Source organism: Ammospiza caudacuta, chromosome 11 (genome assembly GCF_027887145.1).
Source record: "Ammospiza caudacuta isolate bAmmCau1 chromosome 11, bAmmCau1.pri, whole genome shotgun sequence".
Taxonomy (NCBI): domain Eukaryota; kingdom Metazoa; phylum Chordata; class Aves; order Passeriformes; family Passerellidae; genus Ammospiza; species Ammospiza caudacuta.
This window is the reverse complement of record NC_080603.1, coordinates 23,059,380-23,129,699: the sequence shown is the minus strand read 5'-3', so window position 1 is coordinate 23,129,699 and position 70,320 is coordinate 23,059,380. Positions and strand designations below refer to the sequence as shown.

At 43.6% G+C, this 70,320-nt stretch overlaps 4 protein-coding genes across 12 annotated transcripts in view; 1 reads left to right on the top strand and 3 right to left on the bottom strand.

The window, feature by feature from the left end:
* Window positions 1–672, bottom strand: part of GHSR (growth hormone secretagogue receptor) — a 6,034-nt gene extending 5,362 nt beyond the window's left edge. The window contains exon 1 of the mRNA XM_058812370.1: window positions 1–672. This exon is cut by the window's left edge and continues 82 nt beyond it. Coding sequence (XP_058668353.1) covers window positions 1–672 — 672 coding nt within the window.
* A 2,617-nt stretch (window positions 673–3,289) lies between these two features.
* TNFSF10 (TNF superfamily member 10) lies at window positions 3,290–14,507 on the bottom strand. 2 transcript variants are annotated; one of them, XR_009275149.1, is made up of 6 exons: window positions 14,292–14,507; window positions 10,633–10,785; window positions 9,170–9,212; window positions 8,384–8,500; window positions 6,348–7,667; window positions 3,290–3,713 (listed from the first exon to the last, which is right to left on the bottom strand). XR_009275149.1 is itself a non-coding variant. In XM_058812017.1 (5 exons), the coding sequence occupies exons 1-5, from the start codon at window positions 14,412–14,414 to the stop codon at window positions 7,219–7,221; spliced, it is 885 nt and encodes a 294-aa protein (XP_058668000.1). In that variant the 5' UTR covers window positions 14,415–14,507; the 3' UTR covers window positions 4,554–7,218. The 2 variants fall into 2 exon arrangements, 1 of the variants encoding a protein (XP_058668000.1); XM_058812017.1 differs by lacking the exon at window positions 3,290–3,713 and having other exon boundaries at window positions 4,554–7,667.
* Window positions 14,508–37,056: 22,549 nt separating this feature from the next.
* Window positions 37,057–56,348, bottom strand: NCEH1 (neutral cholesterol ester hydrolase 1). The gene is made up of 5 exons (XM_058812622.1): window positions 56,121–56,348; window positions 47,255–47,483; window positions 45,292–45,361; window positions 43,184–43,355; window positions 37,057–41,804 (listed from the first exon to the last, which is right to left on the bottom strand). The coding sequence occupies exons 1-5, from the start codon at window positions 56,256–56,258 to the stop codon at window positions 41,187–41,189; spliced, it is 1,227 nt and encodes a 408-aa protein (XP_058668605.1). The 5' UTR covers window positions 56,259–56,348; the 3' UTR covers window positions 37,057–41,186.
* A 7,046-nt stretch (window positions 56,349–63,394) lies between these two features.
* The window catches only part of ECT2 (epithelial cell transforming 2), a 24,389-nt gene continuing 17,463 nt past the window's right edge, over window positions 63,395–70,320 (top strand). For 6 of the 8 annotated variants that reach the window (XM_058811904.1, XM_058811902.1, XM_058811903.1 and 3 more), the window contains exons 1-11: window positions 63,395–63,553; window positions 64,540–64,619; window positions 64,714–64,806; window positions 65,715–65,897; window positions 66,439–66,528; window positions 67,453–67,560; window positions 68,664–68,737; window positions 68,861–68,991; window positions 69,130–69,245; window positions 69,857–69,919; window positions 70,283–70,320. The exon at window positions 70,283–70,320 is cut by the window's right edge and continues 185 nt beyond it. In XM_058811904.1, the coding sequence (XP_058667887.1) occupies window positions 63,424–63,553; window positions 64,540–64,619; window positions 64,714–64,806; window positions 65,715–65,897; window positions 66,439–66,528; window positions 67,453–67,560; window positions 68,664–68,737; window positions 68,861–68,991; window positions 69,130–69,245; window positions 69,857–69,919; window positions 70,283–70,320 (1,106 nt within the window). In that variant the 5' untranslated portion in view covers window positions 63,395–63,423. The remainder of the gene's footprint in view (window positions 63,554–64,539; window positions 64,620–64,713; window positions 64,807–65,714; window positions 65,898–66,438; window positions 66,529–67,452; window positions 67,561–68,663; window positions 68,738–68,860; window positions 68,992–69,129; window positions 69,246–69,856; window positions 69,920–70,282) is intronic. The other 2 variants (XM_058811905.1, XM_058811901.1) reach the window with 1 other exon arrangement.

The window sequence follows — 70,320 nt, the reverse complement described above, 5'->3', positions numbered from 1 at the left end:
CTTCCTCCCGATGAGGCTGTAGAGCACGGTCAGGCAGAACACGGGCAGGAAGAAGAAGATGCTGGAGGTCCAGACCATGATGGTGAGCAGCCCCGAGCGGATGGCGTACTCGGTGGCTCGGCACTCGTTGGTGCTCAGGGGGTTCGTGCCGTTCTCGTGCTCGACCCCCACCAGGATGAAGATGGGGCCGGCGCTAATGAAGGAGATGGCCCAGAGGAAGAGGATGACCAGCTTGACCTTCCCCTTGGTGATGATGACTTTAGCTCGCAGGGGGAAGCAGATGGCGACGTACCGCTCCACGCTGAGCGCCGTGATGTTGAGGATGGTGGAGTAGGTGCAGCTCTCGCTGATGAACTGGAAGAGCTTGCACAGGAGGTTCCCGAAGTTCCAGGGCCGGTACTGCCAGAGGCGGAAGAGGTCCAGGGGCATGCAGAGGAAGATGAGCAGGTCGGAGAAGGCCATGCTGGACAGGTAGAAGTTGGTGGTGGTCCTCATGTCCCGGAACCGCGACACCACCAGCATGGTCATGAGGTTGCCGACGATCCCGATGACGAAGAGCAGGACGCAGGCGACGGTGATGCCGGTGAGCACGGGCACGGGGAACAGGTGCAGCGGGGGCTCGGCGCCCGTCCGGTTCTCCGCGCCGCGGCCGCCCGCGCTCCCCTCCCGCATCCTGGCGCCGCGGGCTGCGCATCCCCGCCCGGCGCGGCGCGGCCCGGCCCCGCGCGGTGCCCGCTGCGCGCCCGGGCAGGTGCGGGGCCGGGGGCGGGCAGGGACGGGCAGGGACGGACGGGCGGCCCCGCTCCGCCTCTCCGCGCTCCGCCGCTCCCCCCGGCCCGGGGCGGGCGGGCGCTGCCGCGCGTCACAGGAGACGTGGGCACGGAGCGGCCCCGCTGCGACCCCCGCTGCTCTCCCGAGCCGCCAAACTTTGCTGCCGAGCCCCGGGGGGAGCGGCACGGCTCGGGTCCGCCCCCGCTGCCTGCCCCGCCGCCCGCCCGCTTGGGCAGGTGCGGGTGTCGCTGCTCCGTGCTCCCGATGCCCCGGTGCCGTGCCCAGGTGCGGTGCCGCCTGTCCGTGCCCGGTGCGCTGCCGTCTGTCCGTGCCCGCGGAACTGTGCCCCGGTGCGGCGCCGCCTGTCGGTGCTCCCGGAGCCCCGAGCCGTGCCCAGGTGTGATGCTGCCCGTCCGTGCCCCTGGAGCCGTGCCCAGGTCCCCGGGTGCGGTGCCGCCTGTCCGTGCCCCGGTGCCGTGCCCCGGTGTGATGCTGCCTGTCCGTGCCCCGGTGCCGCCCGTCCGTGCCCCCGAGCCCGGGTCCCTTCCCGCGGGCACTCTCAGCGCTCTGTCCCCGCACTCCTCGCCCCGCACTCCCGGCACTCGCGGCCGCTCCCGCAGCCGTGGGTGCGATCGCCGCCTTGTCGCTCCGTATCTTTGCTGTGCCCTTGGATCTTGGCAGGAGCCCGCTCAGGCTCCTGCTCGGTGAAGCTGCAGCAGCCACCCGCTTCTACATGATTTACCCGCAATTAAATTTCAATTCAGCGTGTTACTGCTGTCCTCTGCTCTGCCCTTTGCAGGCACGGACAGAACCGTGCTTCCCCAGCTGCAGACTGCTGTTGTGAGGAAGGAGAATGTTGGACCCAAGAAATAAGAATAGAGCAGAACAAAGTAAGATCAGAGGCAGTAAAGTAAGTTCCCACACATCTGTATAGGGTGTATCTCTCCAGCTTTCCAGCTTGTCCCCACAAACTCTAAGGGTATGTGTGCTGCAGCACAGTCCTTTTTCACTCCTGTCTGTTCTAGAGGGGCTGGATCTCTTGTGTCCCATCTCTCGGGGGGCAGCCAGTGCTCTGAATCCGTGTTGGCATCTGCCTTAACCATAGAATCATGGAATGGTTTGGGTAGGAAGGGATCTTAAAGCTGATCCCATTCCACCAGCCCAGGCTGCTCTGAGCTCCATCAGTCCATCAGGTTTATGCCATTCCCCTTCCACGGCTGCAGGGCTTTGCTGGAGGGTAGACAGCACGAGTGTGATGTGACACAATGCTGAGTTACTCTGCCTGTGCCAGTTTTCTGTAATTTGTGCCTTCTGTAATCATGCAAGCATTAGCCTTTGTGCCTTGTCCATATCCTAATTTGGATTATATATTTCTGCAGTTTCACTGGAATCAGTATTCTCATTCCTGCTCATGAACTGTGAGACAGTTTCGCAGCAAGTTACTCAACAGTTGCTAAATTTTATGAGGGATGGCTGCACATTATTGCAGTTGAAAAGGAGAAAGAGTCTAATGTACTTCTCACTTTGTCTACCCAGCTGCCTATATAGTTGTGTTATATGTTTCTGAATAAAAATCATGGGCTTTGTGCCACTAAAAGACAGTTATTTCATATTAGAACTGTGTCCCCAGTCTAATTTACATGACATTGCTTTATATTATGGAGGAGATGGCAACTGCTTATGTGGTTAGGCTGCCAAATACTTTGCATTATTACAAGGAATTATCTCACTCCTTTTTAAAATTTCTTTTCCCTGATACATTCTCAGGCCAGTGATGTTAGCTCCAGGATGTTGATATTTACCAGAGAAAATGGCCCAAAGCTATAAATGTGACTTTCTATGTAGAGGGGATACTTCATGTAAATTATTTTTGGTTTTGCTCAACTGTGTCTTGTCAAAAACGACAATTTATCTTTCTCCAGGGAGAGAAAAATGTTGAGGTTTTTAGTTTTGTGGTTTTGTTTTTGCTTTTTTGTTTGTTTGATTTTTTGTTTGGTTTTTTGGTGGTTTTTCCCCAATAATTAATTATTTTCTGGAATAATAACTTATTGTGGTGTCTATACCAAAATCAAGTACCAGCAGTGAGTGAGCACCAGATCTGTATGCACCAGACAGCCTGAGCTTGCAATGCAATGATTTAACCCTGAATTTCTTGGGAGCTTGATGTGTTTTGAGCCAATTGGATCAGAACTGGCAGTTGCACTTCAGATGCAGCAACATTGATCTCCTTGATCTCCTTTTTGAAAGGGTATCATGAGTCAAGGGCTCCTCTGGCTGCTTTTCCTGCATGGGGTTGGATCAGGGCCAGAAAAAAATGCCAGCTGAGAGAGAAGAAGGGCAGCTTTAGTTTTCTTTTTAATTTCTTTGGTGATTGCAGGCCAAATTTGGATGGAATTTATAGATTTGTCATCCACAAACACTGCATGATAATGGATTCCTGCTTGGGCTTTGCATTTGCTTAAAGACAGTGGTGCAGAGAGTGGTGACAGAAGAGGCAAGAACTGTGAGAGAGGATGGCTTTAGGCTCACAAAAGTTATCTAGCAGCCCCCAGCTGCAAGAACATTAGTTTCATGTTGCCAACAAGACAAGAGTGAAGGCATTGGTCTTACTGCAATGAGGGAGAGGGGCTGAAGTTAAGGACTTTTTATTCTATTTATCCACTAGCTGCATGTATGAGCAAACCAGATATTAAAAAGATAATTTAGAAAACGCATTATACTAGACATTTACCTTTCATGGAAATCTTAAATTATTTGTGTTTCTCTTCAGTAGCTTCAAAACTGCATTGAGCACTGGAGATGAAATAGAAGAGTTTCTATTTGTGGCTCTTTGAGATTTCTCTCCGATGTTCCATTCTTTCCATTTTCTTCTTGTCCAGTAAAGTTCTAATTCTTGTTTATATCAGTCTTTGTTGTCATGGAAATATCTGAAGGCTTTGAACCTACAATCATTATGTGTTTATTGTGGAGAGAAGAAGAAAAACAGATTGTAAGGTAGAGATTCATTTTAAAATGATGCTTCTCCAAAACACAGAAAAGCAAATTCAGGTTTTTTGTATTACATCCAGGGACAGAAGGTGTTTTGACTGCTGTTATAAATGTGGTTTAGAGCAGGAGGTAGCACCTGGTGTATGCTTTCAAAGGTTATGGTTTAGCAACTCTCATCACTGAAGAGTGCAGTTGGAATAGCACTAATCCAGCTTAATAAAGTCAAACACAGAATGAGCTCAAATTACTTTACAGATGTTTATATAGCAGTAGTATCTGCAAGCAGACTTCAAAACAATGCTAGTTTATTAATCAGCAAGGCTGTGCTCTGCAGTCACCAATTCTGAGGTTTAGACTCAGCTCACTGGATCCCACCTGGGCATTGTGTTCCTCTTCCTCAGCCTCACGCCCAGCTCCAAAGAGAACCTGGGTGCAGTGGTTCCACCTTCCACCACCCTGGAGTGGCTTGGGCACTGCCAGGGATCCAGGGGCTCCACAGCTGCTCTGGGCACCCTGTGCCAGGGCCTGCCCACCCTCACAGGGAGGAATTCCTTCCCAACATCCCATCCAGCCCTGCCCTCTGGCAGTGGGAAGCCATTGCCCTTTGCCCTGTCATTCTGTGCCCTGGTGAAAAGTCCCTTTCCAGCTCCCTTGGAGCCTCTGGAAGATGCTGTAAAGTCTCCCAGAGCCTTCTCTTCTTCAGGCTGAACAAACATCTTCTACTGTAGCTTGGTAATGGGTAAAGATCAGATGTTTTGCTACTAAATAAGAATTCCCAGTGCTTAAATAATTGCTAAAGTCCAGAAACATGAGAAGTACCTCAAGGGAAACACTCAGAATTTTGTCCTCGGGTCACAAGATCATTTTCAGGGATTTTTTTCAGTTTACTGCTTCCAGATGCTGCTCACCAGCTGGGACCTGGGAGCCAGTCATATGGAATTGCACAACATGGCATTGCTCAATGGTTTGCATTTTGTTCTTTGCATTGCAACCATCTCTGGCATTTAGTGGATCATATCTGATACCAATCAATGTCAGGGAAATGATCTAAGACAGGGCTGTCATGGAAGCCATAGGATGACACCAATAATCACTGTGAGACTAAATATTTATAAAAACGTTTTATATAAAAGTCATGTAGAAAAATTTACAATATTCACATATTAATGCAATCTATAAAAATTTGCTACATATGTCATTCAGCATAAAGTGAGATGAAAAGTGTGAGCCAGGACACAGCACAAACAGAACTTGCTATATTTTTCCATTCTTCTTTAAAGGTGTCCTGTCTGATATCCCTTGATAATCTTCCCCCAAGATAACATCTGGCAAACATGCCTTCAGATCACTCAGAAAATTACAATTTGGTGTGATTCCTGTTGCAATGTGCTCTGCATGCAGTGATCAAATCTGATAGTAGGGGTCAGTCCTGTGCTGAAAGCACCAAGCCCAGTCCATCTGCAAGGAGAACCTACAAAAGTCATTTCTGCAAGGTAACAGACATACAGGTATGCAGGGAATGGCTCTGTTCTCCAGCCCTTCTGGCTGGGAAAGAATTTCTGATTTCAATACTGAAATGAGAGAGAAAACTGTAGAAATGTTTTCTGTTCTCTGTCAAAACAGATGATTTGAGAAGGAAGAAAACCAAAGTGTTCCAGTAAATGGTGAAGAGTTTCACATATTTGATTGCCACTGAACCCAGCACGTGTGACACTGTCAAACAGCAGGCAGAAGTTAAACCTCATTATTTTCAGCTTACTCTGGTGTGTTTCTTGGCTCTAACCTGCCAAAAGAAGGGTATTCCTGAAATTCCTCTCTTGCTGCTTCAACACAGTGTTTGAGTGAGCCAAGGTGCTTGTCTGAATGGCCAGATAAAGATGGGCTGTGTCTGTTAATCCCCTGCTGCTGATGGGCAGGAGGATGAACCGTGCCTGTTTACTGCTGAGGCCCGTGTGCAGGGGCTGCTGTGATTTAATTACAGCATGCAGGTGAATGGGAGGGTTCCCACGGCAACCCCAGTGTATTAAAAAAAAAAAAATAGCCAGACCTTATCCTGCATCACAAGTAACATTTGCAGAACTGTCTTCCTTTCCCTCCAATTTTATTTTTCCACCTTTCCCACTGTTTCCTGCAAATCTGGGCAAAATGCATTCATGGTGCAATTTGCTATTCCTCCACTGACAATGCTACAGATGTGCTGATTTACACTACCTGACTTTTGCTGTGCATTGAGCCCATACAGTCTAAACTTTCAAATCCTTTTAATACAAAATAGTCATTTTCATTGAGTTAAAAAATATACTGTTCATTTTTTATAAAAAAAGTATTTTATAAAAAAACATTGTGAGAATTTTCCTCCCATTCCTAAAAAAAAAAAAAATCAAATAATTACAGCATTATCTAAAGAAGCAGCATATTTGTAAGTACAGATAGTTGTGCCTGTTTTCCTCCAAATGTTAGTCATTGGGGCGTGTTATTCTACATTACATCCTACCAAACACAGACCAGTACAAATAAACATGGAAGAATCTTGTCATGCCTAAATTGCTGCAAATTTCTCACAGAATTCAGTATTTACAGAAACCCACCTTTTTGTTTTTTTTCTGGATCCAGTTCTTGCTGTCAACAACTGTAACAGCAACTGCATTACTGAACTTATTGGGAGCCTGGTGAGATGTCTGCAGCCGAGTAATTAAGTAAATAGGCACTGTTACAAAATGTTGATCAAAACACAGATTGATTTCAAAAGCTCTTCAGTGCCATTCCAGCAGCTGTTCTTATGTACAATATCCTGCACAAGACAAATGTGTTTACTCAAGACATGATCCTGGAGAATGCTTAAGCACATACTTAATTTCAAGCATGTGGATACCCTGGTGTAGTCAGACTGCTTGTGTGCTTAAAATTAATTAGGTGCTTAAGTGCTTTGTTAGAAGAGATGAAGATGTGCAGCTTCTGCAAAACTCCTGTTCAAAAAAAATCAGGAGAAATTCCACAGGCACTTGGGTACAGTATGTACAAAGGTTCCTGATATATTCAAGACAGGGTCCAAAGGAGAACACAAATAGAATTTGATATGCAGTCTCAGCCTTGAGGAACCAGACGTGGAGCATCCACCATCCCTGGTGCCACAGCTGAGCCAGCCTGGAGCATCCCTGCTGCTGGTGAGCCCTTACCTGCCCAGGGCTCTGGCCAAGGAATCACCTGAGGGCTGTGAATCCCTGCCACATTCCCAGCCTGGCTGCCTGTGCCTGCACAGAGCATTGCCACTCACAGCCAGCTGCTGCTGCTCTTCCTGGCTGCTGGGACAGAACTCGGCACGCGGTGAGTGAGCTGAGAAAGGGCAGTCTGCTCTTTTTGGTATTGATGCAGCTTTTGCTTGTGATCCCTTATTTTATAGGAATTTAAGCTGTCCTGACTAGAAAACACTGGGCCATTTGGGATCATGACTTTCATGTTCTAACTGATCATAAAGGCTCCAAAAAAACTTGCTTCTTTGTCCATGTCAACTATGTCACTGTTGCTGACAGAGACAAAAATCCTGTCCTCTCTCTTCAGCTGGAACACACCACCTTGATAGATGGAATAAAGTCCATATTCTGCCTTTTTAGACCAGCAGCTTGTCCTTGCACTCTTCATGAGCAAAATGGGCTCAGGGTAATTAGTCAGTTTGTAAACATACTGGACAAGCTGTTTGGGGTTTCTGATTTGTCCCAACAATTCTGAGTCCTCGTTCTCGTCTTCACGGAAGCGAAAGTAAATTTGTGAGTAGATGTAGTAAAAGCCTGTCTGGGGTATCACTAACTCCCCATTTCTCAGCTCCACGTTGTAAAGGAAGGAGTGGCCTTTTCTTGATGGTTCCCAGTTGTTTATTTTGTGTCCAATTCCTCTTCTGGGCAAGGGATTTACTTGGGAAAAAAAAAGAGAGAAAGAAATGTTAACTTTAAAAATGGGTAGTGAAGCCAAGTGTCTGCTAGCTGAGGAGCCTGGTTTTTAATAACAAAATAAGAAACCTGCTCTTCCCAGCAGTTCATAGATCCATTCTCACAATAATCTGATGGTCCATAAGTAAGCTTAATGTGGGAATTAACAAGAACTGCCTTTATTTTTAATATTTGTGCTCCCAAATAAGGGGGGAAAATTATGTTTTTACTTAGTAACAAAGTTAAAATATCCATTAGTGTCTGATACCCTCTGAAGCTGCAGAAAGCTGAGCAAGCCCTTCATTAGCATGGCCTGAATGTCAAGTCTCTCCTGTCTGTCTCACATTTCTAATAGGTCTGTCACCATAGCAGCTGGGACTCGCACAACCAACAGAAGGAAATGAAAGAAAACAGGGAAACTTAACACTAGGAAGGACATCTAAATAACACTAGGAAGGACATCTAAAGTTCTTTTTCCTCCTAATGAGGGTTCCAAAGAAGAGCTAGGGAGGTACCCAGAGGAAATGGGCTTTCTCTCTCTTTGGTGGGAATTAGCAGGAAAAACACAATGTTTGGGACAGGACAATTTTTTTCCTACTACTAACCCAACACAAGTATTAAAAGGTGTTTTGAGGCTAGCAATGGGAGAGTAATTTAATTAATTTTGTGGTCTTTAACTGTGGTTAAAGGCTTCTCCTTACTGCGTGAGGACAGGGAGCTCCTCCTGCTGCTGCTGGCCGTCAGGTGCGCTGCGATGCGGCGGACGGGACCGCGCGGCTGCTGCCCCTCCGAGTGTGGCAGGGTCAGAGTCTTCTCAACTGAAGGGCAAAAGAAACCCCACATCAGAAGCAATGACTTTAGAAGGCACATCTGTTCCACCTGACTTGATTTTTAGGAATAGCTATGTCACTTTTTAATTGACTGAATCGTATCTGATTGTTGGCTAATAAGGGTCACACTTTTACACTTGCTCATAAAAATGTCTTCACGTGCCTCTTTATTCTTTTTCTCCTCCCTCTGCCTTCAAGTTACTGACAAAATAACCCACAGTACTCAATTTTATGGTTAAATATTCCCAATCTCCCTGTGAATTTCCACTTGGACGCTGTAATGCTTTCACTCAGCATCTTTAGTGTGAGCTTCAGCAGAGCCATTCCTTAACTGATCTCTGCAGCTCTGTGCTGCATGTTCCTGGGGAGGGCTTTTTAAACATCCCCCATACACATGGGACTGAGATCCAGAGGCTGAGTCCTCTGCATTCACCTTGGTTACCTTGCTCTAACCACTTGACAGTAATTCTGGCTCCTGAAAAAATTTACCTTCTAGTAATAAGTAATCATTTTTTGATGACTTGATGCCAGTGCAAGATCTTAGATCATACAAAGATTTGATGCCAGTTTTCTGCACTTTAAAAAAAATCAAGTCATTACACATCAAGTGCCCCCAGCAGCTCCTTTTTACCACAGATAATAAAATTATTACAATACCGTTGATTGCAGATATGTTTTCCTCGTAGCTTCTTGACATCATCTGCCAACAAACACAGTAAAAATGAATTAGCTTGTCAGCTGGGGCTGACAGGGGCAGGAAAAAGACACACCATTTTTTACTCATGAATAAAGAGGATTCTGAATTTGATCAACAAGAAAACGGGGGGAAAAAACACCTATTAATATGCTGTAATAGGTGATGAAAGGCATAGGAAAACATTTTCAAGAGCTCAGGCATAAGTCTATTGAAAAATCTGAATTTCATGCTTCTCTCAAATAAGAGAAGTGTCCAAGCACCAGTTTCCATTTGCAGAATACTTGGCACTGTGAACTATATGGTCTTAGATCTCAGCAATTAAATTTAATTTATTTTTGTACCTCTACCTATCTAAGATCTTAATCCAGCATATTTTACTTTGTGCATTCCCCTTCTTCATAACTGTTTGCTGACTGCTGAAACAAACCATGGACAGTGATGGAGCAGCAGCAAGTGTGGTGATGCCTTACCTGGGTGGCTAATAAAGCCTGTATTGCCAAATGTTGGTGGCTTTTGTCCTGCCACATTTTTACTTATCCATCTATCCTGATAGTAATAGTAGTATTAGCATAATTGTAACTTATTTCTGGCACCCAGCCTACTTTTTTCTAAGCAATCAGGGAGCTAGCAGGTATACTAGATATGTAAACATCCACCAACTAAAACAATGCTTTCTCTGTGCGGGAGTTTAGGGACTTCACTGGCAGAGCTTCCACCAAAGGAGCTGAGATCTCTGAATACAAATAGACAATCTGGTTTGGACTGCAAGATCTGTTTTTGCCAGGAAATTTCAGCCAGGAGATAATTTCTGTGGATGACCTTGTTTATGTGCTGGAGATGGGATTTTGAAAGCCATTCCAGAGGATTTTAGCCCCTGTGATTTTTCAGCCAGACTGACTTTGTCCTCTGTAGCCAAAATGATGTGTATGGTGTGTAAGTCACTCAGGAGGTGCTCTTTGGGAAGGTGCTGTGTCTGATGCTGTGTGCCCACTTGCTCTTTCCTCCATCACTGCCTCACACAGCTTGTGACTGGACCACTCCTTAGGCACCTTTGTACCTCTCCCTGTGTTACATTTAACCTCATTTGCTCTCCCCAGCCTCCTTGTTTTTTCAAAGAGGCAGTGACAGCTCTAATAGCACCATGACTGTATCGTCAGGCAGAAACCCTTTACCCTGAGGTATTTCAGATAAGCCAACCCATCACTGGAATTTGCTTAGTAAAAGCTGATAGTCTTTGCTTTAGTATTTCCTGAATGCGGTGAAACCACTTTTATGGGTTGTTTTTCCCTTTGCTTCAGTGCAAGCACTGCAGCTGGAGCTGTGGCCTGACCATTGCTTTGCAATAAAACAATCTGAGCCTCCTTTATTCTGCTATTAGGATTCCTTCAGCTGTAACAACACCAAGCACACTGCTCCCAAATACCTTTTTAATTAACTTTCCCAGGTGCCACTTGACTTTCCAGCAGGGATCAGCTTCTCTGTCCTCACCCTCGATGAGCTCCAGGTTTTGGAGGGAGTTGCCGATCTCCTCCCCGGTGAGACAGGCGATGCCGCTCCTGGAGTACGAGTCCTGCAGCTGCAGCACAGGGAAAAGCCAGCATTGTTCATCCAGCTGTTTGCAGCTGTGATATGTCACTACGTTCACTAACTGCTAAGAAACACACTTATCTTTTCTCTGAAGTATGGTACAAGTAGTATATGAACAAGAGGATTTAATTCATCCTGATCTGACATATTTAAATATGAGAGCATACCTCACATGCAAAAATATGCTTGCATTATCTGCATAGACATAAATGCAGTATCCAATATTCAACTTAATAGGTTTTGTGAAAATTCAACACCCAAATCCTTGATGTTGGAAAGTCTTTAGATTCTCTAGTTCTGCATTAGAAACATTTCTTTAGACAGATTATTGAGGATGAAATTCAATATTAGACAGATTATTGATGATCAAATCAAATACTAGAACTTAAAACAGTATTTTCTGCCAATTGCATTTATAATCCAGACCTTTGCTGTTATATTTATCTGTACCTTATCCTCCCCATATCCAGATTAGGCTCTCTCCTAACACCATTTATCCTGATAATCCAGACAATTGAGATGACATTTGAGTCCAAATAAAATTATACTGCTAGATGTTTTTGACATGAAAATATCAAATTTCTGTATCCTCTAGTCATGGAGAAAACATTTTTGTTTTCTGCAAAGACTGAAGAGACTGGCAAAACTCCTTTTGGCTCCAAGGGAATGTGACTGGGAGGGTTTTCCTGGAGGAAATCTCTCAGAGCTCCCTGCGGATGCGACTCCAGCTGGCGCTGTTGGTTAGTGTGGGAGCACAGGACCTGAGAGCAGCCCTTGTTTGCTCTGACCTGGGCTCCTGCTGCAGCAGCCACACACTGGGCAGCTTTGTGCAGCCAGCAAAGCACTCCGGAGGGAACAGCAAGAAACATGCAAAGCATTCAGATGGAATCCTGGCAGCAGCATTTAAATTTCACTCTTTTGTTGTGCTAAAGAAGCTTGGTTTGCTTTGCTAAACAGATGCATTTTTTCCTACAAGCACCAGTTTTTAGCTGTCCTTGAGACTGGGGCATTGAAAGCAACAGGTGAATTTTCTCCTTCACTCTCCATGCCTTTCCTGGCTGTTAAAAAACAAAGGTGTTTAGGAAAGATTTCCTCCTACAGGGCCAGGAGATTTCACCCCCTTCAAGTCCCACCTTCAGTTTGCAGCAGCAGATTCCACTGAGCTTCAGCTAGTACTTGAAATGATGTATTTTGGAGGCAGCAGAAGGAAAAGTGTTTGTGAGGGTTTCTGTGTCCTTGCCAAGGAGTGCAGTGGTATTTCTAAATCAGGTTTCAAGAACTCCAAGTGATTAATAATACGTGCTCATTAAGGTAAAACTACTGGCTCTGACCCATTTAACTACACAATGAGCTTCTATAATAAAGTAGTTTGACGAGTTTAAGATAAAAAGCCAGACACAGGCAAGTTGTGAGGTTACTGTTTATTCTCTTGCAGGCTCGTCACAGCTCAGCTCCCAGCTCTGCCCTCCCATCTGGGAGCAAACAGCCCTGTGCCTCTGCCTCCACCTCACCTGCTCACTTTTCCTCAAAACAGCTTCACTCTCCTGGCACTGGAACCTTTCTTTGTGTGCAGTTTGAAACCTCAGGGAATGCAACCTTGCAGCAACACATGATGGAACCGAGGGACTGATATTTCTCTTGTAAGATTTACTCAAATGAGGTTTACCTGCAGCACTGAACCCTTTGAGGACACAACTCCTGCAGGAATCTTATGTTGTAGAGCCTCTCTCCTATGTTAGGAGTGGTTACTGGACTTGAAATAGGAGGAAGCCTGAGGTTGTTTTCCTTGCAGCCCTGCATCCTGAAGCATAAGAACTTTATTGTCCTAGTACTTCCTCTTAAAGCAAAGCAGTTACACAAATGTCATACTCCTAGTCCTAATCAGGTTACTACAGCTGTAGTGGACAAACCCTGCTAGTTACCAACATGCTTTTTGTAAAGATAGAAATACCTGCAGTCTGTGCAGCCACAGTGATTTGGTGAAGGTGTAGAAATGCAGGTATTGTGAACAAAAAAAAAAAGGGAAGAAAAATGTGCAGATAAAAATCACAGTTTATCTACAGAGTTTATTCCACATGTACCACGTGGATGTGGAGTAGCAGGCTGTGCCTAGACGAGTTTTTTCCTGTTTATTGTGCACCAGAAGGCAGATGCAGAAATATGTTGTTAAGGTACCCCCTCCAGAGCCAATAACCTTTTTTGCAGTCCAGCATATCTCTGGTTTATTCCTTCACAACAAATGCAGGCTTGTCATTCTTCAGGAACTGTGAGTTGTATTTTGGGCAAGTCTCTGGGATGTGGTTGTGTCCCAGGTGTACGTGTTTGAATAGAAGGAAGGAAAAGATAAGTGTGGTTACTAATTACTTACATCGGCACGTGTATTAGCAAGGGACTCTGTACTGTGTGCATAAGGAAAGAAGGATGCCTTTATATATTTTTCTTCATTAGCAATCATGTAACCTGATTTCACAAAATAAGCACATTTCTGTGACTCCCCCATTGGACAGCCACAGCTACAAATTCAGCAGGAAAATCTGTTTTATACATTTTGAAAGTATGAGCATTGGCTCCTATTGCAGAACACTCCCTTTGCCTCACAGAGAATTCTGACATCTCAGAAGACTCCACCTATTTAAGCTAATGTGGAATGAACACATATATTGCATAATATACATATCTACATTATTATTAATAATGTAATTAATTATGCACTCCTGAGTGCTTATAACAACAGTAACTTACATTTATGCAATATTTTCTGAAGCTGTAGATGTACAGAACACTTACCTGCAGGTAGATTTACCTGTGTGCCAGGAGTAACAACATCCAGGCACAGCAGGACAGTCAATTTGGGGTAAGACACTCAAGGAAACCCTGAGTACAAAGGGTCCTTGAAAGCAGGACCACACACACTGGACTATCATCTAAATTCAACATTCTTGGAGTGTAAATTATCTTTCCCAAGAAGTGGGAAGAGTTAAGCAGCAGCTGCCAGGCCTCAAGGGGGGCTGTAAGGAGACCAAAGCATCTAGACTACACAATGGATTCTTTGAAGTTATTCTGGCGAATGCAGCGGTGTTCGCCGTCTGGTGCAGTTCCTTTAGGATTAGTCACAACCTTGAAACCCTGTATTATCCTACGGGAAGCATCCACGGGGCACTCGAGTCCTCCTCGGCGGTGCAGCTGACAGACAGCGCCTGTTCCACCCAGCCCGCCCGCACCGCAAAAGTGATGAGGCGGCGAATTCGCGCTCTAATGGGAAACACATTTCCTACCAAAGCGCCGAGCTTTGTTTTCTCGACTCTGACACTCCGTATCAGCCCCGGCTCTGAGCTCTCTCCCCTCGCACACCGCGCTGCAGACAAAGGGGAGCAGCGAGCGGAGCTCTTCGTCCGCGGGGCCTCAGCCCGGCCCGGCCCGGGGGTGCTGCGGGATCCCCCCGCCCAGCGAGCCGGCCTGTCCCGGGGCTCCCCCCGCCGCCGAGCCCCCACAGACCTGTCGCAGCTCGCTGGAGAAGTACAGGAAGGTGACGGCCACGCACACGGACTGCAGCAGCACGGCGGCCACCAGCACGGCCCCGCAGGTCTGCGCGGGGCTGGGGCCGCCCGCCGGCAGCATCCTGGGGCTGGCAGGGCCGGGCTGGGCCGGGCTGGGGGCTCCGGGGCTGCGGGGGCTCAGGGCCGCTGTCCCGCGGCGAATGCAGCCCCGCGCTCAACCCGCCCGCCGGGGCATGGAGCGGGCGGGGCGGCGGGAAGGACCGTGAGGGATCCTCCCCGGCCGTGCCCTCCTCCGCTCTGTTCCGCCTCCTTGGCTCCCTCCGTGCCCTCCCTCCTCTCTATTCCAGCCCTGCCCTCCTTGGCTCCGTGCTCTCCCTGCTTTCCCGCCCTGAATTCCCGGGCTGTGCTCCCAGGTGCCGCCTCCCCGCAGTGCGAAGGGATCGCTGCGAGGATGGGCGGTCACCGCTCTCAGCGCTGCTGGAGCATCTCCGAGCAAACTCTCTGAGAGTTTGCCACCTGAGAACTGTGGAAGCTGGTTTTTCTAAAATTAAGGCTCTGGTTATGTGCGCAGAGAGGCACGGAGTTTTCTGAGTCCACGTTGTGTTATAGAGTCTTAGATTGGTTTGGATTGGAAGGGACCTTAAAGTTCAGCTCGTCCAACCCCTCACCATGGGCAGGGACACCTTCCACTGTCCCAGGCTGCTCCAAACCCTGTCCAGCCTGGCCTTGGGCACTTCCAGGGATGGAGCATCCACAGCTTCTCTGGGCAACCTGTGCCAGTTTTTCTCCACCCTAAGTGTAAAACTCTTTTCATTGAAAATAACTTCTTTCTTACACCTAATCTGGATTAATGCTCATTCAGTTTTAAACCATTACCCCTTGTTCTATTGAAGAAAGTCCTGATAAAAAGTCTGTCCTCATATTTTTTTATAAGGCCCCCTTCAAGTACTGAAAGGCTGCGTTGAGGACACCCTGGAGTCTTCTTTAGCTGAACAAATCAAATTTTCTCAGCCTTTCTTTACAGGAGAGGCGATCCAGCCCTCTGAGCATCATCTGGATTCACTCCAATAGCTCCATGTCCTTCCTGAGCTGCCTTGTGTCCTATCCTGTGCAGCTTCTGTGGAGCTGGAACCTCACAGAAAGGTGCTTGTGACCAATAACTGGTGCCAGGAGCTCCTTCCCAGTGCTGCCAGTGCTTCTACACCCTGGTCATGGCATGATTATTGCCATAGTACATGGACATCAGGTACATTCTGAGCTTTCTTTACCTAATGGTACTTTGGGGTTTGGACGGTTGGTTTTCAAACCTCTGAGGCTCCTTCTAGCAGGCTTTTCTCCAAACTGTTGTGCCCAGATAGATGTTTTCCAAAGGCATGTCCTTGCTTTAGAGTGTGTCCATTAACTTCCCCTGCGGTTCTGACACCTTCACCTCACACAGACTGGGTTGTAAGCAAATCCATCATTATCTGCTGACACTTTAAAATCAGCAGATTTAAAAAATAAATCTGCTGGCTGTGCAGCCATGGAAAGCTGGTATTTCAAAGTCAGATATTTGAGTCAGTCATTTCTGGGCTGTTGGCTGCAGGATGTGATGAAATTTTGGCTCCTGTTCAACACCTGAATGCCAGGATGCAGGTGGGAGATCTCAGTATAATTACAGGGGAAAATTAAAAGATTTCCTAATCTCCCCTGACTATTGAGATCATCTTTAGAGAGTGTAACTGCATTGTATTCAAGCATTTAGAGGAAAATTGTTTTTTCTTCCATCATAATGTAGCAAAAAAACCCTCCAATCCCTGTTCAATGTGGCAGCAGACAGTTTATTTGTCTGGCTCTTTGAGACATTCAAACTGTGTGCCAAAACAGTTCAGATCTGGGTAATTCCAACACACATGTCAGATGGAGAAGATTAACATCCTTCAAAAGTGAGCTCATGGTCCCCTCCTATGACTTCTCAGGAAAGTCATTGTGACAGTTTGGACTCCTTCTGCTTTATCAGGGTTCATAAATTCCTAAGAATGACATTTCACCTGAGAGAGTCGTGAGTGAAGAACCAGTTCAAAAGTGTCAAGCTAACTAGAACCAGTTCAAAAGTGGCAAGGTAAGTAGAATCAGTTCAAAAGTGGCAAGGTAAGTAGAATCAGTTTAAAAGCGGCAAACTAACTTGGATGATGACCCCTGCCTGCTGAAGGGAGTTTTTGTGCCTATTCATTCTAGTTGTTTAGGGAGGTCCTATCTGATTTGAAGGAGTTTCCTTTCAAAAAGAATAGAAACAAAAGTGAAAGAGAGCCAGGGCACTACAGAGCATTCCTGTTCATAATCAGGAGCTGGTTTGAATTCTGTATTTTTCCAGCCTCTTCATGGCTTTCTCTTTTTAACAGAAATATTTTATAGGTTAACATACCAACTGAGGAAAGATTTTTTTCAAGACCCATATATTCCTTTTGTTGCCCTCTATCAGGCATAGTGTGTGTCCCTCTGACCTATCATTTTAAATCCTCCATGGGTATTTCTGATTTAATACTTATTTAATTAGTGCCAATCTTGCAAGGCAAAATAAATGAAGTATGATTTGAAAAGAGCAATGGGAAGAGCACATTCAAATCCATCTCTTCAAAAAATTATGAGTTCACTATCTTTCTGAAGATTTAAGATCTGAAAATTTCATTATGCAATGTCAAACAGGTTTTTTTACACACTGACAAAGGACATTCCAAAAGTGAAACTCCAACCACTTCCAGCATTGAACGCACTGGAAAATCTTTGCTACTTTCAATGCTCACTTCCAAAATTAATTTTTGTCTCTAATAAGTTTAAATTTATACTGAAAATAATTTGTTTTAAAGGTTCCAAGAGCTGAAAATGAGTGTTTTGATGAAATTTTGCCACAGTATAGCTGGGGCATTGACTCCAGTGGGAAGGAAGGATGTTACCATGCTTTTCAACAGAACCAAGTCATGTGTGTTTGTGTAGTGCTAGACCAGGGCATCTCCCCAACAAAACCTCTGGTACTTCCTGGCTCCTTCATCCTGTTAAAGCTTACTTGGTGAGCCATTTAATTAGAGATAAACCTTAATCTGTTCTGTGGACTTAGGATGTGTCACTTGGCATGCCAAGGAAACGCCTGGCAGGGGACCTGCCACACGTGTCCCCAGCAGTGTGACCAGTGGCAATGTAAAATGGCTCTGGAAATGTGCAAAAATGAAGGAAGAGTGACTTGGAAAAGTCCTTCAGTTCTCATTCCTCAGTGACTGCAGGGATGGGGGTGATGAAGATGTTTTCAGAGAGGATGTTTTCCAAGGCAGACAAAGCAGAGCTGACTTTCTGGTACGTAGCAGTTCTGGACTTTGATTTCTCTGCTGAGCAGCAAAGGGGCTGTGTTTTTCACCACAGCATGTAATTACAGTGCTGTAGCTGCAGAGGGGGAATGAAGCTGTTCCTCCTTCCCCCCAGCAGCCACCTGAATGCTGCTCTTGTTTTGGGCTTTGTTACTTCAGCTATCAGTTCCCCTGAATGTTTGGCTCTGAGAGCACAGTGGGAAATTCCTGTCTCCTCTCCTTCCTGAAGGGAAGGGGAAGTCCCTGCCCACCTCTGAAGCCTCCCAGTTCATCTCTGGGACACTGCAAAACTCAGCTTCAGGTCATGAACAGCCTCAGCCTGCCAAGCCCCCAGTCAAGCAGGCAGCACAGGGTTAACCTTGCAGTGTGCTCCTGAGCCCTGCACATGTGCTGGACAGATCACATCTGGCTCCTGTAGTTTGTTCATTCTTTTGTGGTCCCTGTGCCAGATTCCAACCTCATCTTTTACTGTCAGTTGTAAACCATCTCAAATCCATGAGTTCATTGTGATTTGTACTCCCATGGGATCAGGTTTTATTTATCACTGCAATACCCTTTTGGCCTGTGGTGTTACACAAACAACTGCAGTGGTTTGGCTGGCCCAAAACACACCTATGAATTAAATTAGTCAGACCTGACATCTCTCTTTTAATGCCCCAAGCAGTGGATTTGATTAAAAGAACAGGCAATATCTTGCATGGACATGTCACAATCATGTCCAAATGTGCTGTAGAAACAGTACTCCAGATCTAGCTTTGGATCTCTCTATTTGGATAAGAAAATACTTAACTAGAAATAAATACCTTTTGCCTCTTAATATACTGTATATATTTTAAGCTTGTTCTTAACTTTTGTCAGTTATATAGGGGCACTTCCAAAAGTACATTGTCCTTTCAGTGTGCTCATTATGAAATCTCTCTTTGAGAGATTTAGTATCATAAAATCACTGAATGATTTGGGTTGGAAAGGACCATAAACCTCATCCAATTCCAACCCCTGCCATGGACAGGGACACCTTCCACTAGCCCAGGTTGCTCCAAGCCCCATCCAACCTGGCCTTGGACACTTCCAGGGATGGGGCAGGCTCAGCTTCTCTGGGCACCCTGTGCCAGGGCCTCCCCACCCTCACAGGGAATAATTTCTTCCCAATCTCCCATCTAATTCTGTCCTCTTTGAGTTTGAAGCCATTCCCCCTTGTCCTAAAACTAGTATTTTAGCTCTCAAGCACCAGGATTGTCACAGGGCACATGCCAGGAAATCACCCATGTGTTACTCACTGAATGAACACAGTTGGTTTCACTAAGGTGCCCTGACTCAAGATTCCTTCTCACAGTGGGGATTTTTTAACACAAATCATTTCTGTTTCATTGCTTTAACCATGATATGGAATGCCACAACAGAGAGTTTCTGTTTGACAGAAAGGTCTGACATTTCAACATTTCTGTTTGTCTTAGAGTGAAAGATTTCGGTTAAAGAAAAGTTTCTAAATACGTCATTTTGGAATAATTGAAACAACTTTATAATTGCAGTAATATATGTGCTCACTGTAAGGGATACATGGCTCTGCTTTCCTGTATTCCCCAGAGATCCCTGAAGTAGCAGCAACTCCTTTCAACTGCAGATTCCAAAGCTGGACCTGGCCTTGTGGCTGCTCCCTATTCACACAGCCAGTCGTGTGTGAAGCACTAGAGGATGCTCCCTGGCCAGGGCAGCAAAGGGAATGTTTATGGATGCTCTTAAGTGTTTTTCTGTGTTACACTAACAAAGTAATAATGTTGAAATAGGTTCATTGCACGCAGTCTGAGCTCTGGAGGGAGCTGGGAGGAGATCCATAACACATCCATCTGCCTCCACATAATTTCAGAGAGGAAGAATTGTCCCTGGCACGCAGCAAAGCCTTGCTATGCAATCAACTTAAACCTTGAAGCATGAAATTTTATTTTCTTTACCATAGGTAGGTGCTTTTAAACTCCACTGAAAATGGAAGACAAATATTTCTCTTTAGGGTGCCAGATCTCAGTGTATGAAGAGAAATTACCTTCTTTTGAGGCTTCTTCTCAGCAAAACATCAGTCACACAACTGTCACACATCTTCATCTAGGCTACAAGGCTGGACTCTCCAGAGGCTTGTGAGTGGGAAACACAAGTCAGTGGAGCCCCTGCAAGACAGGGGAAACTTGAATTACTGGTGGATTGCTGGGTTATCAGTCAGTTGGAGCAAAGCTGGAAGGAAGCCTTGGCTGTGGTGAATATACCAATCACACCAGGGTGGTGATAAACAATCCATGAGCTTTATGTTAAAAAGGTACTGTATAAATGTCAATTGCAGCCATTATATTAGAATTTTGTGTATGTGCATCTTTGGTGACCAATTGGTATTTTCAGTGACACCTAACTGTGAAGGCATTTGCCTTCTGTCCTGAAAATGGGTGCTTATAGGGCAGGGAGCAGAAATTCCCCATAGCTACTGCCAGAGAGAGCATTGAAACAGCTCTGGGTCCATTTGCCACAGGAACAGAGACTGAATTGATCTGGAGCTGACAACAGATGGCAAATTTTGCCAGATGCAAGATGTTTTCTTGTGCTTCTACAGCACTGAAACTCAGTAAACAGAAAGAACTCAAGGAAGAATTGAAAGCAAAGCAGTCTCCTGGGTCTGTAAGCATTTCAGTTTCATCATTCCTGCTCCAAAGTTGTGTAATATTTAACTGAAAAAAGACATTTATAACTATAACAATCTTTAACTAAAAGCAAACTGCAGTGTACTTCATCGAGCTGCGGTATATTTACTCTTGGACCAAGATTTTTTTGCCTTTTCTCACTGATTTTCAACTTAAGCTAACATTGATTGGCAAAACAAGAACTTGAATGTCTGGGAATAAAACTCATATAACAAACACTTCCCTGGGCTCTTTGAAGCAGGATTTCCTTATTTACTTGGGAAGGAAGTTGAAAAAAGCTCCTGACAATAAATATCTAATGCAAAAAGTCTTGAAGAAGAGAACATAACAATTTTTTAAAAAAACCACTGGTTTAAGAGTTAGTGATTGCTACACAGCAATCAATTTGCTTATTCTGGGTAACCACTTGTCTTTTTCCATTAATTTTTAGCTAGCCCTGAGATGTAACTTAATCCAGGAGTACTCCACCAAACAAACCCCGGAGACTTTTTCATATCTTAGCAGTCAAAACATTCCCAACTTGTTTCCAGCTTTGTTCAGTCATTACTCTTGTTTGTCTGTCACAATGGTGGTGGTGCTCTGGTCACAGAGTTTTTAAGTAATCCATTAACCAGAAAGGGGAATCAGGCAATGCAAACAAAGGCCATCTGAAAATAAAAGATGTCAACACTTGGAAGGAATGAGATTGCACAGAGGTGCTTTGAAACTTATCAAAGTATCATCCTTCTTTGTTCCAGGTGTCCCCTCAGAGCAGAGTGCACAGGATTCAGGAATCCCTTTCACTTTGGATGGGGATTCCAGGTGGATCCTCCTACAGCTGGAAACACAAGCCCCTCAAATTGTGCACTCTCCTTGTTGGAGCTGCAGTTTCTGAACTGGGGAAAGGAGACACCAGGTCCTTGCAGGGAGGGAGAGGAGGCACCAAGGGTGAGCTCAAGGGACCTGCAGTGGGTCTGAGGCTTTGCAAATCCCCAAATTCAGGCAAGCCTTGAGCCCCCCAGAGCCTCCTGCAGCCACGTGTCCCAAGGTGTCTTTGCAGAGCATGGCCTGCCCTTCCTGTGCCGTGCTGGATCAGGACAGTGATCCGTGGGGCCATTGTGCAGACAGGTCACAGAGGAAGGGTAAAACCCCCACTCCCACTTTTTAAAAGGTTTGTATTCATTCTGGCTTTTCTGGGAGTTTTTTCACAGCAGCAACAGCAAACCTAACACAGGTACACAGCTAAAATCACAACAAACTGCATAAGGGCAGAGAAGAATGGAAGGAAATACTTGGACCAGTTTTTCTGCCAAAGAAAATGTCCATGTGATGACATCGTCTTGATATAGGTGACCTTTTTTCATTTTATAAAGATTTGTAGATGTAATAAGAAAAAGAAAAAAAAAATTATCAGATTTTATGGTGAAGGAGGAAAGACTGGAAATAGATCAAAAATATGTGCTGGGGGTTCAAAACATAAGCCCAGATATTAAAGTAATCCAGACTTGCCTGTAAAGTATTTTGCAATAGTAAAATAATTTCAAAACTTTTTAATGATGAGTGATGGAAACTTGTTTTGGCAGAATCAGCGCATGAGATTGCCTTGGAAAAGGCTGGAGAAGATGTTTGGGCCCTTATTAAAGCTGCATGGACATAAATAGATATGCAGGAGTACAACTTGTGGTCTATGTTTCATCCCAATATTACCTGACTGGGTAAGATTTTGCACTTCTGTAATATCCTGGATAAATCTGGAATTTGGGTATATACTGGTTAAGCTGGTTAAGGATTTGTGGGGTTTGGGATAATAAAAAATTGGAACTATTGCAACAGAATGTTTACATTAAAAGAATAAATGCAAAAGTAATTTCTGTATAACTAGGAAGAATTATCACCAAAGGGCACTTGAAAAATAATTGATGACTGCAATCAGCCACTAAAATAGTTCTTCAGCATAGTTAGATTGTAAAAATACCTCCATAACTGACTTAATTAAAATAATTACCATGGGACTTGCCTTGGCTTAAAATAATATGCCCTTTTTTATGACTTGTGGAGGCAGGTGAACTTTATTTCCTTGTCTTCTCTGAGGCACCTGTCCAGTAACATATTTGGGACAATTAGGTCCTTAATCACCTAAAGAAGAAATATCACACTGGCAGCAGAGAGCCATTCCCAGCACAGATGTTGTTCTGGTGTGTGACTCAAGGGCTTCATTTTAAAAAATGGACCTTAATGATGCAGATGCAGTCTTGTGAAAGGAAAACACCAGGAGATGATGATATGGCTTCACAAAAATAACTTTCCCCCCACTGTTGGTGTTGTTGGTGTCAGTGGCAGAAGCAGGATGTGATAATTGGGTAGGATCTGATGCCCATCTATCCAGGCAAAGCACAGATGAGGAGAATGATTGGGAGATGCAGTGAGGTGTTAGGTGTGCTCACCCCTTCTCAAAGGAAAAAAGCTCCACTTCTGCCTCCTTCCCATCTTGTTCCTGACTCCATGGAACTCTTGCTGCTTACCTTGGATCAGCTCTGGTGCTCATCAGAGCCAGTACAGCTCATTATTCCCACAAAACACCTGAAAGTTCTCTTCTGGGCTGGCAGCAAGGACTGGCTCAGTGAAGAGCCCAGGGCAGTCCAAGGAGGGGTAGGAGCCAGTGCCAGGGTGAGGATGACCCTTCCATGAGGAGGGCTCAGCTGCCCATCCATAGTGTTTTTGTCAGTGCAGAGGTTGGATCTGGCTCATCTTCAGGCACTGGCTTCTTTTAAGTTGATAGTTTGCAGGGAAAGAGTCGATGAATGGCTTTCTCATGACCCCTGCCATAAATTTTTAATGAGTGTTTTTCAGGCTGCTGAAACTTTCCTGTCAAAGAGATTAGTGGTGAAAATCCTACCTGTTGTGTAACACTCATTTTGGGGAGGAAAATTCTCTTGATGAAAAATACAATGCTTATTGTGAGATTCTCACTGGTTTTGTTTTCATTTTCTTTGTTACTAGAAGCCCAATGTTTAGATTCAAGGTTCTCTCTGAAGGGAGTTGCCCACAGAACCTCAGTTGAACCTCTTTTCAGTTTCTGCTACGTCTTGAAGTGTTTTCCAAGCACCAGGAGAGCCTATGCCTCTGGGAGGTCTCACCTGGGGCCAGGGAGAGAAATCACCAGCAGCTTCCCTGAACTGGTGGTTTGACCATCCCACTGGCAATATCCATTTACAGCTCCCACTTCTTTTCACTGTGTTTGAAATAAAAATTCAGTTCTGCAGACAGGTTTGTAGCGTGGTCACATGGAGGGTTTTGCTGGCCTCCTCCAGAGCTGAGGGGGTGCAGGGCAGGGTGAGAAATCCCATCCAAAGCTGTGGCCTGAGCTGCCCTTTGGTGAACAGGCTGGGACCGTGGGTCAGCCCCTCACACACTTCCTTCCACCTCAGCTTCTCACACCAAAAACAGGTGTAAAAATGTGCTGCTGTTACCCCTGCCAGCAGCCAGCTGTGCAAAGGACATCTGCAGGGAGCACAGATCCTTGTCCCATGTGAAACCTTTCACAGAGGTTCAGAGGGGACCTGGGGAAGCACCTCTGGCTTGGCTGTGAGCGCCATGAGGTAGATGTGCATTTTTAACATCAGACCTTTGAACTCACTGTCATCAGCTGAAACAGGAGAATGGAGAGTGAAATTGCCATCTTTATTTGAGCAGTGAGGCTGCTGTAGAGCTCATCGGTGTTTGCCAGTGCTTCTGTTCTGCTGATTGCTGATAGGTATGCAGATTTTATTTAAATTCAGGGTAGGGAAGACAGTGAGGTGATGTGCAGACAGAAGGGTTGTTAGGATTGCCCAAGAGCTGTTGGCAGTGAATACCCAAAGAGTGCTCAGCTGTGTACATTACTTTATTTTCTTTTTTACAATGTGCCTTCTTAAGAAACATTTACCACCAGTGGAAGAGGTGCTCTTTGGTTTCTATCACTTAAAACTTCTAAAGTGTCCACAAGCAAGGGATGGTTCTTTAGAGAGCTCTTTTTTAGCAGTAGGTTATGACACAGCTACTTCAATGTCCTTGCAAGATATTAACAGGGAGGAAGTTAGAAATATTTTTGAAATACCCTATACAAAGCCTATTTATTTTGTTCACTTCCTATTTCCTTGCTCGGAAATTGTCTCAGGGACACTCGAGGCTGTAACTGGGGATGCACAGCAGCTCTCCCCAGGCTGCCATGCCTCCTGCAGGCTCAGATTTGCCACCTGTGGCCACATTGAGAGTGAATCAAATTCTTTCAGAAATAATTACACACAGTCCTGGAAACGGTTGTGTGCAGGTACGGCAAATCAGATATGTCCTGAATATTTATAGTAGTAATCTGTTTGTTTTCTTGTGCTTGCCTGCATGGCTACACAGGCTTTTATTCTCCGCGGAGCACAATAGCTGCACGGGGATAGCAGAGATTGCTGTGATAATATGCTTGCAAATCATTAGCAGGACAAAGCACTAAGGCCCTTTGAAGATTCCCACAAAGAATCCAGCATGTCTGAGTTAAGCAGGGGAAGGGCTGGGGGCAGGGTCTGGGGGCGGGCTACAGCAACAGAAGATGGAAGCTGGCAAAAGGAGATTTTTTGGTATGCAGAAATGTTGGTTTATATATATATTTTGACTTAGAGATGGATAATTGAGAAGCATTTAAAAAACTTTTATTCTATTTTTAGTCTTATGAGAAGGGTGAGACAATACAGATGTTATAATTCACACTATCACAATCAGAAGCTATTTCTTAATTACAATACACTAAAAGTGTTTTTAATGTATCAGCTTTATCTACACTATGTTATAAATGCTTTAAAGCTAATCATCTAAAATTACCTCTTGTGGGTCCTACTACAATGTGTCTTTCACAGTTCTGTTTTTCTCTTTCATAGTCCACAAAGAAAAGCAGATGTGAACACAAGGTTTGTCCAAACTCCCTTTCCAAGCACTGCTTCCAGCCTGCTGAGGAGGCACTTTTTTGTTTTGAAAGAGCTGAGCCAAGCCCCAGTATTGCAGAACTGAAGCTCCTGAGGTGGTTTTGATGCTGCATCTGCCTAAGCTGACAGAGGAGTCCCCTTCTCTCCACAAACCAATGCCAGCTTTCCTGCCCCACTGAGTGCTGTGCAGGAACAGGCTCCCACCCAAACAGGACCAGTGCTGATGCCACCCAAATTCAAGTCTGAGTATGGATCAGCAATGCTCATCTCTGAGTGTTGCTGATATACCATATGTCCCTGAGGTTGTTATGAGGATATCCTATGTCATGATATGACATAGGATATGCTCATATGTGCCTGGGGCTGGTCTCTAATTCCCAGCATCAAAAACAACATTGCAGGAAGAACAAGAGCAACACCAGAGTTGCAGGAGTCAGGTTGATTCTGTTGCCTTTGGGAATTTTAATGCTGAGTCTGCCACAAGGAAAAACAGCTGGGAGAAGCTGGGTGCAACCACTCACCAAGTTGCTTTAGATTTTAAGTTTCCCTGTGTTAAAAGTGAATCAGTTTTCTTCAGCACTGCATCTTTTTGAAGGTTACAGACAGTGATTCACAGAGCCATCATTGCCTTACTCAGAAAAGAAGCTGATGCACATCAAAATAGGTTTAATAAACTCTTTCCTCCTGTTGAAGTCTCCCTTTCAATCAGAGAGAGGCAGAATTGCCAGCCAGCTGACTGCCAAGGTCTCCAGAGTATGGTTCTTAAAATGCAACACAGGAAGTTCCCCAAATTTAAAAAATGTTCCAGAGGCAAGATTTGTAGGAAAAACCCAATAACTTCTGCTTCATTTGCACTTAGCAAACCAAAGGAGGGGCTGAAGGGTAGGCTGCATTCCTTGCTTGCAATCCTGACTTGCTGTGGGTCTGACTTAGGCTGTGTTTGATCCTTGAGGTCACATAGTGGTTTTAACCGCAGATTTTCATGTGAACAAAGCAGCTCAGTGATGCTCTGAAGAAAATTCCCTCTGACCTCATGATTTCTTGGTAAATCTGGCTGATGGCTGCACCCTCCCCAGAGCAATAGGCTGACAGGTCCCCACAGGTCTGAAGAGAAAACATCTTGTGTTCCTTGTCCTTGGTTTTGGGTTTTTCTGAGCTCTGAACTTCTTACTGGAGTTGTTAGGGTTGAAAACTTACCTTTGTTTTTTTAAGGAGCAAACACTTGTGAATCTGTGCTTGATTTTTCACCTGTTTCTGAGGAGGTGCTTCTGTAGACTGCATCAATCAGGGGGAGATGTGAACCAAGGGGAGATCTGCCAGCTCAGAGCTCCTGGGAGCTAGGCTGGGCTCTTTGTCAGGTTTTTCCTCTGACTTTAGCCACATTATTCAGCTTTTCTTCCATGCTGTGTCCCTGTCTTCAAGGAGACCACCAGGTGGAAGAAATCCCATAACCCAGTCCCCCACAGAAGGATTGTGGAGAATTCATGCCTGAAGAGCATTTTGTGGGAATTGTCTTTTAAGACTGAATTATTGAGGCATTGACAAACCTCTGCTTTCTTTTCACAGGGAAGGAATGTAAAGAGAAGCAGACTGCTTAAAAACACTGCTAATCAGATAATCCTTGAACTTGGTGCTGCTCCAGACCTGCAGTCTCCCTGTCTGTATGGACATAGAGGTCTATACTATTCCACGAATGAATGCACACTCCTACCTAAACCTGCACACAGACATTTAAATATATGTGTATATTACAGATCTAATTCCTCCCAGTGTATGGTAATCCTGGTTTGGTGCACTTAGCAAAACTTTGATTTATTGTGCTTTGAATACTCTGGATGACATTCATCCCCACATGCTGTAGTTGAGACAAATATGTGTTTTGCCTGTAGGACACCTGCTATTACACTTTCTTAATGTGGAGAATGTTCATTTTTCAGGCAAATTCTTTTCATGTAGCTCTCCAAAATTCTTGTCAGGTTACTTTCCTGTTTCTGACAGCCTGGAGCAGAGGTGTGGTGTATGTTTAATGTGTATTTACACTGACCTGGAGAATTGGCAGTTCTTGTAAAACATCTTGTATTCACCTCTTTCTTTTTCTCAGCTTTGTGTCAGTAGAAGGTGTAATATCCAATCTGGCTTCCAAAGTTTCTCACCTAATTTCTTCATTTTGGTGGAGTCTCAGCTGTTACAGCTGAGTGCCAAAGACTTGTAAGGGTAAGAGAAAGTGAGCAGTGTGTAAGAGTTGGGGAATCCTAGATATTTATCTAACAAGACATTCATCTTTCGAGCAGAAATGTTCATGTGCAGGAAGCTTTAGCTGAAGTAAATAGAAAGGCTTTAGGCTGTGCTCAGATGAAGACACTATTTCTTCACCCAGCAGTATCAATGCTGACGGAGCTGTGTAGCAACAGGAGGATTTGTGCTTTATCCTGACACAGGCAGCTCCAGCAGAAAGGTCAGCCAGTGGTCATATCATGGAGCTGAATGCTTTCACAGACTGAAACTTTGTGCCCCAAGGAGCACAAAGGTTTATAAAGTATGTGGTGTGGTATCGACTTTTGAAATCCAGTTTTCCAAAGGCAAAAGACCCCCAACATATATATATATAAATATAATAATACAAAGACCCCCCTACATACACACACACACACACACACACACATATATATATATATGTTTCTGAAGCATTTATTCCTGGTCATGACAGTTTAACCATGCTGTGGCTCACTTCAATGCTGTGAGTGTGCTGAGTGGAGGGAACTCAGCTTGGGCTGTGCTGCTGGCAGCTGAGATAATCCAGTCATGACTTGCTGTGACTTTCTTGTTATGAAATCACTGGTACTGGATAAACACATTTGCCTTCCCTCCCTTCTAACACCTCCTTTTTGACTGTGAATAAGTGCTTGATGTGGCACTGACCTGAACTGAAAACTGTAAGTGTGCAAGTGATGAAGACAGACAGAGACACACACAGAGCTCTGCACTGAGATATCAGGGAGAGGAGTGATCCCTGCAGGAATCCCAGAGGCACAATTTTTTCTGGGGACTCACCCAGCTAATGGGATTATTGGGGGAAAAGTGCCCTTCAGGAATACAGTGAGGGGTCTATAGGAACAAGCTGTGCAATGTTAGGGTGCAGCCTTACCCTGCAGCAAAGCCCAGGAGGTGGCTCATGGATGCTGCCAGGGGTCTGCTCTATTGCTCACTGCTTGCTGCCACTGCCTCCCAGGAAGCTGCATTCACCTGGCCAGCCCTGGCCAGCCACAGAGCAAAACAAGAAATGCAAACAGCTCCACGTAAACAGAGAATTATTCTTTTGGCAGCTTGCTCCCTGACTGGAGTTCCCCCAAATGTTTTGTTTTCACAGCTGACGGTTTTTGGTTTGAAATGTGTGTGAGTGTCTTTGGGACCTTACATTGGATGTGGGCCTGCCCTGGTTCCAATTCACAGCAAAAGCCTCATGAACTGCAGCAGGAACAGGCTCATTTGATGGCTCACAGCCTGGAAATACTCTTCTCAACATAGCGTGGCTTTCCAAAACTGGATGTGATCAACGGTATCACTGCAGGGTTTTGGTAGGGTAGATGGCCAAATAATCTGTGAAGAAGCCAAATACAGACATGCTTTCCCTTGTAGTTAGTAAAAAATGCTTTAAAAAAAATAGGTGAAGAGTTGCCAAGGGTTCCTTGAGTTTTAAGTTTAATGACTACTTGCAGTTTAGAAGTTATTTACTCTGGCTGGATTTGTAGATGAAACAGGAGAAAACCTTCGTTGACTTAAAAGTCAAGGATAAGTACTTGTCTTTTGACGTATTTCACCTTTCACCTCTGATGGACTTAAAAACAAAGCTCTGGTAGTGTATTTGTGTATTTGTCTAAGCCCATAAAGATAATCTCAGCCCTCAAGGGTTTACAGTCAAAATCATTTCTTTGCAGCTCCTTGGGTACATTAGAACAAGCTGAGCAGCACTGATGGAAGTGCTGAGATAGTTCACTGTATTTGCAGGGCTGATGTCTTAAAAAACCCACTTGGGCATGGATGATTAAATCTGTTGCTGCTGTCAGGTTGGTAGGAATGCCTTTCTGTTTCAAAAGCCTTTCACCAATTGCACCTGTAATCACAGAAGAATCTCTCAGTAAAGCACCTCTGGCACGCAGGGAATGGAGAAGTGCACGCAGCAGGATGCTCTGTCTGACCCTGTTTCTCCATAGTCCCTCTGCTGACAAAGCCTTCCCACACTTGTGTGAAATGGTGATGTGGGAGGGGGATTCCCTGGCTCCTGTCCCTCCTGATATTTTCAATGCGTTTCCTAGGCCTGTTTTTACGTCCTGCAGTGTAAAATTAATTTTGATGAAATCTTGAGTGAATTAAACTGCAACACAGCAATGTCCTTTCTCAACTCATATTTGCTGTCTGCCTTATTTATGTGGAGAAGAGGCATTTGGACATGCCAATGATCCTGTCATTTATTTGCCTTGTGCATCGTGCCTTTGGCTACTAGAATTAAACTGGAAAATACAATTAAAAGCATTAGCTGTAGCAGACATACAAAAAAATATCATTACATGCTTGACAGTGTTCTCCTTCATATTGTTAATCCCTGCAGATCTACCTGTGCTATTAGATTTCATATACAGATTTTATTTTTCTCTGAAGACTACCTTAATTGGAATGAGCATTCCTGTTTTTAAAAGGGAAGGAAGATGTCACCATGCTGGAAAGCCTCACCTGACTTTTCTTGGTGAGTATGGTCTAAACTTGAACTGAGCAAATATTATTCAGGCTTCAAAATGTTTGCAGATAGCTGTACAATATTGTTAGGTAATGTATTTGGCTTGCTGCACCGTGGAAAATATTTGTGTTTAAACTCAAATTGTTATGTAAACATAAACTTTCACATAAACAAGGTTGGTCTGTGGTGAAAAGCAGAGAGGCAGCTCAGATGGGATCTGGGTATATGAATCCTTCCTCCCTACACACCTCAGCAGGGAGCATGGGCTTGAGAGCCACACTGGTGACATCTTACAAGGAGCAAACCTAAGTACTGAGAGCATGAATGTCCCTCACTCTTCATTCCCAAATTAAAATACATGACCAAAGGAAAGCAAAATTCTTACACAGAAAGTAGCTAGAGCAAGTCGGAAAGCACTGCTGCTGAGCACAGCACTGAAATTTCTGTAGTTCTGTCCCTGTGAAAATATTTTGGGGGAAAAAAGTTTCTGATAAGATAAGAAAACCCAAAATAGTATTAACAGTGCAAACCCAGGCTATTTGCTTTATCAGTGAAATTGAGAATTCACAAATGCCTAATACTTGTGCCTCTCAATTCACTTATTGTGAGAATATATTATTAGTCATATGAATAATTCACAAAACACTTTAAATACATACCTCTTTAACCTCTAGGAGAAACACACCATTGCAAGACTATTGCAAAAACCTCACAGAAATCCCTGTCACCCTCAGTTTGAACCTTCTCTCTTCCCGTAGCTGCCATGAAAAAAGTACTTCCAAAGACAACAAATGTCTAAGGAAACAAGGGCAGGAAAAATAACAGGGTGAGAAAGAAAGAAAGAAAGAAAGACAAATCTGGACAAGTCCAACTGAGTGGTGACATGTCTGCATGACATCTCTCCAGTGAGGTGATGGAACACAGACAGGCTGGCACCTCTGCAGAGTTAAAACAGACCAGGCTGGAGAAAGGAGACATTTTCTTTTACCCAGGGTCTGCATTTCCAGCCCTGAATGCTGTGCTGCATGCAAGCATGCTAAATACCTGAGACATTAAGTCCCAGCTACAAAAAAAGCTGAAATTACAGGTATTTAGTGGAAGAACAGCTTTTTAAAGAATAATAGTGCCAGGAGCAAGATACCTCTGGCTGTGTGCTGTTTGCAAGGTTTTATCATTTCTTGTTAGTCCTGATAAAGGCTGTAAAAGACTGCATAAACCAGGCAACCTTGCCCAGCTGGACTTGTTTCATTTAATGATTACTGCTCAAGGTAGACCAGAGAGAAAACAGAACTGAAACTCTCTACACCTAGGGCAAACAAAACTTCAGATTCATGGGATACTTCAACGCACGCTTTTCCTCAATTGTAAGGGCAACAGGGTTTTGCTAAAGGGCAGAACTGTCCTGGTTTGCACAATTCCCAACATTTCCCAACATTTCTCAAGATTTCTGTTCAGTGCTGCTCCCTCCTGGCTCCAGGAGGGCAGGGCTCAGTCAGTAAACAGGGTTTTTTGGCCAGGCTTCTTCCTTATTAGCTGTGAGCAGCAGATTGTTTAATATCTGAAGCACTCTACTGAAACCACACTGGCTCATTTATTTTCAAACATTTCAGGGAAAGGGAAACAATCTGAGTGGAGGGGTGGAGCAGATAAGCAGCAGTGTTTTTCCCTCCTTAGCTAAGTATTTTACTGATAATGTGGAAAGCACCGGCTCTAAAAGTTTTGACCTTATCTCGCGTGTTGCAGTTTGCCTGTTCAGAAAATAAGGCAAATTCCCACTTATACCCCATTTGTTTGTGGCAGTCACTGCTCTCCTTGCTCTGGTGTCTGGGGTTCCTTCACCAGCACGTTAGATGAAGCAGCTGCAAATAAAGTGGGCAAAAGGTTTCTAATCTGAGTTAGGTGTATCCCTATTCAAACCTCACAGACACAGCCTGAGAGATGCTCACAGACCCCTCTGGCTGGGGCAGCAGCTCCTGCTGTTGGGCTCTTGGGGTTCCCTCTCTGCCAGCTGTGGTCCCAGAGCTCCTCAGGACAGTGTCAGTCTCTCTGTTGGGTTCAGCAGACTGTTGTTAAGGGCCTAAAATGGCAATATGTCAGTAATTTAATTTCTTCCTTAATGAATAGCTAAGTCTCCTCAGCTGTGAGGAATGTAATATTTTCAGAGGAGTCTCCATGCTCCCAGGCCTGCAGCAGCTTGGTGCTGTAGGAGCCTTGTCAGGGAAGAAAGGAGCAAACCTGCTCAGTTAGAGCAAGTGCCAGCCCCCTGGCTGCTGCTGTGTTTGTGTCCTAAAATCCCAGCCTGAATAAACACTGCTGACACCGAGGTGAACTGCTGCGTTCTGCAGTGCCTTGCACAGGAGACAGAGATCCTATGGATTGTGTGCAGCCCCTGTGGTTGACTGCTGGGCTAGTGAATCCCAGCACCAAAGGGGCTCCCTGGGCTGCCAAACCATTTCTGCTAAACTCACAATCTCTTCCTGCAAGCCTTAACTAGGAAACGCCTCCATTGTTTGGCCTGGATGGTTTCTGAAGAGCTGGCCCAGGTACAGGCATTGGGGAAGTGACAGTGACACAAGGGGTGGAATTTCCCTGCCCCACCTGAATCCAACAGCCACCCCTGCCCATGGGAGTTCCTGCTCCCAGGCCTGGTGGGGCACAGAAGTTTAACCCAGCTGATCTTCAGCCCTTGCTGGCTTGGTTGCTTTTTAAACTCTCCTCTCCTCAGGCTTGATGCCCTCCTTCCCACCCAGTGAAGATCCCCTGGTTCTTGAGAGAGCCCTTTGGGCAAGGATGAAGTATTAACAGGAAATTTACCTTCTGCTCTAACTTGTTATTCATCTGGAAAATAAATGACTTCAGCATTTCATTATGGGTCCTGGCAAAGATTAGCTTTTAACGATTCCTGTGCCCTGATTGATTTGGAAGGGGAAAGATACTTGGTTTTGCTCCCAGCTCCAGCTTTGGGAACTGAGTCTGGGTCAAGGGGAGTTGGATGTTTACAAGAACAGTGTGGTGACTGCTGTCAGCTGGGACAAAGAGGTGCTGAGTTAACCCTGCTGCCCTCAACCCACTGCAGCTTAGCAAACAAGCCTGTTGAGGAAGTTTTAGGGGGCAGAGCACCCAGCTGGGTTGCATTAACATGCAAACAGCAAATGGCTTTTGGCTCAGGAGATACTGGTGTGAGCAGGAGAGCTGACATGATAGGCTGTTCAAGCTAAAGTTGCATTTCAAAGTGACTCTAAAGAGTAAGTTAGAATTGGGATTTGCATTTTGGAGTGAAGGCCCAAAGAGATTGCATGAGTGGCTGATGAAGTAAATGTTTGAATCTGAAGGTGACAGCTCAGCAAACTTGTTTAGATCTTGCTTAAACTCGGATACTCCCTTGGAAACTCAAGCGAGAAAATCACCAGCCCAAGAGGCCAAGATGATGACACTTTAAAAAATAAAAGGCCTGAGCCCAAATTAATGCCAATATCATCATTTTACCCTGACTAAAATGACCATTGTAAATCTAGAGCCAGCCTATAATCCTTAATGAAATGGTTCTAGGTTTGTACTCTGGCAATTTAAACATATATGTGTGTGTGTATATATATGCACAAGTATAATTTATAGCAAGTAGTTTCTGAGAATGTGCTGAAAAATATACCTTGGCTCAGGCTGAAAGCTCTGTTTCACCATCTTAACTCCTGGTGAGACATGTAATTCCACAGGCCTTTCTCACATTGGTACCCCTCTCTTTGATTTTTCATTATTCTACTGTAGAGTTGGCCAACACCCAGTTAAATCTGTGTCCAAAGAGGCTCCTTACATTCCAGATGTCCTTTCTGTAGGCCACCACTCTGGGGTTGAACATGAAATACAAATGTACAACATCTGATCTCTGATTAATCACCTGGTATTTCAGCAGATCATACAGGTCCTGAACTAAACAACTAAAACTAAGATGGTTCTTTGTGCTCAAATCCAGGCTGAGACTGTGAAATAACAAGGGGCATCTTCCCTCCCTTGACTGCCCACACAGACCACCAGAACCAGGATTTGCCATGGTATGGTATTTGGAAAGGCTGGGAAGTTCTGTTGCACTTGTGCAGGGGAACTGGTGATGAAAAATAGGAATGCAAAAGGAAATTGGGAGTTTTGGAGGAGTTTTTTGCAGGTTTTTATATTTCAGGGGTTTTTGGAGCCCTAGAGCTGGGTGCAGGCCCTGACCCCTCAGGCTGAGCCTCTCCAGCTGCACAGGGAGATGAGGAGGCACGTCTGACGCCTGCCTCTGCATGCTCCTCAGCATAGGGTTTTTTGGGGAGGGAAAAACCCTCACAAATAGATAGAGCCACACTGAATGTGCCCAGCTGCTTTGCTGAGCTGTTCTGGCCCTGCAGTGCTCCCTCACCCACAGCGCGTTTGTGGCACAGGTGGCCATGGCTGCTGAGGCAGCATGGGGCACGTGCACGGGCTGGGTGTGAGAAACACCAAAGGGAACTCACCTGATAGCCCAATAATCCCAAATAACTCCGATAACCCACACCCAGCTGCTGGCTGTGCCATGGAACCCTGGCTCCCACAGGCCCCAGAGCAGAGTGCTGCCAGTGGGGCTCTTGGAAAGGTCACCTCCTCCCAGCATCAGGAGCAGGGCTGTAACAATTGCCTTTTTTCTTACAGTGAGTTGCCTTTTGCACTGTTAAAAGAGCAGAGATGCCACAGCACAAGGGCAGAAATAGCCCCACTTCTTCAGGTATTACTCTGCACCATTTCCAGGGGGACTCAGAGCTCTCTGTAGGTTTTTGGAGATGCTGCCTATGCCTCCGTGCAACCCTCACTGGCACAGACAGATGGCTGAGCAGGCATAGCCTAGAGATAGCCCTGAAAATCCAGCTCTCCATGGGCATGGCCCTGGGCACAGAGCCGAGCTTTCCCCTGGGTGCACTCCCTCACCTTGTGGCCCTGCAGACATGCTCAGGCAGCTGCAGCGAGCCCGGGTCACTGCACACACCCCAGCGGGTCCCAGGGTCTGAAATAACGGCCAGATCACCTGAGACACACCCTCAGAGCCTACCAAGGGCTCAGTGAGCCATGCTGAGGAACCACAGAGTGTTTGGGTTAAAGCTCATCTCGTTCCACCCCCTGCCATTCCCACCCTCCACTGCATCAGGTTTCTCAAAGCCATGTCCAACCTGGCCTGTGACGCTTCCAGGGATGGGGTGTCCCTGGGATGGAATGGTTATGAGGTGCTTGTTTGTGTTTTGTTTTTATTTTGTTTGTTTTTATTTTGTGTTTTGATTTGATTGGTTTTTTTTTTCTTTTTGGCAAGAACTCTGAGTAATTCTCCCTTGGCATGACTCTCCTGCCTTATCTGTGCATGAATTCACAAGTCACGGCTGGGCTGCCCCAAACGTTCAGGTGCAGTTCCCACAATAACACTTCCCCTTTGTCAAAGTGGTTTTAGAAATTTCTGCACCAGACTTTGCTTTAAACGCTCCCTCTGCTGGCTGTACTGCAAATGATTGTCTTTGAACTAAAAACCTCAGAGTGGAATTAGATTGTGGTGAAATTACTACGTTAACAGGAAGAATTCCCTTTATTACTTCACCACACCCCAAATCCCAGCTCTCAATGGCACTGAGTGTACTACACGTGTCCTGACACTGGCCCAGCATCTGTTGGAGAGGGATTTTTCTCTAACACTGATTATTATTGCTCATTTAGGTCTCTTAATATAAAATTTATTCTCTCCTTTAACAAATTTTGCCTCTCCTGTACCCCTAGACTGTCTTATGATGGGAAATGTTGGGGTTTGAGATTCTGCTTCAGAAATGAACAGCTGTTGTAAGTATTCACTGTTCTCTACATTTTATAAAATCAGAAAAAGTAATTTAAAATATTGTTTCTATAAAAGCAGCTTCAAAGTAGCCATTGCAGTGTTCCTTTTCTTGGTTTTATTTTGCCTGTGTTCCTGATGAATAGGTGATAAACACTTTAGAATGATGTAGAAAATAATTTGGAAAAAGTATTAGATTTACATTAGGCGTGAATTTAGTCTCATATTAATGATGTGCTCCCAGCTATTCAGATGACATTTATAAAAGAAGTAAATGCCAGAAAAACTGGAAGTAAGAGTGAGGAGAAAACCGGTGTCTCCCCTGAGGAGTAACAAAATAAAACATGGCCCAGCTCCAAAGAGTTTTCTAAGTGTGAGGCAAGGAGCAGAACCCAGGCAGGGAGGATGCAGGAGAAGGATTTTGGGATCCAGCTGTGTCAGGCACACCTGGATCAGGCACAGCCCCATGGGGCACTCGCTGCTGCTCCAGCTGAGGGTGGGAGGTGGGAAACAGGGCAGAGGAACAAGCAGGGGATGTGGTCACAGCCTCACTCAGCTGAGACAGGAACTGCCTTGCCCTGCCTTGCACAGCCAGATGTTTTATGACATCTGAGAAAACATTGCTGTAAAAAAAAAAATGTTTTATGCAGCCCAGACTGTTTTTAATGCATTCAATTTCATGCAAGCAGGAGTATGACTCTTGCTAGCTTAAAAAATAGGGTTGTAAGTCCTTTGAAGCATTTTTCCCCCACCACTTTTTTTTTTTTATTTTTCATCAGGAGAAAGGCTTTGTATTCTGTGAAAGGCACAGGAGCCTGCTATACAAAATGGAAAACTCCTCACATTAGGATATTTCAAAAGCAATGCTGCTATGATCAATAAATGAGAGAGCAGGAGCAGAAAATGGATTGCAGGTCAGGAAAAAAAGAATGTGAAAGGAAGGCAAACGGGAATAGAAATGGAACCTGGAATTTTGCTGGCTAAACCAAATTTCAAACATACACACAACCTGTAGGCACATAAAAATGTGTTTATACATCAGAATGGAGAATGTGAGTTCTGCTGTTTGTCTTGAAGAAGAACAGCATCAGTGCAGCTTTGCCCACTCTTCAGCACCAGCAGATGTGGTCACCCTTAATCATTTGGCAGAAATGAAGTACAAGGAGGTGACCCTCACAGACCACAGAAGTCTCCTGCCTTGAAAACAATCAAAAATCAGACTGGAAATGCTCAGAAATACAAAACCAGTGGTCCCGGGAAAAAAAATAAATCACAGGTATATTTCACTTTATTTATTTGTTCTTCATTTTGATAGCACATCTCAAATTACACTTGGTAATGAGATCTTACAAATCTTTCCCCTGCTCTGGGACAAAAAGCAAAAACTACTCATGCATAAGGTATTGAATGCATTCACATCAAGTATGTTGTATGTTGGGCTTTTGAGCATCATAAATATGAGAACATTAAACCAACTGGTATTGGAATTTTTAACAATATCATTGTTACAGATCATAGCAGCTTAAAAGGTTTAACTCAAGTTTAACTGCTTCCAATATTTTTATTTTAAAAGTTTCTACTACAATTTCAATAAGAGATTAAAAAATATAGAGGCCCAAATACTACAAAATAATCTTTTAAAGATGAAGTATTTCTATTTAGTTTGTAAGTGTTAAAACTCACAATGGCCTTTCTGCTTTGACTGGGAATGCAGTTCTGAAATTATTTAGATGAAGTTATGAAATTCAACTTATTTGTGATTTTTATGCATCATGAAACCTCTTCAAAGAGGTTTGGGCTTCCAGAAATGTTGAACACCCATCCTTTAAGAGGTCCTCAGCCAAGGAGACAGAATCTCCATCTATTCCTGCAAATATTAGCCAAAATACAGGGGACTCACTAATATAGTTCTCAGGTCTATGAAAGCAGGATAAGAATGAGTATAGATTCTGTTATGCAAGTTGATTTTGCTTTTTTTTTTTTTAAAGCTGTCTTCTGAATGCTTTGATAGCCATCAGGAACAAGATATTTTTGCAATAGAGGGATAAAGTCTAATTGTAGAAGGGAAAGAAAAGCTACCTACAAAAACCAAGATCATGATAAGAAAACAAATTTATTGAACATCTTCTCTAAAAAGACTCTACCATGCACAGGTGAAATATTGCTACAAACACTTGCTCTGATCCTACATCATGTCCTAAACTGCTTTGTGAAATAACCAAGGGATGAAGGTGCAAGATGAACCCAAGGAAACACCTGGGGATGTACGAAAACACAGGAACAAATCCAGGTGTTGTAACACGGATTAATCTTAATCCCTTGCTACCAGGCATCTGCTTTCTGTAACCCTGAGTCAGTTCCTAGGAGTTTGTATCAACACAGCTGGGAACAACCCTAAACTTCCAATGTGGGACACGGGGACTGCGTGCAAAGGAGACCAAAGCACAGGAGGAGGAAAGCTGGGCTGGGACCAACTCAGTTCAAGGGTCACACTGAATTTAAAAAGACAGCTCTGTCTTTTTAGACCTGAAACTCAGACATCTCTTTTTTGCATGCTGTAGGATCCCTCAGGTATCTCAGCAGCTCTCAGGTATTAAACCACATGGCTGCAAGATCAAAGTAGTCCAGATGCTTTGTCAGAAGCAGTTACCAGTGTGCATCACATCCATGTGGTGCTGCGATCCCGGCCATCACACCAGGCTGCTGATGGCTTCGTAAACACTCAGTTTATAAACTCACTCCAGTTATAAACTTACTTATTTCTTGTGCCAAGACTTCAATGTGCTTCAGTGCATGAAGGAAATTTACAACCCACTCCAGGAATATATATATATATATGTGTATATATATTCCAGCTCTCCCTTTCAATTCAGTGAAAAAAAAACAAACCAGCAGCAATTATATTTTAGATTCGTAACAGATATGTATAACTTAGCTATAAACAAATGCTAAGCTAAAGCTTTGCAGAAAGCTCTCAGGAAAACTAAATATTATAAGATTTTTTAGGAATATTAACCATTTTACTCCAGTACCACAGTTATACTATGATATTTAATCATAGTATATGTCCATATTAAACTAATGACAGTGAGTAGATATAAATTTTATCTCTTCTGACATGGGTTTACTCTTGAAGCAGGAAATTCAGGAAGAAGCCTGTTATAACTCAGTACAGTGATTTTTTTTTTTTTTTTTACTATTTTAGTTATAGTTTAAAGTCAGGTAAATGTTGCTGTCTCCATACAAAGGGAAAGGACTCTGGAGCAGATTAGTAAGTTGTCTTTTGAATGGATATAATTTTGGTTGCTGTCAATTCAAAGAATACAATGTATGAATTTGTATTTATGGGGAAAAGGAGGAAAGGGTTTAAATCCAGATAAAAAGTTTTAATTCCTCTGCAGTGTTAATTTGGTTTCTTGATCAAAATTTATTCTGATTCAGATTGTCACTTGGTTGCTCTAATTCCACCAAGTCTTTGTAAATGCTAAATGGAAGAAGAATCTGGGCCACTGCTGAAAAAGCTTTGCCTTGTGATCTCTGTGTGAACTATGCTGGGAATGAGTTTTGGCCTGCCTGACTGAGCTGACATCCAGGCCTTGGTTCGTTAATGGTTTTTCTTAATACACACAACCACGTTAAAAACCTGGTGTTTCCAGGAAGCAGTGATTCAGCAAAGCCATTCTCCTATTTAATTTAAATCCCAGAGAAAGGGGACCGTTCTGTATGTATTTTAAATGTCAGAAGGCAGTTTGATCTACCAGAACCTGATGGGGTTTTTTGAAGAACATTTCAGAATCCTGCTGGAAGGAATGCTTTAATGAAATAGCCTTTGTCATGATCTCCAAGGGCTAAGAGGCCTCACCTTAGGGTTCCTGAACCAGGACAGAGGGGAGCAAACTGCTCAGCAGGACTCAAGCCCAGCAGCATCCCTGATGTGGGACAGGCTGCTGTGGGCCAGCTCTTGGGGAAGGATGGAAAGTCAAAAGCCACGGGAGCTGCTGAGTGCCTGCAGTCACATTCCCATCCGTGTGCTACACCCACGCCTGAGAATTCAGCTTCACAGCTCTGTTGAGGTAGGAAATTACTGCCTCCCTTCCAGAAGTGGGGTGTAAGGAGATGACCTTGTTCTCCTGGGGACCCACAGAAGTCTGTGGTAAAGATGAGGATGAATTTAATCTCCCACTGTCTCCTCTGTTCCTATGGGCTTTTGACACCACCTTCATTTCCACAAGCTGTGAGCAGCCTGGACAATAGACAGTCACAAAGTAGTTTCTCTCCCCTGTCCTGCCTGTTTGAACTTTACAGACTGGCTCAAACTGCACAGATTTGCTGCCCAGTAGTGAGATCATCTTACCTAGAGCAGTCTACAAGACAGACAAAGCTCAGCTGCAAAGCTCAGAATTAAATCTTCTGTATAGACTGGAGCCCACTTGTATTTGCTTGCCTTCCTCCTTTCACGAAGCAGGAAATACAATAAAAACTATAAACACAAAAGAAAAGTCAATGAATAAAAACTTCTACTATTAATTACAAACATTAGTGCAAACCACACAGCAGACTATTTGTAGTAAGGTCAGTATTTTCTGTAAGTAGATCATACAACTGAGGCATTAAACACAGGTGAAGTCACATTCTTTAGCCAAATAAGTAGTCAGCTTTGAAGGTCACTCACACAGGAAACCTGGATTCTACTGCTACATGTCATATTTTATCTTATCTATTTGTGTGTATTCTATCATACTTTTTATTGAAAATATATTTCGTCCTGTACCTTTTAAAAATATATTTATTAAAAGGTAGTAAAAACCAAATTCCAAAGCTGCATTACAGGTTTGGCTAAGAGACTCATCTAGCATCGTTTTAACTGCCTAGAAGAGCTTTTTCAAAACATATTTTTAAAAATTTAAATGAGCTGTTTGTCAATGGCAAAAAGCCAACACCTAAATCCTTGCTTGTCATTGAAATTCATGGCCCTGCTGCCCAGGGCTCTCACTGTGACATCAGATGCTTAACACTGCTGTAAACTAGCTCACGTTTTTTACATATTCAGAAGTAGATGTAGATCTTAGGATTTATCTCACAGCACTTCAAAGCCAGGGCCTTTGTACCTAATTATGAGTCAAAGCTTGAAAGTTGCAGCCAGGCAAGAATCCTGCAGGAATCCTGATCTCCCTGCTCAACACATGTTTACGTTTGGCAGTAGTCATCTGGGAGAAAGTGGAAAAAGATTGGTTTGGAAAAAAAATACTTCTCGAAATTCTTTACTGGGCAAGGCCAATGGAGCTAGAAAATGCTGCAGTTAGTGGTCTGCAGCCGAACAGTGAAGTCAGAATTCAGAAAAAGTGCACTTTTTGATTGTTTGCTCTTCCTCCAGAACAGCCACCGCAGCCCACCCTTCACAGGTTCTCATCCAGCCACTTGATGTAGCTGTTCCTGGTCTTCACGCCGGCCGAGAAATCCGTGGGCCACACGGTGAAGATCATGCAGCCGTGGAAGCAGTCGTGGAAGTGGTCGAGGGTGACGGGCACTCCGGCGCGCTCCAGGCGCGCGGCGTACATGGCGCCGTCGTCGCGCAGCACGTCGTTCTCGCAGGTCAGCACGTAGGTGCGCGGCTGCCGCGCCAGCGTGGCGTCGTCCGCCAGCAGCGGCACCGCCCGCACGTCCAGCAGCGCCGGCAGCCGCTCCACGATGGCCTCGCTGCCCGTGCTCTGCACCACGGGCTTGTAGTTCTTCTTGAAGGAGGGGGGCAGCAGGGAGGTCCAGTTGAGGCGCGCGCGGAAGGACAGGGCCCGGCCCACGTTGAGCGCGGTGTGGTTGTTGATGAGCAGCTCGTGAGCCAGGTCGTAGTTGCCGTTGATGTAATCGATCCAGTAGTTGATCATGACGTAGCGAGGCAGCACGGGCATGTTCATGTTCTGCTGGTAGGAGGGGGTGTTGAAGTCAAAGGCCTGGAGGACTGGGTAAATCAAGGCCTGCAGTTTCGGTCTGACAGGCAAATCCTCATCTTTGCTAAGCTGTGCAAAAAACACAGGATGGAATGAAGGTTATGAAGAAGATAAACATGTATCAATGTGGAACTTTAGGAAAGCAGACATTCATTTGACAGTTTCAGAGTAAATTCTGCTCTCATACAGGTAATGTGGCTGTTTTGTCTGAATTATTAGCAGCCTGATCTTTTTCTCCTCTCATAAGGCGGCCATTCAAGCAGATCCAGCATCCCATTCCCAACAGAAACCAGTAACATCAGTTTATTGAAGGGAGTAAGAACAAAAAAAAAAAAAGTGTAAAATGACATTTCTCTAACACAGTGCCCAGCTGAACAGCAGGATTTCCTGACTCAAAGGAGCTACTTTTGCTTTTAAGAGCTTTTAATGGATTTTTCTTCCAGGAATTGATCTAATTGGGTTTTTTTCAGCCAATGTAGATTGCTGGCATCCACAATTTCTTCTAGCAAAGACTTACCTGGAGCAGAAGCACCTCCCTGTGTCTGACTTGACCTGCATTTAAGTCTACCAATTACAAATTTTGTGCCCTCTGATTGCCTCACTGGAATAGTCAGCAAACTCTTTGTTTCATCTCCTACACAAGATACCCAGTGCCCCATCATGTCTCATCTGGTTTAAAAAGAATTTTGCATCAGAAAATTGAATTAGGAATGCTCCTTCCAAAATGTGGCACTATCATGTTTATCAGTCCTCAATATTGAAGTTTTTATTGTAATTGTCTCTTATTAATTTTTCCACCCTAATTCAATATTGGAAGGTTGTCATGATAATTAGTTGTCTGGACATGGTATCTGCTTTCTTATCACTAATGGTTATGGAAATAAGTTAATAATAATATTTCATTCAACCATGAAAAATATTACTTGCCTCGGGTCTCCTTTAAACTCTTTACTAGATCAAATTCAGATTACATTTAAACTGCAGATACACAAAAGAAATTTCCTTAAAAGTGCAAAATGCTACAGGAAAACAATTTAACAGAAGAATTAAGCTCCGCATACTGTATATTTTGTCCTTCATTTGTATTTGAAAGAAATAAAAGTATATTTCCAGAGATAATTATCTAAAAATAGGCAATCATATTAGGAAATTATGCCCACTTGGAAAAACAAGGATTTCACCAGCAAAATAGGTTTAAAAAAGTAATTTAGCTACTTGCTCTTAAACTCAGGTCCACAAAAACTTGTGACTGTAACAACACATCACAACCTATGTGATTCATATAGTGACTGAGTCACTTTACAGAAGTAAAATTAACAGATTCTGGCTTTCTACCATTCTGTTTTCAGGCGTGGCACATCACCTTGTGATGGAGCAGCACAGAGACCCTGCCAGCGTCCCTGGGCTGGACTGCAGTACTGCGACACAGAACACTCAGTGGATGTTACCTGCTGGCACACAGCAGCTGCCAAATTCCCTCCTGCACTGTCCCCAGAGATTGCAATTCGACTGGGGTCCACTGAGTACTCAGCCAGGACATCAGGCTGCAGGAAATGCTTTGTTGCACGAAGAGCATCGTGGTACTGCTCAGGGAAGCACACCTCGGGCACCAGCCTGTATCTGCAAAAGCAAAGGGATGAGAAACAATTCTCACTTCTGTCCTATTGTACTGGTGTTGTTGTACCTCTCCTTTAGGATTTACAGGTGAAATCAGATAACCCTTGCTGGAAATAAGTATTTCATTAGGACGAATAGTACAGAAGAAGTAGGAGGTGTGTAATACGTATGTAAGACTTAATCTTATAATTAATGTTCTAATTTGGAACAATTAAAATGAACCTACTAAACATGAATAATACCAAGATAGTATAAAATTGTGCAGCACTTTCCTAGAATTTACAATGGAGGATTTCATAATGCATTATAAAAATCAATAGTTAAGACACCCTTGGCAAGGGAGCCATTCCACCCTGCCTGGTTTTGATCCAAATTCCCGCCTTAAGAAGGATGAGGGTGAGTAAATCACACACACCCAACATGCTCCTGGTTTGGCTGAGCCAAATGCCTAAGCACTTCTGCTTCCCAAATTTTTACTGATGTCAGGAGAGAATAAACCTTGCTATCCCTCTGTGCCATGAAATGAACAATAGCCAAGAAATTAAGCAATGCCAATTTTCTCCAGTGCAATAGATGCAATAATTCCTTTCCTGTAGCAAGGAGAGGAGCAGAAATACACCCATTGGGCAGGTGGGGGATGGAGGCACAGAGAGCAAACAGCTGCCAGGAAGAGGCAGCAGCTGAATCCCACACATGATGCCTCCTCAGCTTCTAAACTACAGTGCAGGAGAAATCTGTTTGTATTTACTGAATAATCTGATATCCAAGAGCTGTTACTGGACCTTATGGTACGCAGCAAAGTTTTCAGCTTTTCAAACTACAGATTTTACACTTTCTCAGCAGAGCCTAGCCAACCAAAATTCAGTTCTCTGACTCAAAACATCTTTAGATTGTAAGCTAAAGAAGTTTCATATGCAGAAAAAATTTTAAACTTAAGATTCCAATTTTCAAACTCCAATTGTGACCTGCTGTCAGAAAGCATTCTCTATCTTGTATATACAGGAATCTGAGGGTGTCCTTTGGGAGCTCCTTGCAAAACAGTAAACTGTGCATAGATTGTGAAAGTGAGATATGCAATTAGATCAACAAGGAATCCAATTAGACTTGGCTAATTGAATACACACCCCTTGATTGAAGGATGTAATGATTAAGGAAAAGAGGTAATAGTGACTCAGAGCAATAGACAGAATGACACCAGCATAAATCAGAAAAGGAATAATAAGGAACTTTTCAATATTGTGATTGCTGCTTGTCTGGAATAACCAACAGCTGCTTTTGTAGTTTTCCTTGTTTCTAATAATAAAAAACCAAAACAGTAAGAAAAAATAAACCCACCCCCCCAATCCTTTAAAGTACACTATAATAAGCATTAAATGAGTAACATCAACTCCATATAATTAAGTTGCAATTAGATCCCAAAGCTTGGTATGTAATGAACTGCAGGTGGGAAACTTGAGTAATTTTATCAAGTGGTTGGGTTTAAAAAAGAAAATATTGAAGTTGACAATAAAGATGGGAACAGAACCAATCAAGCTGGAGTCATCTAGGTAATGTATTTACCTAATCAAGAGGTTTGTTTGCCTTGGAATTGTTCAACATGTTAAAAAAGCAGCCCTGCTTCTCTGTTGTCTGGCTGTCTTCTGCTCTTGAAGGAAGCACAAGGCTTAAAAGAGAGGACTGGAACAGTGGGAGATTGCAAGAGCAGCAGGAAACTGCCAGACCTCACAGTGTATTCTAAAATAATTAGAAAACCAAATGAATTTCTGATACCACTCCAATTTGTTTTAATTTTAAAAGGATAAAGGTATCAGGCTAGTATAGAAAATTACTGTCCAAGTTACAGCCTTATAGAGAAGCCAGTATGGAAGGAGAAGGTAAAAGAACTATGATACAGATTTCTAATATCTTAAAACCACTTGATCAGTTTTAGATTACTCACTCAACAGAGACAACAACAGCATTCAGAGATTCAGCCATGATTCTGCAGAGATTGTTGTAAAGGCTTGTTCCTGGAAGAGAAGGACATGGTGTTAGGGACAGTGAGTCAACAGTCACAAAGGTGTCATTAAGCTTTCTCAGAAAACAAACAGCTATCACACACACAGAATCCAGCACATTTTATCACCAAAGTAAATGATAAATGAGATCAGCCCACAACAGCTCAAGTGCCAAATCCATACTCCTTCCAGCAGAAGGAAGGTAATTCATCACAATTTCAGAATCCTGCAGTCTAATGCCTTTCCTCATGTTTGTTGGTGACTTCAGACATGTCATTTCACCCACCTATCACAGTTTTCTCAGTTGGCCAAAATCTAAGGCACACAGTGGTCTGGGGGCATTTACATCCAGAGAGGGTTACTGCTGTATGAGTCACTGCCTGTGGTTCATTTTATTATAGCATTCATGGCTTTAATTCAAATGAGATGCCCTATTAATGTCAGCTGAGCTTCTCATTTAAGGGAGGATTAATCACAGCTATCCTATTTATCAGAGGACTGATTATCTTTAATTTTGTTCCTTTCCAGTTACTTAATTGTTGGTTTCTAGTACTATAAAATATACTAGGACTATTAAATGTTTTCTAAGTATCCAATCTTAGAAATTAATATTTAGGTGTAGCAATTGTGTCATTTACTTCTGCACCTTGGACTCAGGAATACATCTGACCAAGCCAAGCTATAATCATCCTGACAAAGTGCAGCAGTTTAATATAAACTTTTGCACAACAAGAATCATATGTAAACTATTATAGAACAAATGATGCAGGCAGGAGGTTAACAAATATCCTTTGGGCAGGTCTAAGAAAATCCATCTCAAAGCAGAATTCCTCTGTAGGAAGAGGAAAAAAATGTTTAACTGCTACAGGACAAAGAGACTGGAATTTCCAAAGGCATGTGAAGGCCACATTTTAAAGTTATTTAGGAACTTAAATCTCACTCAAATCCTGGTCTAAATGACTTGTACATCCAGAGTCCAAATGCAATCAGCACAGTCTGTGTTTTGTATCATTTTGTAAAAATCCACTCATGTTCTTTGTCTGTGGAGGAAGCTGCAGAATCAGGGCTTTATGGACTACAGGATGTCATGGGAACAATGGGGAAGGAAAAGGGAGAAGACTTTCTCAGATCTGGATCCCAGAGCAGCCACAGGAGCCACAAGCCCTTTGTCTCCCAAGGCTGTTTTCCTCCTGTACAATGTGGAAGCAATCAGTGGTTACCTTATCACTGCCTATAGCTGTACCTCACTTCCCCTGATCATGTTTGTGGTTTCCAAGCTAATGGAGTAAACAGCATTACATTTCAAGGTAATTATGCTAGTGGTGGTTGTAGTCCCTATGGAACCACCCAAAGAGGAACCAACCTCTACCTGCTTCCCTCACACTCCTCCTGCCTGTGCTCAGCAGTGTGTATTCCCAGGTAGGGGTTATTTAAGAACCAAACATTAGCAAGGCTGTTGCATGCAGTGTAGATCAGCTCAGTCTTCTGCTAATTATTCTCTGAAAATGGGGCAAACCCACGTAATTTCGTTATATGCAGCCACTGGAACCTGATCACCAAGAACTGATTTTTGCACATTACCTCAGAAAGTGAGGGACTGGCCTAAGCAGTCCACCCAGGCATCACAGAGATTTAATCAATAAGCTATTTTTCCCTCTTAGGATGTAAAAAAATTAACCTTTTAGTCCTTTTACAGCTCACATGCAGGTAAGATATGCACTTCTGCTGTGTGTTCATGATATTTTTCTGTCTCTCTCCTTAGACTTCATCCACCAGAGTGGATCACTACTGAATTCAGGTGCATCTTAGCAAAACTGCCATTCCTGGCAGGAAAACGAGCTTGTGGCTTTTCCTGCTAGGAGAAAAGCAGACTGAAATGCTATTTAATTACTGTCAGACACCTACTTGCACTTGCCAAGGCCCAGCCCCCTCCGTGGATGTAAACAACACTGCGCTTGAGGCTTTCATCTCCCTTGGCAGGAGGTTCAAACACTCTCACTTCCACGCCATCAAAAACTGCATCCGTGATTTTAACATCTTCAGAGGAGACAGACTTCAGCTTGTCAAAGGTGCAAATCAAATAATTCAGAACTATCAAGTGATGGCTGAGTCTCAGGTAGTGAATCAGGTGACACTAGTAGGGGGAAAAGAAGAAAGGAAATTTCTGTTACTTCAGAGCATATCATATTCTACCCACAATGATGTGTAATACAACTGCATTCAAAGGGCAGGTCCTACATGATTCTTACAATATTCACTGGGAAAATGAAATTTTATCAAGAAGCTCTAATGTTTTTAAAGATGGATTAAAACAAAACGCTGCCCATAGAAGATTTTCTGTGGAAAAATAAAATTAAACTGGATCACAACCATGAACAAGCACTCAGATCCTCTGAAAGATACCTTGGAAGGGAACAACCCTCACGTTCCACCAGGGGACCCATGAAGCTCCTCAGACTGGTGCCACCAGAGGGCAATACTACACAGGCGATGTTTTTTGGTGGAAAAGTATCAAAAATGCAGATTATTTCTCTTGGTCCACTGCAAAGCATAAGTCTTTCTACTTCCAAATTAAGAAAAGTTCCCAAGGACTGTAAAGAAATTTGCAAACAGGAGTAGTCTTAAAGGAATATAGTGGTGATTTTTGGCTTGTATTGTGTTTTCCTGCAGAACTGGGAAGGATCTGAAACACCAGTCAAGAACAACAGTAGGTTAATGACACCTTTTTCCAACCCCAGAGACTCAAGTGTGTTATTTTTTATGTGATAAAAACACTATGAAATTGAAGAATGATCTGATCTTTCTGTCTCCTTATGGTAGAAGGAGGCAGATTTTATCCTCTTCAGCTATCAAGGACTTTTTTTTTTTTTTAATGTTTATTTTTAAAATTTTGCTCTGACTCGATTAGAAACCTGTTTCTCTCAGCAAACACTACTGGGATTCAAGGCACTCCTCCACTTTGAAATGGTCATGACCTGCTCCCCACACATGACCTGCTCACTATTTGTAGTGCATACCCGTCACCATGCCCTGGATGGTGCACAGGAGTGGCAAAAGGGCAGCCAAAGGACCACAGGGACTACAGTGTCCACAGTGACCATTTAAAAGGAAAAGTAGTGGAGGTCTTTCCCCTTTGAGCTCAGAAACCGGATAACCAGCAAGGCCTTTTGTACAACTTTCTCAGGCAAGGCAGTGGTGTTGGGAGATAAAATTAACACATATATTTAACATATGCCTGTAGGAACACTACCACCAGGAAAACTGTCAGCTGGGACCTTTTATTTTATGTCCAGGTACCAAATACTTGGAACAAGAAGAGGTGTCCTGTTGTATAGAGCTTTTCTACACATGCCCACTTTGCAGTGTGAATTCTGCCAGTCCCAGCAGTGCAGTGTAACCTGCTACAAAGGATTCAAGATGCTGACACAGAGTGAGCAGGATCACCCAGGTACTGGTCTAAGCACATTCACCTGCTGAAGAACAGATAGCTGCCAGTTTAATCTGTAGAAAATCTGCTCACACCCCCCTGCAGAATAAAAGCAAGCTTTGAAGCACTCAGCATTCTCTCTTCCAAAGAAGATCTTACAGCCACGATCTCTTACATGTAATTTTTTTCTCTGTCCTAATTAGTTTGAATGTTAAAAAAAATTGAAGTATTTGCTTTCATCTAGGTTCTGTACAGGAAAGGCCCTGCACACCTCTCACTGCAGACTGCTGTAGAAAAAAAGAAAAGTTTGATATTTAAAAACCTCCCCAAAATTTACACCAAATACAATGGGCTGTTATGTGACTTGGGAGAGGAATCCATTCCCAAAACAAGAATTTTTAAAAAAATTACATTTTTTTCTTGCTATAACTTGTGCTAATATCACCCTGCTGAGATTGTTTGGTAGGAATCCAAATTTTAAACTGTTTGCTGCTTTTTGGATGGGACATAATTTCTTCATACTGCAAGTCTTTTCTCTGGGAGAAGAAACACAAAATATCCACCTGGCAGGAAGAATGCTGAATTCTCAAGGCTATTTGCATCTCCGAGTTTCAGCCCATGTTTTTCTCTCACCATTACTTAAAATTCCCACAGGAAACCCCAGGACTAGTTTGAAATCTGAAGAGCAATACATCTATTAATAATCTGGCACACAACTTGTTTGGCTGCCACTGATGTAACCACATGAAGGTCTGATCCTCTCTGTGCCCTATGGAAGCTCCCAGGGGAGGTAACCACAGTGAAGCAGTCTTAGAAATACTGCTCAAGAAAAGAATGTTTTTTTAGATTTTATTTAGCCTGACTGTGCTGCAATAGACATCTCGGTTTTGTTTTCTCCCACTTTAGTTTGCATTCTCTGTGGACAAGATTACCACATGTTCTCTGGAGTCAGGAATGTTTTGTTTTCAAGGCTAGTTAGGGATATTTACCAAGAAGTGTTTTGCCCTGTTCTTCAAACCACAGAGCACCCTGGCCATCTGCAGCCTACCATGCCCTTTCATGCCTATTGCTCCTAGAATAGACCATACTTTCCAAGAATCCAGAAACCTGGAAGAGATGCTTTCCACATCAGCACACAAAGGCAACAGTCCTAATTATTTATCAGGCATAGGCAGTTTTTCTGCCAAGCATTTATCAGATAGATTCTTTGTTAGTCAATCTGCCTAACCAGCCTATTGGCTTGTAATTTACAAGGCATCAGGATTGCACTTTTGCTGGCAAAAAGCCAGTCTTGTCCAAAGTTCTCACAAATAAATTTCTTCTTATCTTCTGTCTAAATATTAAAAATAAATACCTATCATATCTTAGCAATCTGTACTAATACTCCTGGCAGAACATGTGGTTGGTTGGCCAACTCTCCTCTAGGAGTACCTTGCCACTCAAAGGACAGCCCTGCCCATCCTGATGCCTGTTCTTCCCTGGCACCTTTTTTGTGGTGCCCCTGGAAGCCTCCAGAGCAGGATCTTGCTGCACCAGTTACATACAAACCCAGCAGAGCCAGAGGAACACCAAACTTCAGTCATGTCACCACCTTACTGATAGCCCAAGGCAGGAAAGAGGAGCAGGAGAAAGGATGCCAGCCCTTTTGGCAGCAGCTGGATCACCTTGAATCTGGGATAAACCTGGAACTGCTTGTCTCATGTGAGCAATACTGGGTTTGATCTTTGCTGGTAGCTGTGGTTTTTACCACACTCCCAGTAACAACCTGCAGGGCTGCTGCAGGTTACCAAATGTAACACTTCAAAATATTTGGGGATTATGTGTATGTGTGGATGTGGATGTGGACGTGGATGCGGATGTGGAGAGAAGAGAAGAGAAGAGAAGAGAAGAGAAGAGAAGAGAAGAGAAGAGAAGAGAAGAGAAGAGAAGAGAAGAGAAGAGAAGAGAAGAGAAGAGAAGAGAAGAGAAGAGAGAAGAGAAGAGAAGAGAAGAGAAGAGAAGAGAAGAGAAGAGAAGAGAAGAGAAGAGAAGAGAAGAGAAGAGAAGAGAAGAGAAGAGAAGAGAAGAGAAGAGAAGAGAAGAGAAGAGAATTCTCTGGTTAAACCATATTCTCTGGTTAAAAGGGAGAGCAGACAGTGCTGCAATACTAAAAGCTAGTGGAAAGGAAGAGAAAGCATAAGGAAAAGGGGGAAGTAAAGAGACTACAGGAAAGAAAGAGGAGGTACTATAAAAATAAAAAGCCTGTGGGCAACTGGCCCAGAACTGCCATGCCAGCTACAGGCATAGCACGTTGCTCGCTCTGGGTCACAGCTGCAAGTTTTTTCATTTTCCACTACAGCAAAATCTCCTTTGATTTTGCCAGGATGTTCCCATGACTGAGATTTTAAGGTAAGGACTATGCAGGCACTCCCAAGGGACTGAACTGTTCAAGACTGACACTTTCATTCTGGCAAACTCTTTGATATGGGGTGCCAGGTACTGAAAGATTTAACTGATGTAGAAGTTTTTCAGCAAATGAAGAAAGGAGTCAGGGCAGAATGAACAAAGTACTGCACCAGTGAGGCACCATTACTTCACCTTTAACCACCAATATCTGTCCCTAAATTATATGGATTCTCCTACTGGCTCCTCAGCTGATAATTTAATGAAGAAACTCACATCCCCCAAGGACTTGAATTCCATTCTCATCATATGTTCTCTATTGCAAAAAAGTAACCCAAAAGTTTTTGTTGCAAATGTCCAGTACCCTCTAACTCCACTCAGCACACTGGGACTCTCTGTCCTCAGACGACTTCCTGGGCTAACCCTGGCTCTGCCCTTTAGCACGGAATGATTGCGACAGGTCAGGAGGCACAAAGGCACAAAGGCACCACGGCACCACCCTCCAGAGGCATCAGCTGCTGCCCCCAGCGCCCTCCCAGAGGGCAGAGCCAAGGTCCTGCACCGACCTTTCAGACTCTGGGGACAATCAGGACCTGGGCAAACAGCTAAGGCTCTTTTCACATTTAGCACTACCTGGGAGCCAGCCAAATCTCACTCATGACTCAACTGAGCAATGATGCTGGAACTGCAAGGCTGAACTGTCTAAAACTCAACTTCCTACCTTAAAAGACACAGACACTACAGTCAGTTCTGGCATTGCTTTGAAAAGGACACTTCTATAAACATTATAGGCCAAAATGCCAACGACAATGTCTGTAGACAGTAACAGATGAGTGAAAAATAAACATGATCATTTCCACATTTAGCTGTGTGTGGAACAGATTATTTTGGGTGCATCTTGGGCAATTTACCCTGTTTAAGGGTGATTTTACAAAAAGATTTCTCAATGCAAGTGTCTTGTTGCCCAGTAAAGAACATGTCTTTTGAATACTATTAGATAAGACAATTTTCAAAGACAAGTGCTCTTAGTTTTATGAATTTCCATTAGAAATAAAAAGAAACCAGGAAGACTGTTTTTTCAGTTTATTAATTAGAAACAAAATCTAATTATGTTTTGATGTAAGATTTTGCTCATGTACCTATTCAATCATGATGATCTGCTTTTATAGCAACCTAAGTTACCTATTCCTGCAAGCAGGACTTACAGTGTGGTTCAGTTTCTGCCAAGGTGCCAGTGCTGGGAGACCTACCTTCCATTAACTAAAAACCTGCTTTACTGTAAATCAATTCTAAGACTGTTCTTGCATCCAGAACCATCAACAACTTTACTGCACTGCCTACAACTATGACTTACATCTGTACAGAAGTTACACACTCTGAAATATGTGGGTAGAGAGAAATTAAAATGTTAGAAAGAAATACAACTGTTTTCTTTACTCCTGAATGTTGATATCCCATGGCTGATTTTATTCCAAGAGTGGAGAAGAAGAACAAAGGAAACACTTGGCTGATGAGAAGTTTTCTGCCCTGTACAGCTGCCTGCCTTCTTCCATATACATCTATCTGATGGCCCCTATGCCAACCTATTTATCCTTCCAAACCTTTGCTAACAGCTGTCCCAATTCCAAAAAAATTCCTCTTTCCTTGGCATGCACCAGAATAGCAAGTGTCTTGACAGTGGTGTTCAGAAATAACTTATTTCAAAGGACTGCAATAAACATGTGCTGCTCTCTTTCCTCTTCTAAGGGAGAGTGGTTAGAGGAAGAAGTCAAAATGCCTGTTATCAATACTGCTGTTACAGCAGAATTTCTAATTGCTGCTCTAGACACTTGTTAACAGACACCCACTGAAAAAATGACGCTAAATCTCTGGCTCAATCCTGTAATTAACTTTCTGTGGCTTCCCAAATTTCAGTGAAGCTGAGGTCTGATGTACCTGTATATATATGTATGTATACAAGTTTTTAATTTCTAATCTCAAATTGTGTTATATCAGTTTCGTGTACAAATGTCCCATTTCGTGTACCATGCCCCATTTTGAGACTGGTGATGAGCAAATTACCCTTTCTTAGGTAAGCATTTTCACATCAATTCATTACTATCATTAAAGCTTCAGTTTCTCTGTTTTCTTTCCAGAGCAGCACAGGGCATTAGAGAGGGCACAGGAACAAGGCTCTGGAAAGTCATCTCAGTTTTCAGCTCCTTCACTGGAATTTTTGTGACTTCATATAAACACTCCAGCTCTTTCTACCTCTGTTCCCCGCAATTTAAGACTTAAACTGATACTTCAGCAGGTATCAGTTCCCTTCTGTAGTACATTTTCAAACCTGCTTAAAGAAACTGCCCTATAAACACTACACCGTTTTAAACCACCTGATTATACTTGAAAGTTTGTTGGATTCTCACACTGAGCCAGGCCACTGACTCAGTCCCAAGCTTGTAAAGAAATTTATAGCAGCCTGGGACAAAACTCTACATGCAAATGTAAAAACCTTATCATTAGTACACTGAAAGCCAGTGACAGCCCTATTGTGTTTTATTCACAGTGATTATTAATGCACTGAGCAAATAAACACATTGTCCCTAATAAAAGATGGTCACACTTAATCATCAGAGTATTGACAAATCCATTTCAAAATAAGCAAAAGACAATTAATTTATTTGAAGCACTTGAAGTTTGTGGGGAAAAAACACACTTCAGAGATTTTAAAATTAGAAAGGTATTTCTGTCAGCTATCAGACCTATAAAGCAAAGTAATAAACAGCAAGCTGAAATACATTCAGAAGTGGGTGAAAGTTCAGCAGTCCCACTGAAAGAAATGTTAAACCATTTGGCCTTGAAATAGCTGATAGAGAAAGAAAGAGGAAGCTGACCTCTGGAAAAGGACATACACTTTATTTTATATATATATATATATAAATACACACACAAGCTGCCTAACAAAGTAAATACACAAGCTTAACTTTTACAATCCTACCTTTGGTTCACAAGGGTTCCTTCCTAATGACAGTCATTTATTCCCGACTGTGCTGCCTCAGTGTTAGAAAGACTTCTGAACCCTTGGAAAGCACCTTCTTTTTCTCTCCAGAAACCAATGCCCCAAGGCTCCCCTGTTGTGTGGCTGGGGCACCTCTAACAACTCCCCTCCTTCATGCTTCTGGGTTAAACTCACTTGTCCCTTTCTTTTTCAAGTGATGTTACAGAACTGTTACTTGCTTAGTAGTTTTTCTCACTATTGAAGTTTTTATTTCTAAGGCAAGAGATGTAAATAACTAAGAAATTACCACCTTCGCCTAACAAAGAGAGTGGGCAGATGTGGGAACCTGCCACCAGCCTGCTCCAGCTGGCACCTGCCAGGCTTTGTCCTGCCAGCTCCTCCTGGGATTATGACCTCTAGAATATCTCAAAAGAGACTCCTCAGCCTCCAAGCTAGAGGCACCAGAATGCATCTACAACACAACACACCACATAAACAAACTGAATGTATAGCTGAGGCAGCAGCAATATACATATACATAGCCACAGTCATACCATTTTCTAAAGTCAGGTCTCCTTGAGCCAGAGGTTCTGGCCTTGATTCAGGTGTTCCTGGACAAACCATGACTCTGTGTTCTGCAGGCAGCATGCTGTGCAGGCACCATGGCCCTTCTGTTCCTACCTAGCAATGAATTTGGGCAAGCTGACCACCTGCAGTTCAGTCATTTGAGCTAAAACATGGAGCAAGTGAATGTCAAGCCATAGATTTTCCTGCAGAATTTAAACTATTGCATAATTTTCCTCTCATACAGGAGGACATACAAGTGAACAAGTTTTTATCTGTACAGCAAACAGGTTTTATCAGTTCAATCAGGAGGCATACTTTGATTCAGCTATACAATTGGACCATAAGATGTCCCAGGGAATCAGATGAATGATCCATTTAGTCCCAGCCTCTGTCTCCAAAGGTGACAACCAGAGAAGCTATTCAGGCAGAATATACAAGTTTGGACACTGCATGGGGGTCACTGTCCTCATGCTTCCCACTACTCACCATTACTGTATTAAGAATGTAGCAGGTACATTTCCACCTAGTCCATTTATGAGCTCCCTGTCCACTAACTCATTTAATCCCTTTTTGAAGGGATCATCATCTGCTCAAAATACAAGCTTCTGCACATTTCAAAACAATCCAGTAAACTGAAATTTAAATCAAAACAACTTTCAATTTTCACATACACTCTGCCTTACATCAGTCCTGTCCATGACTGATCAGTCCTTGTAAAAGACTGGGTAATATTAGAAGAAAACAAACTTCAGAGATGAAGTCATTATCAGAAAATTTGCCATCTCTTTTCTGTTTCATGTCAGCATAAAAACGCTGGCAGAAAATAAGGGAGAAATCAAGTGACAACTGCTCTGTGACAAAAAGCAAGCATCCAGAGAGTTTTCTTTAGTAACAGGATTCCAAATCAAGACGGTTTAACATTTGAAAGAGCTTCGTATGTTCTCTTTCCCTAATGCACAGGGATCAGATTAAAGCAACTAATTATTTTTCCCTGACCAAGCGCCGGCAATTCGCACACCAGAGCGAGCCGCAGGCGGTGAGGCTGTGCCGGGAGCCCCGGGCAGCGCTGGCAGCCGGCGGTTCCGAGCGGCGCTCGCCGGACGGACGGACGGACAAGGGCGACACCGGGGCTGTCCTGCGCGGCGCTGCCGCTCTCGCAGTCACAGAGGGACACGAGCCCGTTCTCCTCCTGCATGGGGGACCGGCCCAGCTCCGGCCCGCCACACGCGATGTCACCGACCCGGGCGCTCCCCAGCCACAAGGCAGCCCCGGGGCCGGGCCGGGAGGGCCGTGCGGGGGCCGCTCCCGCTGCGCGGATGCCCCGGACCCGCACCGCTACCGCGCTTCCGACCGCCTCCGGTACCGGAGCGGGGGCTGCCGCCCGCCTCCCCAGCGCCGCGGGGCCGGGGCCGCCTTACCGTCTGCTGCACCGCCCGGAAGGTGGCATCCAGCAGCATCAGCTTCCAGGGGTCGGACACGGCGCCGGGCAGCGGCAGGTACACATAGTAGGCGGACAGGGCGGCCAGCGCCGGCAGCAGCAGCCAGGCGGCCCGCATCGCCTCCTCCGCGCCGTGTGCGGCCGCCTCGCCGCGCTCCCCGCGGGGCGCGCACCGCCCCCGGGCCGGCCTCCCCCGGAGGAAGTCCCGGCGCTTCCTCCCGGGCCGCCGGCCGTGTGCCCGGCCCGAGCCGAGCCCAGGGCCCGCCCGGCGCCGCCCCGCCCGCGCCCGCCCGCCCCGCGGAGCCGCCGCGCCCCACGGCCGGGCGTGCTCGGGGACCGCCGGCCCGGAGCATCGCACCCGCCCGGGGCTGCCCGCGGGGCCGCGGGGGAAGGGGCTGTGCGGACACACGAGGCATGGGAGGACGGAGCTCCTCCATCGCGCTCTCGGCCAACAAAGGCATCCACATCTTGGAAAGCACCTTCAGACTTTCTAGGTGCCAGGTGCTGCCTCCTGGCACCCCATGCACACTGCTGACACCCTGTACCTGCTGCTGACACCCCGTACCCACTGCTGACACGCTGTACCTGCTGCTGACACCCTGTACCTGCTGCTGACACCCCGTACCCACTGCTGACACCCCGTACCCACTGCTGACACGCTGTACCTACTGCTGACACCCCGTACCCACTGCTGACACCCTGTACCTACTGCTGACACCCCGTACCCACTGCTGACACCCTGTACCTACTGCTGACACCCCGTACCCACTGCTGACACGCTGTACCTGCTGCTGACACCCTGTACCCACTGCTGGCACCCCGTACCCGCTGCTGGCACCCCGTATCCACTGCTGGCACCCCATGCCTACACCTGACCCCTGTACCCACACCCAAACGCTTTGCCCACTCAGGCTGAGTGGTTCTGTGGGGCTGACCTGGCAGCAGCCAGCCCGACCCACAAGCAAACCCCACCAGTTCACAGAATCACCGAATGGTTTGGGTTGCAAGGACTTAAAGACCATCTCACTCCAAAATCCCTGTCATGGACAGGAACACCTTCCCCTAGACCAAGCTGCTCCAAGCCCTGTCAGAGCTGGCCTTGATTTTCACATTTTCGTTATTTAGGGTTGCAGCAGCAGCGGATGTGTGCGGTGTCAGCTCTTTGCCAGCAGAGAACAAGAATATCAATGTTCAGGTAGGGTTGGCCCTTCTCCACTGAGCCCAGAGGCTGAGGAGGTGAGATGTAGGCTGCAACATGGAACAATTCAAATCAGTTTGACAGGATCTCAGGTTCAAGCTGTTTCCAGAAACTCAGGGACACCTTTATTTTACCTGGAGAAACCTGTTTCCCTTTTAACACATAACAAAATGATTCCAGAAAGATTATTTGTTTAAGGTATGTTTGTTTTGTAATTTTGTATTGGACTGGGAGTTTGTTGGGGTTTTCACTTTTTTACCATGGGTCAGTAACAGACTTTGGTTCAACACAGAAATATTTCTTGTACCTAAGACAGGAAAAAAAGTTAAATATATTTTTTAATCAGACTCTAAAGAGTTCAGCCTTTACACAAGCGATTACTTAGTCACAGTCCTGTCGTCAGCAAATTAAAATATTTATTTAAATAGCCAAATTCACGTACATTATGAATCCAGTGCAGAAAAAAAAAAAAGAATGAGCACCAAACTTAACACTGACTATAATTAAAAATGAATTCATAATACTAAAAAGTCACATAGAAATATAAATAGAGTCCTGGAAAGCACAGCTTTCCTTTAAAAGTTGGCATGAAAACGTAATATAAGAAAAATATGTTTCTACAAACGAAAAGGTCAGCTTTTAGTGGAGCTTTCCTGGAACTGAAGTACCACCTTGCTGATTCTAAAGGTTGCAGAAGAATGTTTCTGGAATGAGCGAGAAAGTGAGCCCCTCAAACATCTTTAATCTTTTCTAATAACAGCAGCAGATGGATTTTCTGTGGTTTTCACAGTCCATTTGGGTAGACTACAGAAGGGGAGAAACAAGCCTTGCCAAGAAAGCAGACCAGGGTAAGTCCCCGAGGTCTCCAGGTTTTTATACAAAGTTGTGCCTTTCTGTATTGTTTTGTGCTCACACCTTCTCCTTCTCTTTCACCTTGTGCCCTGCTCCCCTGCCTCCCTTGCTCTGCATACCCTGGTTCCTTTGCTTTCCCTGCCCCTGCCCCTAAATCCCACACCCAGCACCCTGAGTGTAATACTTGGTACCCATCTCTACAACAAAACTAACTGTTCACAAACCTCCATCAAAACTGAGCCCCGCTCCTCTCTCAGCTACTTATCTCCTCAAAGTAGGGATAAAAAAGGTTGGATGGGATTTTTCTGAGGCTTCTCATGCCCCCACTGCCCCCCCACATACATCTGGTGCTTGATCTCTCTCCTTCCTCATGTTTTGAAAACTGTTGCTCTGGCTAAACTGAATCAATGGCTCAGTTGATTGACAAAAAATTTCAGTTGATTGGAAAAAAAAACCAAAAAACCAACAAACCAACAACAAACCACTGTGGTTTGAGAAAGATCCCTTTGTTTAAAAAATGTAAAAGAGATAAATGAAACCCCAGGATGCTCGCAGGACGTCTCAGGGCCAGCAGTTTACCTATGTAAACTCACACCCTGAAGCCAAGGAAGAGGTGCTGGACACCAAATTCCTGGGAAAACACAGGGCACCAAGGGGGTACCAAGGTCTCCTTGTGCCTCCTGGGGTCCCATCAGCTTTTCCAGTGTGGCCTCCTTGTCCTTTGCCACAGCTGTGAGATCCCTGCTCTCACCCAGGCAGCGTGTCAGGATTTATTTAATGATTTAATCTCCTGAAACCTTCTCCCCGTGGGTGTCACTGCTTGAAGAAGGTATTTAACTGTAAAATAAATGTTATGTTCCTGGGTTACTGATGCCTACTTAACTGGAAGGAAGGGCAGGTTTCAGCTGCATGTTACATTTTACAGAACACAAAATAATGGGTGTTTCTATTTCAGAGCCTTTGATAAGAAAAGCACTTTGATGTTTAAATGTCAGACAGCTGAAGAATAGTAATTATTTTGTCATCAGTCCTGTATTAATCTTTAGAGAGGATAAGAGCACTTCTTTAAAAAAAATCCCACAACTTAGCCATGTTTTTTAAGTGATTTATACCTAAAATTGTCTACGTTCTGTTCCTGGGAATCCAGGTTCACCAGAATAACCAAACTGCTTTATCAGTTTGTAATTCTGGATTTTCAAGTATATTGTAAAAATGGCTAATACAAGTCACTCCCAAATGCACAGGGAACCCTCTATTTATGTACTGAATATTTGGGTATTGATTATATTATTTTTTAAACCTTTATCTGAGAAGTGATGCATCTTATTACCTCTTAATCCCTTGTCCAAGTAAATTTGGTTCTCCTGTCTTTGCAAGCACAACATTTTATACACACTTTATTTATGTTTTTTAAGATGTTGATGTTAAATGAAAATTAATGTGCAAACACCAGTATCTTTTCCAGAAACAAGTACTATTGACTCCTGTAGTGCAGAACTTGTTGCAAACCTAGAAGAACCCTGGTTCCAGGTGGGGGAAACCTGGCTGCAAAGGACTTTTATTTAAAAGTGTGCAGTGGAAAATCCAATGAAAGTTGGCCTGGAACTGCAAAATGATGGCCCAAGTGGGTACTCAAAGGTGACAAAAGGACCTCAGGTAAGGGTGGATTTTGATTGTAAGTTATCATTGAAATTAGCCAACGTGAAATAAAGTAATTGTAGGGCTTGTGCAATTGTGTAATAATTGGACACAAGTGTCAACACTGAAGTACCTCCTTGCTTTCCAGGCGGTTATTCTGAAATCTTTTCCTCAGGAAAATAGTCCTAATTTCTGTGTACCTCATCAGCAAATCTATATCCATATAAACAACACTCATTATCATTTTCCTATGCTTTTCCTAGTTTGTTTTTCTTCCAAACCATAAAAAGTCAATGGGCTTTTGCAGCTGCTGGATCAATAATGAAAAAGCCTGAACTGAAAAAAATTTGGATGATCTAAGAACCCAGTTTGGCAGATAACAGAACATTCTAGAAATACAAAATGTATCTTTCATTGTATTTACATTGGGAGTTTGTTGACATTTGCAGTGAAACATTGTGTTAAATCAGGTTCCAGGATACTGAGCCCCTAAGAATCCCTTTCCATACCAGTAAGCTTTAGTATCAGGGAAAATTAAAAATAAAAGGACAATTTAAACATTTGGCATAATTTATTTCGGGGCTGCTGCCGTGGAGTCAGCTGGTTGATTTTCACCTTGACCCGTCGTATTTACCCAGCAGCTCCTGTTTCCTACGAACTGATTATTCTGAAACTCACTACAAGAGATGCACACCGTTTTTATTTTTATTTTTATAAGCAGCATTAATATTTTTGCGGTGACCACAGCGACTTTCTCCAGGTCCCCTGGGTTGGTATGGAGGGCGGCTGGACCCAGGGCCGTGAGGGGGCCGTGAGGGGGCCGTGAGGGGGCCGCGAGGGGGCCGCGAGGGCAGCGCCCCGCCCGCCCCGCCTGCTCCATCCGGGTCTCTGGCCGCCGCCGTTGCTAGCGTTCAAACCCCGCGGCAGCCAATCAGCGCAGAGTTCGTCCCCCCCGCCCACTCAGCAACCTGCGCTCTACCGCAACAAGCGCTGTGCGTTTGCCCAGGAAATATCTCACAGCCAATGGCAGCGCGCTACGCCTGAGTGGCAGATGCAACGACCAATCCAAAAGAGATATGGGCGCAGTGCTGCCGAAAAGGAAGGGCAAGTGGGCGGGGCATCTCGCGGCCGTGGCGAATGAGGGGGCGGCTTACAGCGGGGCGGTGGGGCCGGCAGCCAATGGGCGGCGGTGTGGGTGCGGCGGCTCGCTTTTTGAATTGGCGGCGGCCGCTGATGGCGGATGGCGGCGGGCGGCACCGGCGGTGAGGGGGCACCGGGGCTGGGGGTGCGGGCGGCTCGCCCGGAGCGGGGCCGGTGTGTCGGGCTCCTGTGGGGGCTCCGGGTCCGGCGCTGCCCCGGGGCTCCTCAGGCCGCCGGCCGTGCTCCTTGGGCAGGGCGGAGCCCCGGGCCCGGCGGCACCTGCTGGCTCGAGAGGCGGCGGCCCCTCGGCCTGGCCTGGGCCACCTCCCGCAGAGCTCGGGAACCCTCCTGGTGCTTCCTCGGGAGAGACATGGAAGCGTGGGAGGTGTTTGCTGTCCTTTCCGTGCTTTACCAAACTTATTTTGGTTTGTGGCTGGTTTGTGTCCTTCAGACTTCCCACAAATCATTGGGAGGTCATTTCTGAGTGTGATGCTGTGGGGTATTGGCTCTGCCTGAAGCCTGTAGTGATGGTGTTCTGATTTTTTGCTCTTTATGTGAGGGAAAACTGTCTGTGTGTGCTGTTTGTTCTCCTCTGCATCCTGTCACTTGCAGCCTGTAGGTTTAGTGACAAATATTGTTATTATTATTATATGGTTATTGAAACAAGGAATATTTTTAGACACACCCAGGATGGAACCTCAGAAATAAATAAATTATAAAAATCCATAAAGAAAATCAATGCCCAGACCAAAGTCTAGGCTTCTTCAAATATGCAAGGAAGTTCTTTGTGAGTTCATGTACATTTTACTTGGTATAATAATAACTGTACTGATGTCTCAGACTTCTAGGAAATAATCTCTAGGATTTAAGTTTAGTTATGCCTCTAACCGGAGGGCTTGTTTTCCTCTGAATTTACATTGTAATTGTTCTTGTGGTAATTATTATTAGCGATCTGGTTTGAATCTGCCAAGATTATACTTCCCTCCACCGCTGCCAAAGGAATTGGTAACTGTGTTACAGCTCCTGGTGGTGACATTGTAACTTTCTGGTCATGGGATTCCCCAAAGACTCTTCATGATTGAGGTCACTCTCTCCTCTTTCTCTGAGAAAAACGAGGAGGGTGACTGGGGCATAGGTGTGGGAAACTCAGCTCCATGGACCTGCACAGCTGTGTGTGACCTGGAAACCCAGGTGGTAAATCTGGGAGTTGAATATGTCTAGAATAACGATAGATTTGTGGTGTTGATTATTGCTCATCACTGCATTAGGAACTTGTGTATTGTGAGGATCTGAATCCCTTCCACGAGTCCCAGTCCTTTCTGTATTGTTGGTATGACCAAGTGCCCATTGCTTTTTGTCTTCTGACTTTGCTGTGTAATGGGATGGTCATTACCCAACTTGGAAAATAGCATGTGCTGTTCTCTAGGGTTTTACTGCCTCAAGAGTCCTCTTTCAGACAATGCTCCAGTGCAGTATTTGTGTAGCTGCTGTTTTCAAAGGGCACATGCAGTCACAGAACAATTCCAGTTCAAGTGCTACCAAGGGTTATTGTCCAACAGCAGCTCAGCTGTAGCTGCTGCTGTGGGTAACTCCTGATCTCACTGTGCAAACACTGGAACCTGGGTGTGTGATGAGTCACAGGAACTCGCCCTGCCTGCCTCCTGTGTGTTGGGCACGTGCCTGAGAGCAATCTTTGTGCTGCAGGATTTGGGGAGGTGGCTCCCAGGAAAGGAGAGGGTTGAGGTTCTGCCTTTGCAGTAGGTGACAAGGCTGATGGGCAGGGAGAGCACAGGTCAGGGTGTTTGAGAGGAGAGGAGAAAAGGCCTCTGTATCTGAGGATGAAAGGCTGCTTCTACTCTGTCATAGTTAATTCAGGACCATACAGCTGGACATGTATGTGCACATCAGCTTTGCAGAGACTCTCAAGGTTTTTTAATTTTTCTAAGAGTAAATAGTCCTGGCTCTGCTCTCTGGGTGCTCATTTCTAACCACAGTATCTCTAGCCAGTTCACCTGAGAAATCACATTTTAGCAAGATGCTATGCTTACCCTAATTCTTCTGCTGATGTTTCAAATCAACAATGCTAATTTTAGTCTCAGCTGTAGCTTGTAAATAGCTTGTCACTGAAAGAAACAAATGCTTTTAGTTTCTTGCTTTGTGGTTAAGCTTTTTTAAATGAGCACTTGAGTTCATGTTTGCCTGTGCTCAGAGCTGCAGTTCCCTCTGTGCAGATGAATTACAGAACCATTTCTGTAACAGCTTTGTTTCTATCAGTTGTGTTATTCTTGATGCTCTATCAGTGTGAGTGGGAGTTCAGTAGGAGCCCAAATGTTTTGTTTTCTGAAGTCACTTCTGACAGCCTTGGTCATAGGACTCATGAATGAGCTTTTTGCACCTGTAACTGAATTTCCCCCCTGCACCTTGCAGCTGTTGAAGAAAGAAACAAAGCATAATCATGGCTGACAGCAGTACTCTGGTGTCTGAAACTGGGAGGAGCCTCTTGGCTGATTCTTCTGTTCTTGAGTCAAAAATGATAGAAACCTCCAAAGAGAATGTATTCCGTGCAGCTGTTCTGGATGTTGAAGGTAAGGGGGGAAGTTTATTTTAAGACTGCTTGGTTTGTGCAATGACTGATTACTTTGTTGGTATTTAGTAGTTTTGAAAAACCAAAAGTACTTTGAGCTCCAGAATGTACAAAGAGTAGGGAAAAGGGTGTTGATCTGGAATCCTTTCGTTAAGAACATTTGGAGTTACAGCCCAAATTGAATGAATTTTGTGGCTGTTGTACAGAAAGCTGTCAGTTCCATTTGATGTCTCTTCTGTGGAATAAATTACTGCAGGTGACGTTTTGACATCAGTGTTTGGAAACTGCAGCTGCTCTGTTATGTACAGGTGGACAGATTAATAAGGTAGAGACATGGAGAGATTAATAGTCTTAGGCCCAAAATTAATTCAATAACAAATCTTGAAATTAAAAAACAACCACCAATGTTTTCCTCCAAGGTAGTAGCCAAAATCTGCTTGTGGTCTGTTATGTAAATGACATGGAGGCAACACTTGGTTTTCCTCCTAATATTTCGAAGGCTTATTAATGCAAGGAAAAAAACAAGGCATCTAGTTTCAGTTCTGATATTCCTGGTAACTGCACAGTTACCAAGAAAGTAATGAACCTTGTTAGCAGGAACACAGAAACTAGAAAAGATACCAGCTGACTATTTTCTAGCAGATCTTGGTATCTAATTCTGCTAGAAGCATTAAGCCTGTACTTTTTGGGGGTTTTCATTTGCTTGTTGTCTTTCCTCCTCCTTGATTTATGTTTTTGTTTTGACTGGTCATGAATTGCAGATTCTAGTTTCACTTCATACTTGAAAGTTTGGGCTCAAAGTCAATTTGGTATGCCTTAATTAAAAGACACTCTTCTTAAAGTAACATTTATTTTCAGGATTGCTCCTGATAAGGAATCTTGAAAGGTTACTCTGCCTGTATTCTTGTGTATATTATTGCTTGATTTAGACATAACATAGATCTTTCTGCTAAAATACAAATATTATCCTTGCTTCTCTCTGAGCAGAAGAAATGCCTCAAATAGAAACAAGAGTGGTTTTGGTTCAGGAAGCAGGGAAACGTGAGGAGCTTCAGAAAGCCTTGGAGGTATGTGGGCCTGAGATAAAACATCACTGAAGGTTATGCCTTCAGACTTGTAGTAACCAATTTGCTTCTGTACTAAAGTTCTCCTCTTCCACAGACCATTAAGATAATGGAAGTACCTGTTATAAAGATAAAGGAAAGTAGCCCTGATAAATCAGAAGAAAAACTAATAAAAAGTATTATTCATATGGTATGTCATGCAATTCAGCACATGTAATTGCATGCAGCATGTTACACTTCACTGGGACTGAAATGTGCACACACTTTAATTTGGATTAATTGGGCATAATGGTCATAATATATGCTAATGGTTCTGATGGTGTCACAGCTCATCAAATTAGCACTTCTTTTAAAATATGAAGTAACACTTGTAGCTCTTTTCTAGTGGTGTTTTCTAACAGGGGCATCAAAATATCCATGGGGATAATCCAACTGCATGCTTGTGTTCAGTCACACATAAGTTTGTGCTATGAACTGGCTTTGTAATTGTCAATGGACTTCTCTTTCAATTGAAAGCTGCATTCAAACTGAAGTGCAAGAAATGCTTTTCCATATCTTGATGTGAAAGGCATAAGAGATAAAGTTTGGAACTAGTATTTGAAAATAGAATGGACAAATTTTTTTAACCGCTTAGAAATATCAAGCAATGAACAAAACCTATTTCTGTTCTGTAGGCATTTTGCAGCATGGAGCTTGCTGTTGCAAACTGGATGCTACTTTTTAGTAGCATCCCACAGTACCCTAAGCTGTTCTGACAGTCTGAAATTTCATTTAGCTTTTGAGCTTAGGGTACTTTTTCTATCTAGCTCCTTCCAGTGCTACATTATCAGTGTGAACTGATACATAAACTGCTTAAGCAACCAGAATTCTGATTCTTCAGAAGCAGGAATTATGTGACATTCAGTCTTAAAGCATGCAGCAGTTCATAGCTATTCTTATGCTGGAGAACAGTGCATTGCATTCAGCTTTCACAAATCCTAACTCTGAAATATGACTCACACATTTTCCTAATGCTCCAAAATAAACATCAGTTGAATTTTACACTTGTGCAAGTATGTTACCTGAGTAATGCTTTCCCTTTCACCCCTGTGCATCAAGGCAATTAAAATGCCCTACATAAAGACAGACACAATAGAAGAGCTTGGAGATTCTGATTCCCCTGAATTTGAGACGATCTTCGTTGTGTCAGACTTCCAAGCTCCCATCTTCAGCAACCTCTGCAAGGCAGACTGCAGAGTCATCGGGCCGCCGGTGCTGCTGCACTGTGCACAGAAAGGAGAGGTGGGTGCTTCCTGCTGAAATCACATGAGTTAGCTCCCCACTGCACTGAGTTCTAAGAGTTCACAGTAAAATCTTTCTTGCTATTCCAATCAGTTATAAACATTCCTAGCAAGAGAATTTTGAGACAAGCAAGTTTCTGGTGCTGTGTTAGAATATCGCATGTAGTGAGAGAGTGCAGGCAGAGAGGGGTAAGGCTGCAACTGCTGCTATAGTTGTGGGAGTTGTTGATCATCACTTGGGATTGTGCCATTGGGAAAGGCAGCATACAAATGATTCTCCAGTAATCACTTTATATGTCCAAAGTTGTAATGTAGAGCAGATGGACTGGGGAGGAAATAAAAAGGATGGAGTGCTACCTGTAGAACTTCAGGATGCTCTAGTTACTCTAGGCCTGGAGCTAAGGTATAACTGAGTACACAGACCTGGACTAGTGTCTGACACATTTTTAATACTAGAAATAACAGCAGTGTATTAAAGGTGATGTGAAAACTTTAATGGCTGCAGCATGCTGTTGACTCATGAGCTTTCCTCTTGTTTTCAGCCTTTACCTTTCTCCTGCCGTCCACTGTACTGTGCAAGTATGTTGAACTTGGTACTGTGCTTTACAGGATTCAGAAAGAAAGATGAATTAGTAAGTAACACATTCTTCTTTGGATTGGTAAAACCATGTTAAGTGTATTTTCAAGATATTCTTCTGTTCTATCACCCAGGGTGATAGGGTTTAACCATGACTCAGGCTTGTATGGGAATTGTTCGTTCTTTTGGTTTTTTGCAAGTCCAGAGGCAGTGATATTTGAAGATGGGAACAAAACTTTGTTCAAGTCATTTTGTCTGTCATTTTTGGTCACTTTTTTGTTGAATGACATTAAGCTGCTCTAATTCAATAGAGCTTAAGGGTCTGTAGGTTGAGGCTTCAGATAAGATGTTTACCCAGTAGTGTCTTTTTTTTTTGGTACATGTAGTAGAATAAACAAGACAATCTTTGTAGCTCTGTTCAGAGCATTTGCCGGCATGTGATCTTGTCATGATATTGTGCTATCAGGACTTACTCTGTGTTTGATACTCTAGCACATGGCTTTTCCATTTCAGTAGGCAGTTGCCATCTAATTTCCCTACTGGACACCTGGGAATCAACAATATGGCTCCACATCTTCATCTGGAAAAAACCAAACGCAAACCAAAAGCCTTTACCTGGTGTTGGGGTTAGTTAGGTTTGATCTAAATTGACTAAATCAGCAAGGAAAATGTCAAATCTAACATGTGGGAAAAGGTGAAGGCATTATGTGTGATGATCATGAGAGTACTGGTGGCTTGGATAGTCTTCAGGCTACACAGCAAGGCTGTATTAAATGTTGAAATAAAAATAAATCTTAATAGCTCTTTTGATGTATAAGCTGAATCTTCTGTTGTTGTGAACAAGTTGTTTTAAGAACAGATCAGAGTATTTCTATTTCTAGGCCTTTAATGTAACCTTCTGTAACTTGCTTTGTAAACCACTTTTGTGCTGAACTCACTCTTCAAAAGATACTGAAAACTTTTCATTTTCATTTTTCAGGTTAAGCTTGTGACCTTGGTTCATCACATGGGTGGAATTATTAGAAGGGACTTCAGCTCAAAAGTTACTCATCTGGTGGCAAATTCAACACATGGAGACAAATTCAGAGTATGTAAGCTTGAGTTGATGTTTCATAGAAATCTTTGGAATTTGGCTTTTGTAGACTGTTTGTTCTTTATACTTCAGCTCAGAAGCTGCTGCTTTTTCCTGTACTAAAAGCAATAACTTGTAATAGTGAATTCATCTCAGTCTGGTGTTCAGCTTTGGCATGTTTGTGTCTCTGTGGGAGATCTAAATAACATAAATTTGAAACAGACAATTATAGTAAATAACAAGATCCAAAATGGTTAAATAGTGATGCTACCAGTAGTAAAGACAATGATGAAAAAATGCCTGCTTCTGTCTATCCAAACAATAAACTCTGAGGTAACTTGTAGAAAACTTCATTCCTTAGTTGGAGCCTATCTTCTAAAAATTATTTAAAACTTGTTATGGGTGAGGATTCAAATATACCTTTATGCATAAATAGACATGAGTGTGCTTTTTCTTTTCTGATTCTAAAAGGGAATCACTTGGGACACTTCAGTTTATAGATATAACAGATTATAGAATTTTGTACTATTTAATACGATGTAGCAATGTCTATGCCTCTTGACTCTCCCTGCTTTGAATTGTTGGTAGGATGTTGCTTTTTTTTTTCCTTGTTTGTCTTTATAATCTTGCAGTTGGAAGAGAAGTCCTACTTTCTGTTCAAACACTCCTTTCTGCCAAATCAAAGGAGAAAATGTAGAAAAACTGTACAATCTCTCAAGCAGTCATGGCAGTTACCTTTCAAATAGTCACTTTCTCTTTGATAAAAGCAGGATGGGGTATTTTTCTTCATACAAAGTATCAAAAGCAGAAAAAAGATCCCATATTCTGCTGGAACAGAGATTTGATTTTGTGTTTTTGTGAGTGATGAAGGATATCAGACTAACAAAATGGTGCACTTTTGAGGAAATGTCAAAATAGCTATTGATCTGATTTCCTAGTCACTGGATTCATATGTTCTGACTCTGGGGAGCTGCAGTTGAATCTGGCTTTTGAAGGAATATATGCACTTTTGCAGTATCTGTCTTGAAAAGTAAAAGGAAGGTTACAAATTTTTCTTGATGTGAGAAAGATTTCAATGGAACTATTTGGTGCAACTTATGCTTTTTCCTGTTTTGTAGATTGCTGTAAGCCTTGGTATTCCTATTGTGAAAGCAGAGTGGATTTATAAGGCATGGGAGAAGAGGAATGAAATGTAGGTGTTTATATTTTCCTTCAGCCTTCACTTTGCATCCTGTTCACCTGAAATTATGAGCTTTTGCTTAAGTATTGACACAAGTCACTTAAGTGACTTTTTTGTGCATTTTCTTTCTTTCAGTGATTTCTGTGCAGCTGATGATGATTTTAGAAACCAGTTCAAGGTTCCTCCCTTTCAGGACTGCATGCTAAGTTTCCTGGGATTCTCTGATGATGAGAAAGCTAACATGGAAGAAATGACAGAAATGCAAGGTGATTGTTTATAAAAACCTCTGGGAAGAATGGGATAGAGTTCATAATGATGGGTGCCACAGAACTGTTAAGTGAGATACTAATTTCTAACAAGAATCTTCTTTCCTGCTTATTTGCCTTTTTTTTTTTTCAATCTAGGAGGACATTATTTACCAGTTGGTGATGAAAGGTGTACGCACTTGGTGGTTGAAGAAAGTACAGTAAAAGATCTTCCATTTGAACCTTTAAAAAAACTTTATGTTGTGAAGCAAGAGGTTAGTGCTGAAATTTTTTAGAGAATGCTGCCATGTAGAACTGTGTGTTCTTATTCTGAAAAAAATATCTTCCTTGCCTGTAGCCATGATATTTTCTGAAAAATCTTTTCCTTAAGATTTTTTCTCCTGAGAAACTGAGAAGCCTCAAGAAGAAAATGTAAACAATGATTATCTGCTGCTCTAGAATGCAACAAGTAGATCTGTGATTAGTCTCATGTAGTTGTTTCTCATTAATGGCCAATCACAGTCCAGCTGTCCAGACTGTCTGTCAGTCACAAACCTTTGTTATCATTCCTTTTCTATTCTTAGCTAACCTTCTAATAAAAGCATTTCTTCTCTTCTTTTAATATAATATATATATCATAAAATATATATCAAGTTTTAATATAATATATATCATAAAATAATAAATCAAGCCTTCTGAAACATAAAATCAACCCTTCTGAAACATAAAATCAACATTTTTGTCTCTTCCCTCATCCCAAAACCCCTGAAAACACCACCACACTTGCCAACTGTGTAACTATTATAGGTTATTTTGAACATTTTTAACTTGGGGTGAATCTCTGTAATGTGTTTATAATGTGTGGGTTTTTTTTTTCTTTTCCTAGTGGTTTTGGGGAAGCATTCAAATGGATGCCAGAGCTGGGGAGTCCATGTATTTATTTGAGAAGGTATGTTGAACACTCACACAATGCACAGCATGTTTTGGTGGTAAAATCAGCCTGCAACATAATGTATGTGGGGCTAGAGATCAGATGTTTTAAAGCAGCATTAAGTTCCAGGTATTCCATTATAAATTTTATACATAGAGTACTAATTTGGAATAGAAACTTTTTTTCTGGTTCCCAAAGTTTTACTTTTAGTCAAACAAAACTTGGTGGTTTTTATTTTAGAAAGGGAAACAAAAAACTTCACCCGTTTTGCCTCGGCTTCCCTAGGAAGTTTCCTGCTGTGTTGTGTGTTGTTTCTGTGATTCACTGAGTTGAAGTGGACACAGAGGATAAAGCCCTAAATGAAGTTTTCTTTCCCTGTAGTCAGAGAGTCCTGATTTCAAGAAGTCGGTGTCGCTGCT

Coding starts and splice junctions, on each gene's coding strand:
- NCEH1 (XM_058812622.1), bottom strand. CDS start 56,258: ATGCGGGCCGCCTGGCTGCTGCTGCCGGCGCTGGCCGCCCTGTCCGCC. Junction 47,484..56,120: donor TCCGGGCGGTGCAGCAGACG/GTAAGGCGGCCC, acceptor TCCCCCTACTAG/TGTCACCTGATTCACTACCT. Junction 43,356..45,291: donor GCTGTTGTTGTCTCTGTTGA/GTGAGTAATCTA, acceptor TTGCTTTTGCAG/ATACAGGCTGGTGCCCGAGG.
- TNFSF10 (XM_058812017.1), bottom strand. CDS start 14,414: ATGCTGCCGGCGGGCGGCCCCAGCCCCGCGCAGACCTGCGGGGCCGTG. Junction 8,501..9,169: donor AAACATATCTGCAATCAACG/GTATTGTAATAA, acceptor TTTGCCCTTCAG/TTGAGAAGACTCTGACCCTG. Junction 7,668..8,383: donor GAGCTCCCTGTCCTCACGCA/GTAAGGAGAAGC, acceptor TTTTTTCCCAAG/TAAATCCCTTGCCCAGAAGA.